Raw genomic sequence first — 72089 nt, forward strand, 5'->3', positions numbered from 1 at the left:
TCAAATACTGTCATTATAACGTGGACCTCACTATAGCGAACATAGTTTGAAGATCACAAATATTTAAAAATTAAAAAAAAAATACTAAGAAAATAAGATTAGGTGGATGATTACAATATCACAATGTTTTTAGAGGATTTTTGCAAAAAATTGTGTCAAAAACTAGTTTTACACTGTAAAACATGGAAATTACTGCGTTTACACCAAAGTTACAACATAATGTTTATTTTTCTGTTCTTTTAGATTCACTTTTTGTGTAGTTGAGAAGTTGATATTGTGGTAATTATTCATATTGAATGAAAAAGACTAAGAAATTGTCAAAAAACCACTGATTTATTGATAATTAGAAAGAAACCGAAATCAGTCTTTCTAATTATCAATAAATGAGTGGTTTTTTGACAATTTCTTAGTCTTTTTCATTCAATCTTATAGATTCTATAAGATTGAACATAACCATAGAGAAACAATAGCTTAAGTAGATATCCCATGGTATAGGGCGTTTATGTCGCAGCTTTTACTGTTATCTCAAGCCGATTGTTCATGTAATTCTTTCCCGTGAAGCTTTATGACGCTGGTAGTCTCTCATATTGTGCCGTTCATACACTCTTACCCGGTCAAAACAGTAGAATTCGACAATAATCGACAGTAATCGGCTTGGGATAACAGTAAAAGTTGCGACATAAATGCCCTACAACATGGGATATCTACTTACGCTGTTTTTTCTCTATGACATAACTTATCACACTCATGATGGACATATGTGTTTGTAAAGTTCCGTTCAATCTAATAGGATCTATAAGGATGGAACAATAAACATTTATTTAATAATTTTGGTGTAAACGCAGTTTGAGAGTTTGTATTATAAATATAATAATTTATTGATTCTTCTTCACTTTCACAACAATTGAAAAAACATGAAATATTTTGTATACATCATAAAAATATGAAAAGAATCTAATGGCTCTCACAAGACTTTCGTCTGATCGAGAGCCAAAAGTTTGAAATTGAGCTACAATTATGTTTAAAAGGTTATTATTTTTTATTTCAATACGCCAATGGATCGTTGAAATTCAAGTATTCCATCCAAAAATACAATATAGAATTTAAAAAAAAAATTAATAAATAAATTAGGGTAAGTAAAAAGTAAAATCTATGAAGGTTTTTTCATAGAGAAACAATAGCATAAGTAGATATCCCATGGTATAGAGTGTTTATGTCGCAACTTTTACTGTTATTTCAAGCTGATAGTCCACGTAGTTCTTTCCTGTGAAGCTTTATGACGCTGGTAGTCTCTCATATTGTTTTGGTAGAGAGTTAGTGGGGAGGATATTTTTAATATATATATATATTTTTTTTTATGATTTTTTTTATATTCTTTCCGAAGAATGGACATTGATGTGTCCAAAGCTCCGCCAATTGATGAAGATGCATAACAATATAATTATCTATAGCTATTATATTACAAATTACTTTTTCATATCATATACTTTCAATAATTATTTTCTTAGTCTATATTATGTAAATTCATCTATAATTTTGCTGTATTGTAAGCTATTGTATATAAGTGTATAAGCCAGTATATATTGTAATCTACATAAATAAAGTACTCAATCAATCAATCAATATTGTGCCGTTCATACACTCTTACCCGGTCAAAACAGTAAAAATCGACAATAATCGACAGTAATCGGCTTGAGATAACAGTAAAAGTTGCGACATAAACGCCCCATACCATGGGATATCTACTTACGCTATAGTTTCTCTATGGTTTTATATATTCTGTATCTGAATTAAAATGTATTGAGCACCATAGTAGAGGAAGTACAATTCAGTCGACGGTGGCTTTCTATGTACAAATAGCTATTAGTAGAGTTGAAAATTGAACTTATAGTAAGACAAATTGAAATCATTGAATTTTATTCAGATGTGCTTCATTCAGGCAAATAGGCCTTATTCAAAACCGAAAAATTAAATAAATAAATTTAGGAGAATAGTTCAGAAAATTGAAGCAAGTTATATCTTGAGATTTTTTATCAAACTTCAATATAAAGCTGGGTTTAAATCGGAGTTAATAGGAAAAGTTTTCAACATTTTTGTTATTAACTGATGTTAACAAAAATCATTAACATATGTTAATAAAATTTTCTTTTCCTACAGTTACCTTGAAACGTGACAATTTTATCCTGCACTGATTACAGAACGCAAAGAATCACTTTTCCACTCTAGTGCGCAAAGTATTACTTTGCGTACTCTTAATACTTTGTATATTATCTTGCAGCCATCCCAATCAGCTGTTGACATTTTTGGTGTGTATTTTGAATGCGAATTCATTCTATCTATATTTTTTCTGATTTTCAAATAAATAAAAATGAGAACTCATTAAATTATACATTTTGGATATTATTGATTATTCATTATTTCAAATAATATTTTTTTCATTCATAAATTCATTGGTTGAAAAATTATTTAGAAATTAAGATTTACTCAAAATTATTCAAATTCGATTATTAATTTTCAATTGGATTATCACGTTTAAAATAAATTAAATTAGTTATTAATAACAAAATTATACAGACAAACATTTGATGGATTTCAGCCATCATTTTACCCATAATCAACCACTTCTCATATTCAATGGTAACTGTAGGAAAAAAATAATGTGAAATACGTGAGCAAAGTTCCTTGCTGCACCGAAAGAAACCATTCCACCCTCGCCTACGGCTTATGCGTAAACGTTTCTTTCGGTGCAGCAAACTGTCACTTTGCGCATTAGTTGCACAAATAACTATTAATGACAAGGAATTTTCTGTTAAAAACACGAGTTATTAACTTTTGTTAAAAGAAATTTCAGTCAATTTATAACTCGTATTATTAACTCCGGTGTAAACGCGGCTTTAAGCAGACGTTATTAACAGAATGTTAATAACTTAATCCTTATAGATTCTATTAGATTGAACGGAACTTGACGAACACATATGTTCATCATGTGTATGATAAGTTATGTTCAATCTAATAGAATCTATAAGGACGGAGAAATAAACATTTTGCTAATAACTTTGGTGTAAACGCAGCTTAAGATAGTCTTCAGGTTGGATGAATCATTAATGAATCAATTGAAGTATAATATGAAAATTGATGATACCAGTGGTGAAAAATGAAAATTTGAGATTCAAAATCAAATATCAAATTATTTAACCTTTCGGTAGTCGCGCCCTACTCACTCAATCGCGTGTTGTATTTTGTACAACATCCAATTTCCCAAGTGTTATGTACTCTGTTTACTGTCAAAACATATTAATTAATTGTATAATTACGTTTTCCATCTTCTTGGATTATTTTACGCCTATGAACATTTGGATGATTACCATTTCATAGCCCAATAAGGTACATCAAGCAAAGCCATCAATTGGTTCGTTTACAGTCCCCGTATACAGTCTTTCCCTATTTTATGCACTGTAGCGACTAAATGGCACCTAAAGACTGAACCATTGCTCGGTTGATACTGCAACTCAGTGGGGAGATGGGGGGAAAGTTTTGGAATGCATAGGTGACTCATTCACTGACACCACCCCATTCAATAGTTTTGTGCAGCAAAAAACTGACATTGTTGTACTTTTTACAACAGCGCGACTGCCGGAAGGTTAAGTTAAATCACATACGATAATGGCCTAATCATTTCAGAGCTACTTTTACAAAAAACGGACATGAGTAATAAGTTTAACTGAAGAAGCAATACGCATTTGTAAACAAGAAATCTTCCACAGAAATATGTTATATCTAATAAAAAATATACCATTTAAGCTGCGTACACTACACCAAAGTTATTAACAAAATGTTTATTTTCCCGTCCTTGTAGATTTTATTAGATTGACCGGGCTTGACAAACACATATGCAAATCATGTGTATGATAAGTTATGTTCATTCTAATAGAATCTATAAGGACGGAGAAATAAACATTTAGTTAATAACTTTGTTAATTCTATTAGATTGAACGGAACTCAACAAACACATAATGTTCATCATATGTAGGATAGGTTATGTTCAATGTAATAGAATCTATAAGGACGGAGAAATAAACATTTTGTTAATAACTTTGTTAATTTTATTAGATTGAACGGAACTTGACAAACACATATGTTCATCATGTGTATGATAAGTTATGTTCATTCTAATAGAATCTATAAGGACGGAGAAATAATCATTTTGTTAATAATTTTGTTAATTTTATTAGATTGAACGGAACTTGACAAACACATATGCACATCATGTGTATAAGTTATGTTCAATGTAATAGAATCTATAAGGACGGAAAATAAACATTTTGTTAATAAATTTGTTAATTTTATTAGATTGAACGGAACTCGATAAACACATATGTTCATCATGTGTATGACAAGTTATGTTTAATAGAATCTATAAGGACGGAGAAATAAACATTTTGTTAATAGCTTTGTTAATTTTATTAGATTGAACGGAACTTGACAAACACATATGTTCATCATGTGTATGATAAGTTATGTTCAATCAGAGAAAACTCCTATAATTCTTCACTTGCAATTCTGTGGTTCAATGTAATAGAATCTATAAGGACGGAAAAATAAACATTTTGTTAATAACTTTGGTGTAAATGCAGCTTTACAGTCAATGATTGTTAATGTCATCTAAAATATTTTAGCATCAAAAATATAATATTATACACAGATTTATCTTAAAATAATATAGCTATATAATAGCTATTATAAACTACATTTTCCCATAAAATTACTAATGTATAAGCTTTAAATTATATTTACATTTATTCCTAAAAATACGAATCAGCCTCAAAGGTTAAGATTTACATATTGGAAGCTGGTTTGAAATAGTAGAAGAAATAAGAAATTAATACCCTTTAAAATCAGTACGGTATGGCAAGATTCGGTCTTTATTGCATTGGAAGATTTATTAAGATAGTAAAACTAAATGAGACAATAGAATTTGGGGCAATATTCACGGGTTTGCAAAAACATCAGACTTTAGAGATCCCATAGTGAGGTCCACGTTATAATGGCAGTGGAGAAAGCTGGAAAAAAACGTTGCTGATCCTCTGTCTTGTCAATGCCTTCTAGAGACGGTAGCTGATACAGGTTTATTGATGTAATATTAACTGTTCATTCTCTTTTAAAATAATTCATAATCTAAATTGCCTACTGCATATTCCATTTTTCCGTCAGTTTACCGATGTCTTATAATTAATTATTAGAAAAGTTGTAATATATTATGTTTGTATTGTAAATATGGAGACGATATAAAGGTACCTCCTTGATAAGTCCGGTGTCCCTTCAAACAGTGTATCTAGCACTTTCAATGGAGAAAATAATAGATGACAGTCATGGCTAAATCTTCACAATATACTGTGCTTACTGTACTGGCCCTTCTCATTAGATTGAAAGTTGTATTAATGAGCGAGGTCTACTGTACGCAGAACTACTAGTTATTGATTCTTCATTGTTAAAAGATGATCTGGCAACAGAGCAAAGCAAGGAAGAGATAGCGCTATCCGATTTGTTGAATGATAGACAAGGATAGCAATACCCTTGCTAATCGAACACTGCCATTATAACGTGGACCTCACTATAGCTTTTTCGGACTATGTGTAAGGCTCAACTCACACTTAGGCGTCTCAGGTGGAGAAGAGACTGGACTCTAGTGGAGAGCATGTGTTTCCAAATGATGACGTCGCGGAGACTAGAATCGACTGGTCTGAGTGTCACCATTGGGAAACACATGCTCTCCACTAGAGTCCAGTCTCTTCTTCACCTGAGTCGCGTAAGTGTCAGTTGAGCCTAAAGGTATAGTGAAGTCCACGTTATAATGGCAGTGTTTGATTAGCAATGGTATTGCTATCCTTGTCTATCATTCAACAAAGCGGATAGAGCTATCTCTTTCTCGCTTTGCTCTGTTGCCAGATCGTCTTTCAACAATGTAGAATCAATCAACTAAAAATTTCATCTCAATTATGAAAATTCATCACGAAGTAATTATTTATTGCTTAATAAAATATAATTGATTATTTTTAACGAGAATGAACAGTTAATATTACAACGATAACCCTGTATCAGCTACAGTCTATAGAAGGCATTGTCAAGACAGTGAGTATTGGCAACATTGTTCTCTATCTTCCTCCACTGTCATTATAACGTGGACCGTTAGACCAGTTATAGAATAGACACGGCCCATTGTATATTCATACTGAAAGTCGATGAAGCCAACATCTACTGCCATATCTCCAAATCGTGACGGTCAGCATCATATAGAAAACTTTTCTGTAGAGTTTGTTTACATTGTTTTCCATAGCAGATTGTGTCTATTTCAGCGGGGGCGCAACGGGAGTTCACCATTTTAATGAATAATAATTTACATCCTTCTGAAATAGACACAATCTGAAAGTTTTCTATCCGAAGATGACGTCACGATTTGGCGATATGGCAGTAGATGTTGGCATCAGAGACTAGACTTCCCAGCGTGTCTATTCTATAACTGGTCTAAGGAATATACAATGGGGCGTGTCTATTCCATAACTGGTCTAAGGTTTCTACAGACCTGGCTATGAAACTGATGATGAACATGAGTGTATGTGATTATATAAACATTATATTATGCTTGTTCTACTGTTGCCAACCTAAGGAATAGCACCTCCAGTAAGCACAACTACCTTTCCTGTTCAAACCAAAGTAGACAGTTCGTGCGGTGTGGTGGCAACACTGCTCAGGTCCAGCGTGGCATGCGGCACACTGGGACTTCCGCTTCCGCTCGCCTCTCTTGGCGCCAAATTCAAACCGGCTCCGTTTGCCGCCATCGACGAGTGATGCGGCGACGAGATGGCACTGTGACTGCTGGTGCGGAGCGCATGCGCAGTGGAGTAGTTGGTGTGATGGTGGTGGGGGTAGAGGTGGGCGGAGTCGGCTGTCACGTGATGATTGGGTGTGGTCGCTCCTGCAGTCGCTGCATTCTGTTCATCAAATCAAATATGTAAATTTTATTAGTTGTAATTTATTACTCGGATATCTCGAAAACTAGAGGAGATATAAAAAAAGTTGTGAAATGAATAATGTAGGAAATTATGTAAGCTTCAGTTTGTTATACTAGTAGTTCTGTGAACAGTAGACCTCGCGCTCAGTGAGTTACATTGACCTGTTATGTTTTCTCAAAAATTAATAGATAATTTATCAATTAAAAATGTCTAGAAAAAATCCTAAATAAACATAAGGCTTTCTGTCCTATATCGTACCGTGACGTGCCGTCCCGGAATGTGAGTGTGAGCGCTGTTATCAGGTCTGGCTGCAACTGTCTACAACGTTGATGGAAAGATACAATTTTCAAGATGTTCGATGTTTTTGAACGGGTAGTATTATAGTCCACTAGACAGCTGATTTATTATGAATAATTCTATAGTCTGATTTTTACGGTAATATTGGCGTATGAAGCTCTCCTTTTTCCTTTTATAATATCCTTGAAATGCAAAATTTCCAAAAACCTTGTATATACGTCGACTTGAATCTTAGACCTCACTTCGCTCGGTCAATGACTGTCAAGTCCTTAGGATACATAGTTTTTGAGTTTTATGCGATAAATAAAAAAAATGGTACCTTTAAACCACCCCCACACCCTTAGCACAAGGACTTTTGGTATGTTTACCTCCTTACTACCCTAAACAGAACTGTGGGGTCAAAAATTGTCTTTCCCACTTTTCCCTCTATACCCTTTTTTGAGCATTCATTGCTTAGACTAATGTCATTTGTATAATAAATAAATAAATGTTTATTTCCCCAAAAAAAACTAAAACTACAACATCAATTACACAAAATATTAGATAAATTACAATATTACATACAATAGTTAGTTACAAAAAATTATTTTAATGTGTCCTCTACTTGTTTAGTTTTTTCTGTGTGGAAATTGACCTTCTCCACTATGGCGTACCATGTTCTAGAGTAGGTTTTGTTAGTTTTTAGTGCATATTATCAATTAGTTAGTGTTTAGTAAGTCATTAGGTGGTTAGTTGTTATTTGAAATAATGTTTTCTATGTTCTGTCTTCCTTTGCTCATCAACCAATTGTGTACTATTGTTTGTAACTTTTTAGGATGATTCATCTGTTTAAAGTTTGCAGGATGTAGATTATATAATTTTGGTGCTAAATGATTGAAATGTGTCTGGTATAGTGCCTTCCTTGCAACACTGGTGATGAGAAGATTCCTGTATCTGGTGTTGTGGTTGTGGTTTCTGGTTTGAAATGTTGTTGGGTTCTTGTGTAATCTGCATAGTAAAGGATGTACTAGAATAATATAATAATACTATAGCTTTATTTACATTCTTAAAAGAACAAAAGCCTCTCTTATGAGGTACTAGCTGGCCCGGTACTAGTTCAAAACTGATAATTCACAAGCAGTTCGTAATGGAAACAAAATTTTAATAATAAATAATCAATTCATTAGCATTTGAATAATTGCAATATCTCAGTAATTTTCATCTGTAGACTGGCTGGCCGCTATGGCTTCGTATAAAAAGAGCGCTGATATCCAGAGATTGTCAGTTTGGTGTAAGGGTAAGCATTCCTGACCAGCAATTAGGAGGTACTGGGTTCGATTCCCGGGCTGACAAACAATTTTTGAATAGTAGCGTTCATCAAATTTTCATCTTTTGTGTTTACCCTGTTGTCAATATTTGCAGTAGCAGAAGTCTTTGGGGTGAATTACAGTATTTAATTTGGATTTTCTTTTAATAATTATTAATTCTTTAGCATTTGAATATTGTGTATCTTTTCGGATGCAACACGTTGCTTTTGAGAAGATACAAAAGAGCATCTGTTGCTTATGGAGAGATACATTAAAACTCGTTCTGTATCTTTTAGTCTCAACTCAAACTTAGGCGACTCAGGTGGAGAAGAGACTGGACTCTAGTGGAGAGCATGTGTTTCCAAATGGTGACACTCAGACCAGTCGATTCTAGTCTCCGCGACGTCACCATTTGGAAACACATGCTCTCCACTAGAGTCCAGTCTCTTCTCCACCTGAGTCACAGTATACATACAGTACCGTATGGAAACTTGGCTAGTACCCTGACGCCAAAATCCGCCATCTTGTTAGGAAGCGCCGCATTGTAATAGTATTGATGGTAGGTTCGGATCACTTTAATGATCCGGATCAATTGATCTCATTCACTGCCACGAGCCAATCAGAAGAACAGGATTGGAACTTCCCAGGGTCACGTGACGTGTCTAGTATTTGCGTCATGTAAAAAGCATTGGTTAGATTACAAGTTTCCATTCTGTACCTATTCTGTGCCTGAGTCGCGTAAGTGTGAGTTGACCTTCGAATGCAACGCGTTGATTTTGAGAAGATACAAAAGAGCTTCTGCTGTTTATAGGAAGATTGGAGAGATTCATTGAAGCTCATAGTCTATCTTTTCGAATGCATCACGTTGCTTTTGAGAAGATACAGAAAATCTTTTGTTGCTTATGGAAAGTACATTAAAGCTCTCTGTCTATCCTTTCGGATGCAACACGTTGCTTTTGAGAAGATACAGAAGAACATCTGTTCATTTTGGAATGATACAGTGACGCTCCATGTGTTTCTTTTCGGATGCAACAGTATGCTTTTGATAAGGTACAAAAGAACATTTTTTGCTAATGGAGAAATACATTGAAGCTCATTGTGTATCTTTTCGGATGTAAAACGTTGCTTTAGAGAAGGTACAAAAGAACAACTGTTGCGATACATTGAAGCTCATTGTGTATGTTTTCGGATGTAACACGCTGCTTTTGAGAAGATACAAAAGAGCTTCTATTGTTTATGCAAAGATACATTAAAGCTTCTTGTGTATCTTTTCGGATGTAACACTTAGCTTTTGAGAAGATACAGATGACCATCTGTTTCTCATGGAGAGATACCTTGAAGGTCATAGTGTATCTCTTTGGATGCAACACTTTGCTCTTGAGAAGATACAAAAGAGCATCAGTTGCTTATGGAAAGATACATTGAAGCTCATTGTATATCTTTGCGGATGCAACGCGTTGCTTTTGAGAAGATACAGAAGAGCATCTGTTGCTGTTTGGATGAGCAGCCTACCTGTTGCAAGTGAGCAGCGTGTTGCATCTGCAGCTCGCGCTGTTTGCGTGCGAGAGAGCGCACTGCGTCTGTCTTCTCCTTCTGCCAGACGAAGACGTTGTGCACCATTGCGCAGCCGCAGAACACTATGCCGAAGCCAATCAGGCCGCTTGTCAAGATGGCCGGCGTCGAATGGAACTGGATGAACGTGTACAGGATCAGTCCTGCAGACAAAATAATATGCAATTTACTTTCATAAATGAAATTTGATTCATTGATTCTATCATCATTCTTTATTGAGCAGAGACTTAAGAAAATTGGAAATTGAATCCTATGTTAAGATGAATAGTCTGCGCTCGTCAATTGCAACAGGTACATACGGCCGTCTCCGGCCGATAAATTTTTCGATCCAAATTGAATGGGATTTTCCGACCGAACTAACTAGTCGAGCTGAGACAACAAAGTGTTTCTAACCTAAAATTGTTTCACAGTCTTGTTTTTGTTTTTTGAAGTTGTTCTGTTTTATAAAGTAACTATGGACAATGAAAAGTTGATGAGTTTGATTCAAGAGCATGTCCATTGTGGGATATGCGAGACAAAAGATATCAATTTAATTTTTTTCATCCAACTGACTACCTATGAAAGGGGTATAAGGATTTGTCAATTATAATCTAAGTCGTCAATCTTTGCATTCTATAATGCAAAAAGAATTCCTCACTGGAATAAGGACAAACCTGCAACAACTCCTCCCTCACCTTAATTCTGAACTTTTCACCTGTAAGAGCTTTTATGCGTGTTGGCAATGAATTATAAAGCCGAATTCCTGCACTCTTTACCCTCCTCTCATACATACCAGTTCGATGAATGTCGTCTCTGAGGTTTTGTCTATATCTGGTATTGTATGAGTGGAACAACTCTCCTGTATTGAACCTATCTTTATTCCTATCAATAAAACAAAGAGCCTCTAAAATATATACACCTGGTAGTGGGAGAATCTTTAACTCTTTGAAATAATCTCTACAACTTGCTCTAATAGATTCACCCACCATCACTCTAACTGCCCACTTTTGAATCCTAAATATATGTATTGCATGAGTTGAATTGCCCCAAACACCGTATGAAAGAAGAGAATGGAACACAGCAAAATAAACACTTCTAAGCGTTCCTGCATCCAGCAATTTCTTCACGGTTCTAAGAACAAATACTGCTGAGTTTAGTTTGCTTTTTAGCTGGTCTAAATGAGGTCGCCAGGAGAGTTCAGAGTCCAGCACTACTCCAAGTACCTTTGCCTCGTTTGCTGAACCTATGTTTCCATCTCTCGTGTCCAATACTGCTTCCCGAGCCGTCCTGAATGGAATCTGCATAGTCTTATTGTAATTTAGTACCAACATATTTGAGGCCAGCCATTCTTCTAGTTTCTGAAGAGCTCTTCTACTTTCAGATTCCATATCATGCTGACTGTTACTTTTCAATAAAATACTTAGTCTATATTAAAGTCTAGAACTTAGCAGAATCCCGAGCTCGGAAACAGGCTCATAATATAGAGTCTTCCGAGTGAATTGAATTGGGAATAAAAGCAAAGATTCAATGCAAAATAACCTAACCTATATTAATAATTATGGAATATATAAATAATAAAATATTTATATTTTATTGTAAACCAACCTGTGAGGAAGACCGGGATGGATACAAAAAAACCTCCAACTGCACACACTCTGGTTATTGAAGACTTCTTCAAATATTTATTTGTTCTGGAAATAGAAAAAAATGTATTCTAAAATAATGTTATACATTAAATTAAAAATACTAAGAAATTGTCAAAAAACCACAGATTTATTGATAGTTAGAGAGACCGATTTCAGTTGTTACACCATTGTCAATCTCTGATAAACTAAAACTAAATACAAGAGCAGCAGAATTTATACTAGCAGGCGGCTACTGCTATTGGTCGAGGGCATGAACGCCTGCCATTGGCCTAGCTAGACAGTCTCCTCCCCCTCAACGGTGTGACAAAATGGCGGCTTAAGCAACAGAATCGCCATGATAATAAAATTTACTTTGAGTACAAAATAAGAACCAAGAAAACAAGTGTGAAAGATAATAAAACAAATATATTTATTATTATTCTTTACTCGTTAAATGTCTTCGAATTACAGTATTTTCATGATTTATAATACATAAATACTGTATAACATTTCTTTTTGTGTAGTTGAGAAGTTGATATTGTGGTAATTATTCATATTGAATGAAAAATACTAAGAAATTGTCAAAAACCACAGATTTATCGATACTTAGAGAGACCGGTTTCGGTTGTTACACCATTGTCAATCTCTGATAAACTAAAACTAAATACAAGAGCAGCAGAATATATACTATTAGGCGAGTACTGCTATTGGTCGAGGGCATGAACGCCTGCCATTGGCCCAACTAGACAGTCTCCTCCCACTGAATGGGACATCACCATTGTCAATCTCTGATAAACTAGAACTAGATACAAGATCAGCAGAATTTATACTAGTAGGCGAGTACTGCTCCCACTCAGTGGGAGGAGACTGTTTAGCTGGGCCAATGACAGGCGTTCATGCCCTTGACCAATAACAGTAGTCGCCTACTAGTATAAATTCTGCTGCTCTTGTATCTAGTTCTAGTTAATCAAAGATTGACAATGGTGTAACAACCGAAACCGGTCTTTCTAAGTATCAATAATTCTGTGGTTTTTGACAATTTCTTAGTCTTTTTCATTCAATATGAATAATTAACACAATCTCAACTACACAAAAAGTAATGTTATACAGTATTTATGTATTATAAATCATGAAAATACTGTAATTCGAAGACATTTAACGAGTAAAGAATAATAATAAATATAGTGAGGTCCACGTTATAATGGCAGTGTTTGATTGACATTGGTGTTGCTATTTTTGTCTATCCCTGTATCATCTTTTAGTTTTAACACTTCATGAGCCATTTCAATAATCATTAGTTCTGAAATAGAAGATTGTAATATTCTGATAATATGGAAGGGCAGAACAGGATAATATCATAGAGAAACAATAGCATAAGTAGAAATCCCATCTTATAGGGCGTTTATGTCGCAACTTTTACTGTTATCTCAAGCTGATAGTCCACGTAGTTCTTTCCTGTGAAGCTTTATGACGCTGGTAGTCTCTCATATTGTGCCGTTCATACACTCTCACCCCAACAAAACAGTAAAAATCGACAGTAATCGGCTTGGGATAACAGTAAAAGTTGCGACATGAACGCCCTATACCATGGGATAACTACTTACGCTATTGTTTCTCTATGTTAATACTCAAAAAAAGACCCTCCACAAAATAATTTATACTACAGTCCAAATAATAAGAATGAGAAAACTTTCCATACTTCTATAGTGATGTCCAATGATATTGCTATCCTTGTCTATCATTCAACAAAAGCAGATAGCGCTATCTCTTTCTCGATTTGCTATGTAGCCAGATCGTCTTTCAACAATGTAGAAATAATAATTTATTAACAAAATCTTCCATGTTAATTATGAAAATTCATTATGAAATTATTGAAAATAGTTATTTGTGCAACTAGTGCGCAAAGTGACAGTTTGCTGCACCGAAAGAAATGTTTACGCCCGAGCCGTAGGCGAGGGCGGAATGGTTTCTTGAGTGCAGCAGAGGAACTTTGCGCACGTATTTCACATTAAGTTTTTCCTACAGTTACCATTGAATATGAAAAGTGGGTAATTATGGGTAAAATTGCCTGAAATGCATCAAATGTTTTTCTGTGTAATTTTATTATTGATAAAAACCTTAATCCTAAAATCCTAAAGTCCTCGTTGTCGTTGGTTATAATATATAATGAATAATAATTAGCGCGTTGTGCTTGGTTGCACCTCTGCTCACTATAGCAGCCACAGCAGTCACTGTTACCAACTTCATTTTGATTTTGCTGCACTGTTGCTCCATATAACCTACTAAGTATTTTGCGTTGCCATGTTGCAAATCTGGAGTGCAGAAAAATTTTTCCCGCACTAGAGCGGAAAAGTGATTCTTTGCGTTCTGTAATCAGTGCAGCAATGGCCACTTTTCAACGTAACTGTAGGAAAAAATTATTTCTTGCTTAATAAAATATCATTGATTATTTTAAATTAGAATGAACAGTTAATATTACATCAATAAACCTGTATCAGCTACCGTCTATAGAAGGCATTGACAAGTAGGAGGATTGGCAGCGTTGTCTCTCCTATCTTCCTCTACTGCCATTATAATGTGGACATCACTATAGCTATGTTTTTATGCATTGATGTATTTATTTGTGGATACATCAATTAAACATCATATTTAAATATGGTCGGGAACGAACGACATGCTTGGCCCAAAACTATTCATTTCTACCCTTATGGTGCATTTTCGTTTGTGCATAAATTTAGGCAGTCGACGACGACAAGCATTGTTGACATTCATATTGTCCAAATTTCAAGTGTGCTAAAACAGCTGATCAAAAACGTTTCATTATTTGTGTTCATTATTCAAGAATCGAACATTTCTAATAATATATACATATTGCTGCTAAAAAGTATAAGCTCAACCTGCCCAATTAAAGCATAATTGAACATTATCGTTCAGGTTATTTAGACAAATTGAAATCTACCCAATCTGAGATCCTCACCCTGTCGTGGTCGACGACGGCATTTACGCACAAACGAAAACCCTCATGACACGATCCTGTGATGCATTGCAAAATCGCCATTTTATGGAGTACTAGTTTACCAATTTTCAAATTTATCAGCTGTTATCATTATAGATTAAACAACATTATGTGTTAAATAATGTTGTTTAATCTATAATGATAACAGCTGATAAATTTGAAAATTGGTGAACTAGAACTCCATAAAATGGCGATTTTGCAATGCATCACAGGATCGTGTCATGACCTGTATTTGAAGACCTTGTTTGGTTCATGAGTTCATGAAATTCTATAGATAAATTTTTCATGGTAGGTCTGATAAATTTGAAAATTGGTGCAACCAGAACCCCACAAAATGGCGATTTTGCAATGCATCACAGGATCGTGTCATGACCTGTACTTAAAGACCTTGTTTGGTTCATGAGTTCATGGAATTCTATGGATACATTTTTCATGGTAGGTCTGATAAATTTGAAAATTGGTGCAACCAGAACCCCATAAAATGGTAATTTTGCAATGCATCACAGGATCGTGTAATGACCTGTATTTATAGACCTTGTTGGAATTCATGAGTTCATAAAATTCTACGGATACATTTTTCATGGTAGGTCTGATAAATTTGAAAATTGGTGCAACTAGGACCCCATAAAATGGTAATTTTGCAATGCATCACGGGATCGTGTCATGACCTGTATTTATAGAACTTGTTGGAATTCATGAGTTCATAAAATTCTACGGATACATTTTTCATGGTAGGTCTGATAAATTTGAAAATTGGTGCAACTAGGACCCCATAAAATGGTAATTTTGCAATGCATCACGGGATCGTGTCATGACCTGTATTTAAAGACCTCGTTTGGTTCATGAGTTCATGAAATTCTACGGATAAATTTTTCATGGTAGGTCTGATAAATTTGAAAATTGGTGCAACCAGAGCCCCACAAAATGGCGATGAAGAAGAAAACGAAGAAGGCTTGAGATAACAGTAAAAGTTACGACATAAACGCCCTATACCAACGGGATATCTACTTACGCTATTGTTTCTCTATGATAATATCCAATCCATTGGGAACTTATGGGAAAGAGGCTTCCAGATCTAATTATCTAACAGCTTTCTGAATTGATTCTCTCATCGAATTTGGTAGAGAGTTAGTGGGGAGGATATTTTTAATATTGTTTCCTTAGAATGGACATTGATATGTCCAAAGCTCCGCCAATTTATGTACATGCATAACAATATAATTATCTATAGTTATTATATTACAAATTACTTTTTCATATCATATACAGTTCAATAATTATTTTCTTAGTCTATATTATGTAAATTCATGTATAATTTTGCTGTATTGTAAGCTATTGTATATAAGTGTATAAGCCAGTATATATTGTAATCTACATAAATAAAGTACTCAATCAATCAATCAATCGAACATGGAAACAGCATTATTTTCCCTTTTTCCAGACATTTTCCATATTCATGCGGACACGTTTGTTTTGTTCCTTAGAAAGCAATCTAATGAGGTGTCCGAATTACAGGAGCATCATTGAACAGAAATAAAGTAAGCATAAATAATAAAACCGGAAAAAATAGTGAAAACAAAGTTTTATACTCTAAAATCTGGTTTAGCACTAACATAAACACAAACCCCACCCTCAATAATTGAAGAAGTTTTAGGCAATAGCCTGTTTTTTCTTTTCCGATTATTGTATTTTTTGCTAACCAAATAAATAAATAAATAAATAACAAAAACTGAATCACTGATACCATGCCGTGTCTACACTGAACAAATAGTGAAATCTAAAGAAGAGGAAGAAGAAGAGAAGAAGAAGAAGAAGAAGAAGAAAAGAGAAGAAGAAGAAGAAGAAGAAGAAGACAGGAGAAGAAGAAGAAGAAGAAAAGAAGAAGAAGAAGAAGACAGGAGAAGAAAGAAGAAGAAGAAGAAGAAGAAGAAGAAAAGAGAAGAAGAAGAAGAAGAAGAAGAAGACAGGAGAAGAAGAAGAAGAAGAAGCAGAAGAAGAAGAAGAAGAAGAAGAGGAAGAAAACGAAGAAGAAGAAGAAGAAGAAGAAGACGAAGAAGAAGAAGAAGAAGAAGAAGAAGAAGAAGAAGAAGAAGAAGAAGAAGAAGAAGAGGAGAAGAAGAAGAAGAAGAAGAAGAAGAGAAGAAGAAAAGAGAAGAAGAAGAAGAAGAAGAAGAAGAAGAGAGAGAAGAAGAAGAGAAGAAGAAGAAGAGAGAAGAAGAAGAAGAAGAAGAAGAAGAAGAAGAAGAAGAAGAAGAAGAAGAAGAATAAGAATTTGTTGACAAATGAATTAATATTGATACCTTTCACCGTCGGGCGAGTCCCGGACTAGCTTGACTGCAAACAAGAACTGAACAGAGCAGACGAGCAGGCAGCAGAGGTTGAGAGAGAGCGAGAGCGCGCACAGGGCGAGAGTCACCTCGTAGACAACGACATACTCGTCGGGAGAGAGCACCGTCGGGAAACTGTCGCTTGGCGGGATGACGTCATTCGGACTCACCGGACTGATTTTCAGCAGGAAGATCAGCGACAGTAGAGCCAGCAGCAAGCTGAAATCAATCAATTTCTATGAAAATTTCCGTACAGAAAACTAGTGAGATAAAGTAGAAGATGAGGGGAAATAAAATAAAATATAGTATATTACGCTACAAGCACAGAGAGTTAGTGTTTACGGTAAGAGGATAGTTTATCCGGAATATGTTATCCGAATACCGTAAACACCTTTCTGAGAGAGTCGCGTACGATATTTTTCGCCACACTACAGGTATAGATCAACGTTAGTAGACAGAATGTTGATCACTCACAGGTGTAAGATTCGAAGTGGAGGGGGGAACGCCAGCGTGACGTCACGTGTAGTAAAAATGTGATGGAGTAACCACACTGAGCATACAGTTTATTCACTGTATCTTCAAATATATCGTCGTTTATTACCCTCAAGATTGACCTAGAACTTGGAAATTCTTCATACTTATAGCGAATGAATCACCGATTCTAATGATGTTGTTAAATATTCCAAGTTCATTCAACTTGTATGAATAAAATGAAGTTGAAAGTTTTCCAAGAATCTAAAAACGTGACACGAAAAAGTTAATAAGCTGGAAAAGCGTTATTAGACAACGTTATACTATTATAATTTCAGATTAACGCATGAAAAATATTGAAAAATTAATGCATTGCAATAAACCGATCCCGATAAATTTCGTTCATATAAATGCACTGAACACATGCTGGTATCGAGCACATGTTCTACGAGAATCAAAATATCTCATCCCCGAAATTCACAAGCTGGTGTATAGCCAAACTACAAAATATAAAAACGAGCTAGAAGATGAAGATACCTTAAGGGTTTTAAAAGGAAAGTTAGGAGGTGGGGTTTTTGCTTTTATATGGTAAAATGCTTGTATTATTTAAATGTTTTGATAATTATTGTAAGGCTGAAACAGAAAGCTTGCATGTCAGAAAATGTTTGTGTTATATAATTTGACTATACGTCACCGTATGATTTTCAAGAATGCGATATTTTGCCTACTCTGTACTACAGCCTACGTCACGGCTGCAGTTCCCCCACTCCAATCGCATTTCAAATAAAATACTATAGATGAGTGACCAACCTTCTGTCTACTAACTTTGGGTATAGATGACGCCACAAAGTTAGGCGGTTTCGTGGGTCTCTTGTGCGTCCCAACAGCTGATGTTGTCAAGTAGAGTTGTTATCTAGCTTGGCTTAGGTGATGATTTTTAATCAAAGGAGACAATAAATAGATGCAATGCATCAGCTGTGAGTAGGTTACATCATGTGACCCACGAAGCCCCCTAACTTTTTGGCATCAGCTATATAAGAATAATAAATCGAATAAGAATGTTTTATGAGGGGGGGGGAAACTTTGATGTCTTATATCACAAGAACCAGACGTCGTAGGGTACTCAAAGTGGGGTGAAAATTTCCGATCTCACCCTCCTGAACACAATGCACCATATGGCACAGTTGTCCAAACACATTTTCAAAAAGCGGCCGGAAAGGGTACTCTATCCGGCCTTAGCCGGAAAGAAGCATGTTCTGACGTCAGACGAGAGTCGTCTGCAAACAATGTCTTTCAGATCTACGTAGGGACTGGAAAACAGCTGCTTTCTGTGCAGTGTGGCGAAAAAATATTATCTTACGTCACAAGGACGGGAAAGGGCCTTCTACAGGCGAGAATGATGTTTGTTTTTTCACTTTTTGTGTAGTTGAGAAGTTGATATTGTGGTTATTATTCATATTAAATTAGAAAGACTAAGAAATTGTCAAAAACCACAGATTTATTGATAGTTAGAGAGACCGGTTTCGGTTGTTACATCATTGTAACAAAACTAAACTAGTAGTTCTGTGAACAGTAGACCTCACGCAGTATTCTCATCCACAAGTACCTGATTGAAACTATAGACCTTATGGAAATACAGCAATAGACTGGCTTCTCCACACATCTGTGTAATCACTTGTCAGCTGATTTATTATGAATAATTCTAGTCTGATTTTTACTCTAATATTGGCGTATGAAGGAGGCTCCTTTTTCCTTTTATACTAGTAGTTCTGTGAACAGTAGACCTCACGCAGTATTCTCATCCACAAGTACCTGATTGAAACTATAGACCTTATGGAAATACAGCAATAGACTGGCTTCTCCACACATCTGTGTAATCACTTGTCAGCTGATTTATTATGAATAATTCTAGTCTGATTTTTACTCTAATATTGGCGTATGAAGAAGGCTCCCTTTTCCTTTTATATTATCCTTGAAATGCAAAATTTCCAAAAACCGTGTATATACGTCGACGCGCAATTAAAAAAGGAACATATCTGTCAAATTTCATGAAAATCTATTACCGCGTTTCGCCGTAAATGCTCAACATAAAAACTTTTAAACATTCAAACATTAAGAGAAATGCCAAACCGTAGACTTGAATCTTAGACCTCACTTCGCTCGGTCAATTAGCTGCCTTTATTAAAAACCTAGGAGTGCGAAGTTAGGGCACAGCCGGCCCTCTGTTACACTTAACCCTCCAATACAATTCCAAGTAAAACTAAAACACTACAACAAATATTATAAGATAAAAACACAAAACAGAGGTAGGGATAACGTCTGCGAAGTTTCCGTTCTGAACCGGCCAGTATTCCTCTAATTTCTTGTGAGTATTCAAGCGCTCATGTTAAACTAACGGAGTTTCCTGTCTGGAATCCTTATTGCCGTGCAAAGGCTAAAAATAAACTTTCTACCGGTGATATTTTCAAAGTTTTTCGATTTGTATATCATCAAGCTAACAAAATGAAGAAGTTTTCTCGGGAAAACATTTTTTTCCGATCATTTCTTTTTCAGATATGAACGCCTGAACCTTTACATTTTTGGGACAGAACATTTCAAGTTCGGTAAGAGATAAATCCATGAGATTCAGAGGATAGATTCTTCATGGTATTGTTGATTGATTAGAACATAAAATTTTCTGAAAATATCAATTATTGAGAAAGTTATTAAATTTACTAAAAAAGACCAAAAATAACTTTTAGTTGAATTATTTGTGGTCATTTTTGGTAAATTGAATAACTTTCTCAATTAATTGATATTTTCAGAAAGTTTTTGTCTGAATCAATCAACAATACCATGAAGAATTTATCCTCCGGATCTCATGGATTTATCTCTTACCGAGAGTTAGTTAGTGGGAAGGATATTTTTAATATTCTTTCCGAAGAATGGACATTGATATGTCCAAAGCTCCGTCAATTTATGTACATGCATTACAATATTATCTATTTTATCTATAGTTATTATAAATTGCTTTTTTCATATTATATACAGCTCAATAATTATTTTCTTAGTCTATATTATGTAAATTCATCTATAATTTTGCTGTATTGTAAGCTATTGCATATAAGTGTATAAGCCAGTATATATTGTAATCTACATAAATAAAGTACTCAATCAATCAAACTGAATTTGAAATGTTCTGTCCCAAAAATGTAAGGCTTTAAGCGCTCATATCTCAAGAAGAAATGACCGGAAAAATGTTTTCCTGAGAAAACTTTATCATTTAGATAGCTTGATGATATACAAATCGAAAAACTTTGAAAATACCACCAGTAGAAACTTTATTTATAGCCTTTGCACAGCGTTAAGTCGACTGACTCTAATCGACAAATTGGCAACTGCGCTTCCACCTATGACTCTATCCATCACTGTGATTGGCTGATCTCCCTCCATTTCTCTGTGCCACAAATTCCTCCAAGTCTGAAGTTAATTTGTACGGACTATAACCATAGAGAAACAATAGCGTAAGTAGATATCCCATGGTATAGGGAGTTTATGTCGCAACTTTTACTGTTATCTCAAGCCGATTACTGTTGATTATTGTCAATTTTTACTGTTTTGTTGGGGTGAGAGTGTATGAACGGCACAATATGAGATACTACCAGCGTCATAAAGCTTCACAGGAAAGAACTGCGTGGACTATCAGCTTGGGATTAGGGATGGGTATCGATACATCGATGTTTAGAAACATCGATGTTTCAACATCAAACATCGATGGTTTTAACATCGATGTTTATTGTTCGATGTTTTTAACATCGATGTTTATTGTTCGATGTTTTTAACATCGATGTTTATTGTTCGATGTTTTTCACTTATCGATGGTTTTACCTAGTCATCGGTCATTCGATGTTTTTCCCAACAAAAAGGAATTTTTCAATCAGGCTCTCTGTATTTTTATGTAAAACTGTTGGATACTATTGAAGATTTACATAACTGTGGCCCTTGTCAAGGTTAGATACCTATATATAATTGAATAAGAGGTCGGATTTTTCGTTTCTTAGGAAGAAAGAGTTTTTCTTATTACCAGTGCTTTCCTCAACATACGTTTAATACCAATTATTAATCTAGCTCTGGAATAGAGGTCCTCGTTTAGTATGGAGTGTAGATAGCCATAAAAAACACCTCTATTCATTCTCATTTCCTGAATAAAACTATCAGGTATTGAATGAATACGATTATGAGTAACAAAGATTGCTAAAATTTAGCTTATGATGAAATCCCAAGACAGAATCTTCGAGGATATCCCGAGAGGTTTCTGACTCAACTATGAAGATGACAAATCTTATGAACTATAATAGAGTTGATGTATCTTTCTAGTCACAACCTGACTTCAATTATTTGAAAGACTGTTACTTGAATACCAAGTCTAAAATTGCTGTAATTCCAGTTAGTAACAGTTAAAATATTGAAACAGCTCCAGATAAAATTGTAGTCACTTTGGGAGTTTTTTTTGTATTTTTAAGTATTTCGAGATTTGGACCAAAGAATAATACCGTCTTAATTTCTCTTATACTAAACAAATATTCAAATCTATAAAACAGTATTTGAGGTTATTGGATTTTCTTTTTTATATTCGATTAAATATCAATCTCCGTTGATAACGTAGAGTCTGATTACCTACAACTACAAACAATTTATTAACTTTCAGTTTCGTTGCTGCCGATCAATAATATTCCTTTATTGTTAACTACTTTTTAAAAGCTCTGTCCCTTTCTTTTACATGTACATAAAAAAGGAAATTGATTTCACTATCTGAGTTACTCTAAAGATATAATAATCTTCCGAAAAATGTACGGCAACACGTCGATGTTTAAAACATCGATGTTTAAAAACATCGATGTTTACTGTTCGATGTTTTCCACTTATCGATGTTTAGGAGAAAAAAACCTCGATGTTCAAAACATCGATGTTTTGTCTTTCGATACCCATCCCTACTTGGGATATAACAGTAAAAGTTGCGACATAAACGCCCTATACCATGGCATATCTACTTATGCTATTGTTTCTCTATGGTATAACCTTGATTGAACAAAGACAGTCTAACTAACCTGATTAGACAGAGCAATCCGAGTGAGGTGAGCATTTCACGAACACCCGGCTCCTTGTGTGACACGGTGTCCGAGAGACCCGGCGTGAGGCTAGCGGGCGTTCCCACATGGGGAGGACTAGACAGGTGGAGACCCCCGTTCGAGACTAGCTGAGGCTGCGTCGGTAGCAGGCTTGTGATTGGCTGTTGGAAACAAGAATCATTATTATTATTTATTTGTCAAAGTACAGTTACAATTTTTTGTGTAGTTGAGAAGTTGATATTGTGGTAAATATAGTTCATATTATATAGTTCAATATCCGGGGACCAAGCTTTGCTCTGGAGTGTAAAAGCATAAAAAATTTATAACGAAAGATTGAATTTATAGTTTATATTTATTTATTTTCTCAGTCGTACAATTATTTTTACAGTTATATGAGTAGGCACAACAGGCGTATGCTCAAAACTGTCCCTTTTCAAATTTATACTGCAGTCCAAATCAAAATCTAGGTTAAGCTACTATCACTCATCAAAATAACAATTGTATCAATGTCAATAACAATATCAATGTATGTGTAACGGCTTGGAATTTATTCACTCATGTGTGTGCGTAGTGTGTGTGTGTGTGTGTGTGTGTGTGTGTGTGTGTGTGTGTGTGTGTGTGTGTGTGTGTGTGTGTGTGTGTGTGTGTGTGTGTGTTTCCCTTCCCGTGCGAATGTTGATAGTTGAGCTTGAATATTAAAATTAAATAAGTATTTTTATCTTTTATTTAAATATTTTTGATATTGTATTATTCAATACTATTAAATATTGGTAGCTATCTATGATAGTAATATTATTTCTCTGTATCATAGATAAGTTATCTGTGTAAATTGAATTTCAATATACTTATGTGAACTCTTACTCACGAACAGACCGACAGGTCCATGTGAGTACAGTTTCAATTATTTTGTGAAATAGTTTAAACATAGATATAATTTTCTTTAAATTAGTACATTTACTTATGTTTTATAAGTCTTTTTTTGTGAAACAATAAATCAATTCAATTTATTCACACTTCAAAAAACAAACACATCATCAATTACAAATAGATATACTATGAATTCTATTTAGAATGATATACTATGTTTGCTACAATATTTGTTAATATACTATGTACTATTCTACACTAACAGCATCTAGTTACTATTTTTGACTTTCTGAAGTAAACATTTTTTCTAAAAAAAGATAAATAAATGAAAATGAGTTTTTCTTGCTGAATTTTTCTTCTCGTGAGATCAGCTGGATGATCCCACACATGGACTCGTTCACTCTCTTCCATTACGGTATCGACAGACGACAAAATGTCCAGCTGTTTTTCCAAGGACGTATTTATCCTTTTAATGTCCTTCAGCGAGTTATCTCAGGATTGAGACCTAGTGCAATCGATTTTCATATCATAAACCTACTTTGTTCCAAATTTTGTGAGAATCGTTAGAGCCGTTTTCGAGATCCGGTCACATACAGATCTTATATATATGTCAGAAACATATAAACAGAAATTGCTAGTTTAATAGTATCGGATTAAATAAAAATACTAAGAAATTGTCAAAAACCACAGATTTATTGATACTCAGAAAGACCGGTTTCGGTTGCTACACCATTGTCAATCTCTGATAAACTATCAGTTTATCAGAGAAAACTATCTAGTTTATCAGAGATTGACAATGGTGTAGCAACCGAAACCGGTCTTTCTGAGTATCAATAAATTTGTGGTTTTTGACAATTTCTTAGTATTTTTATTTAACAGTTACAAATTTGCATAAAGCGGTCCATAGTCAGTCTATCCATAATTCAGTCTAGTCTTGGCATTCGGTAGAGAAGGTTGTTTTTCGCTCTGGCTGATTAGATAGTAGTAGTAGTGCCGATCCGTAATACAGAACCATGTTATTTAGCCTGTTCAAAATGGTTAACTGTTCATTGTGTAATTTGGTTTTGAATGATGTTAAGGACGAAATCAAATGTGTCGAGTGTAATGATGCATTTCATGCAAAGTGTTGCCGTGTAGGTACAACAGAAAATCTTCGTAAACTGGGACAGAAAAAAAATACCTGGAAATGTGATGAGTGTATTACATTGAAATCTTCCGTTGACAATAGTGCTTCAAATAGTAACCTGGAACTTGCTATTAAAAACCTAGGTATAAAAATGGACAAGCAGTTTGCAGAAATGAAGCAGTCACTTACTGAAATGATTCAATCGGAATTAAACGTGTTACGTCTCGAAGTCAACAAATCCGTAAAAGAGTACGCGAGTTTAAAGAATGAATGTAACGTTTTGCGGGATAATAATGTTCGCATGCAAGGTGAGATTTGTGATTTGAAAAATGAAATTAACTCTATCAACCAATATTCAAGGAAAGATAATGTGGTGATTATCGGTGTTCCCCAAACCAAGGGAGAGGACGTCTATCTTATTCTGCAAAAACTCGCTGAGATCTTGAAAATTCAGTTTCATATATCGGACATTTCAACTGCACATCGCCTGAATAATAAAGGAGGCCCACATCGACCCCCGATCGTAGTGAGACTTATGTCTAGGAACTGCCGCAAAATCTGGCTGAATGCGGCTCGTAAAATGAAGGGAATTGAAGCGAAGTTACTGCATGAATCATTCGATAATAAAAAAATCTACATTAACGAACACTTAACTGATTTTAACAGATCACTTCTCAATGCTGCGAGAGACTTAGTGAAACAAAATAGGATCGCGTTCGCTTGGGTTAGAGAAGGTAAAATCTTTGTTAGGAGAAATCCGGAAGGTCCAGTGGTAAGGGTTATTGTAGAGGATGATTTGAAAATATTTACGAACGACACTGAACAAGGAACTAGGAAATAAACTGTAAGTTGCAAGATAAAGTCATGGTTACAGAATGGTGGCGGTTTGAACTCTTTATTAAGTTAATTTTCTGATAAATGCAAACGTGTTGGGTTTTTAATAATTTAATAATTTCCTATTTTTATTTGTCTATAGTTATTATTTTCCACGTGCAGGATTTATAGTTAATGAACTGTGTTACTGGAACTTTTTAGGTGATTTAAATTAGTTTATTATTGATAGAATAATATATTTAATTCTATAAAACATAAAATGAGTTAGCTTTGTTCAACAAAGAAGTAAGGAAGAGAGTTGTTGTAGTGAAGGGAAAAGAGGAAACAACTCATGTTGGCATGTTATCTCACAATAATAGTTCTTTATAGGGGAGAATATTATGGATACTCAGTATTTTCTAGGATTATTTTTAATTGATTTTTTTTCTCATCTGAATTGAGTCGTAAATGGGAGTAGCTATAATTTCCTTCGTTTCTATTGTAATATTTATTTTTGCTTATTGATTTCATATCATGTAAGTTCCTTCTATTGTCTATTCTATTAATTTATTCCTTGGTTTTTATCAGTGCAACATTCCATTTTCCTTCAAATCTATTCATTTCTTTGAGAACTTGTTTCATTATTATTCTCATGTACATATAAGAATAGTATCTACTTCTATTTATGATTTTGGATATTGTTGTGTAAACATAATGACAATCTAAGCTAACTTTTCATTGAATTAATAATTATTTTCCAGCTAATAAATTTGTTTGTAATTGAAATCGAAGAGCATATATAAGCATACTTTTGTAATCCTATCATTTGATATTATCATTAAATATATTGCCTTTAATCACTAAACCAGTATAAAATATGAGATTTTCTATGTATGTTCCAATTACTAGGAAACATTTTTCGAAATTTAATAATTTACATTAAATGTAAATCAAATTTTGATAATATACATAAATATATTTCTTTAATTACTACTATTATTATCGTTATTATATTCATTTAGTAATTAATCAACGCCACTTTAAGTACCGAACATTACTTGGATATATGAACTTATTTAGGCTAATGTATAAAAATATATATATATTAGAAAAAGGATCGGCAGTAAGGAAAATGAATGTGTTAGATGAATTGAGTGACTACAGACACGTTGGTTGTGAGGAGTTTGATGAGTGTGGTGTGTATGCTGGATTTTTGAGAGAGAATGGAATGAATGCTTTAAGTGTTATACATCTGAATATTAGGAGCTACCATAAAAATTTTGACAATTTTACTGTTCTTTTGGAATGTCTTGGATTTAAATTTGATGTCATTATTTTAACCGAAACCTGGTTGAGTGTGGATGAGAACATAACACACTTGGAAGAATATTCTAGCTTTCGTACTTCAGTTAAATTTAATCAGAATGATGGAGTAGTTATGTATGTAAGATCTGAACTGAATGCATCCTGTGAAGAGATTAATGTTGGAGGAGTAAATTGTCTAATATTGGATTGCCAAAAATACGAGCTGAGTTATAACGTTTTATGTGCTTATCGCTGTCAGGGCTTGGACCTGTCAAATTTTATCAGTGGACTTGAAGATAGATACATCGATAGGAGGAATAGATTGAACAACACTATTGAGATTATCGCTGGAGATATCAATTGCAATATTCTTACTGACCAAATTGATAATATTAGTAACAGATATCTAGATGTGCTCTATGGGGCTGGTTTTGTTTCCTGCATTAACGTTCCTACAAGGCGGACGGCCTTCACTTCGACTTGCATCGACCACATTTTTGTCAGGCACTTTAATACGGAGGCTCTCCGTCCGGCTGTTTTCCGGTCTGACATTACTGACCACTATGTAACGTCTATTTTAATTAAAAATGATAATCAAGCTCAGAATGTACCAAGATTTGAAACTCTCCAATTCCATGCTACCATTGATTACTTGAAATTCTCAGAAACTGTTTCACAGCAAACCTGGCAGGATGTAACAATGATAGAAAGCGTCAATGAATCTACTGAATCATTCGTTAAGAAAATTCAAGAAATTAAACATAGTTGTACAACAAATAAACCAAAAAGAGTCCAATTAAAAAAATTAAAGCCCTGGATAACTGATTCGCTTATCAAATCGATTAAAAAGAGGAATAAATTAAGTAAGCTTGTTATCAGACAACCCTTTAATTTACAATTGAAATTATACTACAATAATTATAGGAAAACATTGAATAGATCATTAAAAACTACAAAATATAATTACTATAGGAATAAATTATTATCCGATTCTAAACCTATTTCATTTTGGAGAACAATTAATGAAATATCGGGTGTAAATCCAAGGAATAACTCATTTCCTATACAAAGTTTTCTTACTAATAGTAACGACAGCCGAAGTCCTCAAACAGGAAGTTGTGCTACGGTTTCTGATGTAACCAATAAATTTAATATATTTTTTTCAAAAGTTGGAGAATCTCTTGCAGACGTTATAAAACAAGGCAACCCAAATATTAATCTACCTGACATGGATCACCCTCCATGCAATTCGATTTTTGACTTACAGCAGGTGAGTGAGATGGATGTTGAAAACTGCATTTTGGAGCTACGAGGTGGTTCTGCGCCTGGCTGCGATGGCATATCAGCATCTCTTTTGAAGGATAATATAAAATCTATTGTTACTCCTCTTCGTCACATTATTAATAGAAGCTTTACATCAGGAACTTTTCCGGATATTCTCAAATTAGCAAAAGTTATTCCACTCTATAAGTCTGGCATTAAAAATGATTTAAATAATTATAGACCTATAAACCTTCTTAGTTTCATTTCTAAGGTCATCGAGAAATGTTTCAAGAAGCAATTGACCAAGTACCTTAAAAACAATAACATTCTGATGGATAATCAATTTGGCTTTAGGGATGACCGGAATTCGTCTAATTGTTTCTTTCAGCTTAGCGACTATCTGAGACAGGGTATTAATAATAATAAATATATTCTATTACTATTTATTGATCTGGCAAAAGCTTTTGATTCCATTGATCACGATTTGTTGTTGAATAAACTGACGGCCATAGGAATAATTGGTGCTGCACACGATTGGCTTAAAAGTTTCCTGTCAAAGCGTCGCCAGTTGGTATCTATTGCAGGAGTCGAAAGTAGCATCCAAGATATCAATTATGGTGTGGTTCAGGGCAGTACCCTCGGACCAATTCTATTTCTGGTCTACATTAATGATATTATTCAGGTAAATATGAGTGGTAAAATGATGCTTTTTGCTGATGACACAGCCGTTTACTTTGAGGGAGACAGTTGGGAAAATGTGTACAGAGTAGCTTCAAGTGAGCTAAGACAATTGAAAAGCTGGTTTGATATCAATATACTCAGCATGAATACTAAAAAAACTAAGTGTTTGCCTATTTTCCTGCGTGACAGTCGTGCTCCCCCTACCAACTTGGAATTGAGGGTTCACACGTGCGGGGCTGATTGGGGTAATGCATGTGGCTGTGATTTAATAGAGACTGTCTATGAATATAAATATTTGGGCATTCATATAGATAGTCGATTGACATGGAGCTCTCATGTTAGATACCTTAATAGTAGGCTGAGAAAAATGATTTATGTGTTCAACCAGCTTAGGGGAATCCTCAATATAAATCATTTGAGAACAGTGTATTATGCGTACATTCAGTCCATTATTTCCTACGGTATTATCCTTTGGGGAAGTGCACCCAAAGCGTTGTTAGATCAAATATCAGTGACTCAGAAAACTATAATAAAAGTTGGCCTTGGTCAATGCAGAAGATTTCCATCCGTACGATTGTTTCAGGTCTTCAACGTTTTCAGAATCAGGCAGCTATTCATTAAATCAGTATTGATGTACATGTTCAAGAATAAAATATATTTCAATTCAGAGTCCAATCATCATTACATGACAAGACATTCCCGCTTTCATCACTCGGGTCTTCAACGAAACACCCGTTCAGCCTGTGATAGGAATATATCATACCTATGCCACACTATTATGAATAACACTCCTCAAGAAATAAGTCAGCCGGTCGCATGTAGTTTCTCAAAATATAAATCTATAATTACAAATTGGATAAAAACGCTGAATGAAGATCAATGTGAACGGCTACTTCAATCTATTTATCAATAGGATATTGGTTACTTCTAATGTTTGGATATTCTCTTTGTCCCAATCAATATATCTTTTTACCTAGCGGTTCACCTTGTGATGACCAACGTGTCTGTGGTGTGTGTGTGGTGTGTGTGTGTGTGTGTGTGTGTGTGTGTGTGTGTGTGTGTGTGCGATTATGAAATTGAAAAAACTTATTTCTCTTAAGTTCAATCAGGAAAAAAATGTATACTTTAATCACACAGTACTGGACTCATTGACCCACGAACAGGCCAAAAAGGTCTATGTGGGCTCTTATATTTCATTAAATAGAGTGAATCCACTTGGGATAGGTGCAATAAGATAAGTTATACCAGAATAGGATAAGGTATTAATAGTATTATATGTATTACATATCTCAAGTTGTGTATTTGCTCTGTTGAAATATTATTGTAAATTGTGTAAATTTTGCTGAAATAAATTCAATTCAATTCAATTCAATTCAATAGACCTGCAACATTATTGAACAATAAAGTAAGGTCCACGTTATAATGGCAGTGGAGAAAGATAGGAGAAAACGTTGCCGAACCTCTGTCTTGTCAATGCCTTCTATAGACGGTAGCAGATACAGGTTTATTGATGTCATATTAACTGTTCATTCCAGTTTGAAATAATCAATTATATTTTAAGTAATATTAACTGTTCATCTCGTTTAAAATAAGTCCGAAGTTAACCTTCCGGCAGTCGCGCTGATGTAAAAAATACAACAGTGTCAGTTTTTTTGCTGCACAAAACTATTGAATGGGGTGGTGTCAGTGAATGAGTCACCTATGCATTCCAAAACTTTCCCCTCATCACTTCACTGAGTTGCAGTATCAACCGAGCAATGGTTCAGTCTTTAGGTGCCATTTAGTCGCCACAGTGCATACGTATGATAGGGAAATACATATACGGGGACTGTAAACGAACCAATAACACAGAATTGATGGCTTTGCTTGATGTACCTTATTGGGCTATGAAATGGTAATCATCAAAATGTTTATAGGCGTAAAATGATCCAAGAAGATGGAAATAGTTATTTGTGCAACTAGTGCGCAAAGTGACAGTTTGCTACACCGAAAGAAACGCGGCTCGGGCGGAATGGTTTCTTGAGTGCAGCAGAGGAACTTTGCGCACGTATTTCACATTAAATTTTTCCTACAGTTACCATTGAATATGAAAAGTGGGTAATTATGGGTAAAATTCCCTGAAATGTATCAAATGTTTTTCTGTGTAATTTTATTATTAATAAAAACCTTAATTTATTTTAAATTGAATAATGTAGTAGTAGATGAATGAAGGCGGCACTCATGTGGTGGCTGTCCTCGTTGTCCTTAATATTATTATAACGTGGACCTCACTATACCACAGTCACTGTTACCAAATTCATTTTGATTTTGCTGCACTGGTGCTCCATATAAACTACTATTTTGCGTTGCCATGTTGCAAATCTGGAGTGCAGAAAACAATTTTTCCTACAGATACCTTGAAAAGTGACCATTTGTGCACCGATTGCAGGCCGCAAAGAAGTACTTTTCCGCACTAGTGCGCAAAGTGAGTACTTTGCGTACTCCAGATTTGCAGCATGACAACGCAAAATAGTTAGTAGGTTATAAGGAGCACCAGTGCAGGAGAATCAAAATTAAGTTGGTAATACTCATAGTGAGGCCCACGTTATAATGGCAGTGGAGAACAGCGTTGCCTTGCCATTATGTGCCTTGATTATAGTCATTTCAATGCTTACATAAGATAAACCCCCTTCAAGCAGTCAGATAAATTTTCAATTGAATTACAAATCATTATAATTCAATTATTATTATTCAATTTTAAATAAATTAAGGTTTTTATTAATAATAAAATTACACAGAAAAACATTTGATGGATTTCAGGGAATTTTACCCATAATTACCCACTTTTAATATTCAATGGTAACTGTAGGAAAAATTTAATGTGAAATACGTGCGCAAAGTTCCTCTGCTACACTCAAGAAACCATTCCGCCCTCGCCTAAGGCTCGGGCGTAAACGTTTCTTTCGATGCAGCAAACTGTCACTTTGCGCACTAATTCTTTGCGTTTTGTAATCAGTGCAGGAATGGCCACTTTTCAAGGTAACTGTAGGAAAAAGTAATTATACAGTTAATTAATATGTTTTGACAGTAAACAGAGTACATAACACTTTGAAAATTGGATGTTGTAAAAAGTACAACACGCGACTGCTCGTGTGATTGAGTAGGGCGCGACTACCGGAAGGTTAATTTGTACAGACTATACATTAGCTGTATGCTATGACTGACCTGAGGCGGCTGTATAGGCCGCGAAATACGATAATGTTGCGACACCACGGATCCATTGAGTCGCGTGCCGGTCTTGTCTGGAGTGATGACGTCAGCCGACGCCAGTCTCGTACGCGACGTGTGGAGTTGAGGCGGCTGTGGGCCGACGCCAGGTATGTGCTTCAGCATCGGGGCGAGGGGAGGGGGGGCTCGGACCCCCTGGGCCCCTCTTTCACGACACGTCTGTTCTGTGATGAGTCACCATCGCCTCTCGACGCCATTTTCTCACATTACACCTGTCTGTGCCACACAAGAACAATTTCGTTAATTTAATTAATTCTTTAATTAAATTAGAATAGAATAGATGTTTATTTCAGCAACACAATTTTAAAATACAATAATTACACTTTTCATGAATTCATGAAATTTCATGAATTATTTTTATTCAATTAATGATTTGGTTTAATATTGATTGATGTTGTATGAATCTTAAATTCAGCTTTATGTATATCTCTAATTTATTGTTATTTCTTAGAATAGAATATTTAGTTGGTTGAATGTTAATTACTGTTAGCCTATATTATAATATTGTAGGATCATTTTATATATTAATATTAATGTATAAGTGAATAAGTTATATTAAGACTCCACGTCGGCGTACAAGTTTTCTTTTGCCGACGTGTAGCACAAAGTTGTCAATTTCCTTTCAGTTGTATTCTGTATATATTTTTGTGCAATAAACGATTTTGATTTGAATTGAATGACAATAGAAAGTACCATCCAATAATTTAAATATTTTTATTGACCTAGCGAAGTGAGGTCTAAGATTCAAGTCGACGGTTTGGCATTTCTCTTAATGTTTAAATGTTTATATGTTTTTCTGTTGCGCATTTACGGCGAAAAGCGGTAATAGATTTTCATGAAATTTGACAGGTATGTGCCTTTTTTAATTGCGCGTCGACGTATATACAAGGTTTTGGAAATTCTGCATTTCAAGGTAATTATAAAAGGAAAAAGGAGCCTCCTTCATACGCCAATATTAGAGTAAAAATCAGACTATAGAATTATTCATCATAAATCAGCTGATAAGTGATTACACAGATGTGTGGAGAAGCCAGTCTATTGCTGTATTTCCATAAGGTCTATAGTTTCGATCAGGTACTTGTGGATGAGAATACTGCGTGAGGTCTACTGTTCACAGAACTACTAGTTTATGGCAACACTAATATGGAAGTATCTATAAACAGTAAATCACAAAAAAATACTTCATAGCATGTTTGTTGACTATACTAGTAGTTCTGTGAACAGTAGACCTCACGCAGTATTCTCATCCACAAGTGGCTGATTGAAACTATAGACCTTATGGAAATACAGCAATAAACTGGCTTCTCCACACATCTGTGTAAGCTGATTTATGATGAAAAATTCTATAGTCTGATTTTCACTCTAATATTGGCGTATGAAGGAGGCTCCTTTTTCCTTTTATATTATCCTTCAAATGCAAAATTTCCAAAAAGCTTGTATATGCGTCGACGCGCCATTAAAAAAGGAACATACCTGTCAAATTTAATTAAAATCTATTACCGCGTTTCGCCGAAAATGCGCAACATATAAACATTTAAACATTAAGAGAAATGCCAAACCGTCGACTTGAATCTTAGACCTCACTTCGCTCAGTCAATTAAACGATAATCCCAATCAAATGCTGCAAATTACCCCGAAGACTTCAGCTACAACAGTCAATATTTGCAGTAGCAGAAGTCTTCGGAGTAATTTACAGCTATTATTTGGGATTTTCGTTTAATAATAACTAGTAGTTCTGTGAACAATAGACCTCACGTAGTATTCTCATCCACAAGTACCTGATTGAAACTATAGACCTTATGGAAATACAGCAATGGACTGGCTTCTCCACATCTGTGTAATCACTTGTCAGCTAATTTATGATGAATAATTCTATAGTCTGATTTTTACTCTAATATTGGCGTATGAAGGAGGCTCTTTTTTCCTTTTATATTATCATTGAAATGCAGAATTTCCAAAAACCTTGTATATATGTCGACGCGCAATTAACAAAGGAACATACCTGTCAAATTTCATGAAAATCTATTACCGCGTTTCGCCGTAAATGCGCAACATATAAACATATAAACATCAAGAGAAATTCCAAACAGTCGACTTGAATCTTAGACCTCACTTCGCTCGGTCAATTATTCAAGATTTTCCCAAACCTCGTATCTTTACAGCATTTTTTGCATACGGTAAGTTACACAGATGGAATACTGTAAGTAAATAAATTCAAAATTTATTATTACCATACTCTGACTCATAAAGTACTAAAGACTCATAGGCCTACTCATTATAATCAACAGTTAGTAAGGTAAAGCTGCGTTTACACCAAAGTTATTAACAAAATGTTTAATTTTCCGTCCTTACAGATTCTATAAGATTTAACAGAGCTTGACAAACACATATGCTATGCAAATTATGTGTATAAGTTATGTTCAATCTAATAGAATCTATAAGGATTAAGTTAACAAAATGTTTATTTTCCCGTTCTTATAGTTTCTATTTCTAGAAGATTAAATGGAGCTTGACAAACACATATATGCACTTCATGTTTATGATAAGTTATATTTTATTCAATCTAATAGAATCTATAAGGATTAAGTTATTAACAAAATGTTTATTTTTCCGTCCATATAGACCTAGTTTCAATTTCTACACAGAAAACACTATGAAGAGGACACATTATAAGTAATTTTCTTGTAATCAACTATTGTACGGTGTGTAATTGAAATTTCTCTGATTTTCTGTAATTGATGTAGTACCTAGTTTTAGTTTTTTGAGGAAATAAACATTTATTTATTTGATTAAACAGGGCTTGATAAACAAATATTTATTTTATGTGTATGCTAAGTTATGTTCAATCTAATAGAATTTATAAGGATGGAAAAATAAACATTTTTTAATAACTTTGGTGTAAACACAGCTTGAGATTGTTATTACCGTAACGTTCAACTTACCTGACAACTGGACATGCTGTATGGGACTGTTTGTATAAAAATACCTAAGTCAACTAGGTAATTCAATTTTTAAAATAAAATCAACAGCGTCAAAAAGCAATAAGCGTGTAAAATTATTGTAATATAAGAAGCAGGACAACCAATAACGGTCTTGAATACAGTAGCCTACAGTATTTGAAAACTAAGGTATTTATTTATCCCAGAGGGCAAACAATTTTATTAATAGATCACAGATATAGGTGATAACGGACAATATGCTGAAGATATGGAGGCAGGTGTATTCCTTTAATTGAACCGTTACCAAACGTATTATATTATAGGCTAGAGCGGTCACATGAAAACTAACGGACAACAAGACGTGGGAAATAACCAAACAATTTTGAACTCGTTAATCTCAAATTAAACAACGGGTAACAATGTCGAAACGATAAAAAAATCGTATTTGTTGACTAAATATTCAAATAAATTTTTGTTGAACTCAAAAACCTAAACTGTATAACAAGCTAGCAAAATACGACAACAGGTGATACGGTCGTTATAGGTGGCTTGACACTACCTAACCGCCAAGTTCACAAGAAAAATTTTAAGAAAATTACAAGCTGTTCAATTTGTAGACATTGGAGAATGAATAATTAATTGTAATACTAACCTGAATTATAATCCACTGATGTCATCCGGTACAAAAATTATACACAAAACGAAATGTCAACAAACTTTTGAGCAAGTTTTGCGACCTCTGTATACCTGGATACGTGGCTAACTTGTTTCAGCCAAAAGTTTAAACACTAGGTAGTTTATCATCTAACAAAAATACAACACACTAAACTGATTTGACTTGGATAATTTAAAATGAGATAATAATCAAGCGTAGGAACAGTAAAATTAACTACTAGTATTGCATAAAACTCTCCCAACTATCCATATCCAACTGCCATTCCACTCAAGATTGAAAACACCTATCATTCCGATGTTGCAAAGTTTTGCCAGTAGATGTCGTGCGCGAATCTCCCGCTCTCTTTTGAAAATCACTTTCAATTTCATCGCAAAATTTCTTAAACTTTTAGATTTATTAAATTATTTACATATCACTTACTATCAAGAGAAATATATTGATACATTAACGATAAAAAGAGAGTTATTTCTCTCGTAGGTTTGCCTAACAATATTGGCTTGTAAATATTTTGAAAATGAACGTCTACATTTAGGCTACTATAAAAGAAGGTGAAGGTTTCTGACTGACCCTGAAGCTTGTTTTTGGAGGTGTGGTAGAAAGACTCACCTTTTATTTACCTGCAGAAATCCCTTGATATTGACGAATGTTCTTTTATGAATAGCCTGCTCCAAACCTATAAAGGCTTGTTTGAATGGCTTCCCCTCAAAGAAAACGTTGGAGACTCTTGCCTATTCTATAAAACACATTTATTATAAAAGGTTTTACTTGAAACTTGGAAGAATCAAAGAATCCTCCTTTCCCATTTTCTGTATTGGCGCCACCCTATTCTAGACATTATTGGTTATTTCAAAATAGACTATTATTAAGCTAATACGTAGTAATTCAATTCTTCTTCCGTCTGTGACCAGTGTAATATAGCCTACTGGGTAGACATGTCGATTAATAAAACAGAAAAGTTAATAATTTGAAGGGTAATACCTAATATTATTTCAATTGTATAGGGTAATAACTAATAATGATTAGCTTACTTTATTTATTATCTTTATACTAGCCTATTTATTTTTCTGATGCTTTAGAGCAGGGCTCTCCAACCTACGGCGCGCGGGCCACATCCGGCCCGCGGATAGATTTTGTCCGGCCCGCCGATAGTGATTGCAAAAGATTTTTAAAATGTATATTTAAACACATTTTTGACCTTGAACTTGCTAAATTCATGCATTGTCAAGTTTTCTTATGACCTTTTTACACTTGAAAAATTGAACCTTGTATTGAAGTTAAATGAATTGGTTTGTTTCTTCCTGTGTTTTAATTAAACCTACTTAAAACTCCTCATATTATTTTAATGGAAATATGATAATTTTACACCCCCTAAATCCACAAGTGAAATTCCATGTACATCCTTGATATTGGCCCTCTAAGCCTCCCAAGAATTAACAATGTGGCCCTTGAATAAAAAAGGTTGGAGACTCCTGCTTTAGAGGAGTGTCTGATATTTTTAAATAGGTACCTACATCATCGTAATCCTCAAACGAATCTTATATAGCTTGCACATTCTTCTCAACAATAAATCAGGATTTGTGGGGTCCATTGCATCCCAAGATGAAAATAACCAGGTTATAGCTTGTTAAAAAGAATGATTATCATTGGTATATATTTTTTCTGTTTCCAATACACCTGTAACACATTTATATATTATATTTATTTATTTCAAAATAGAATATTATTAGGGTAATACCTAATAATGACCTATAATATTAACAATGAACCAATTATTGGTATGTTAGTGGGTATTTAAGACCTAAATGGATTATAATAATTGCTATATGTAAGTAGGTAGGTAGTCCAAATATAATTTCATAAATATGATAAAAATGTTGATGTGACAACAATAAAACTGCGTATTTTCATTTATGCAAAAATTCCACAATATCATTTCTCATACAACAACTTTTATATTTGATTTTTGAATATTCTCTTATTGAAGGAAATCAACAAATAATATAATTACAAGCAAGACATTACAATATTTTATAAACATAAAAATATACTTATTTCCATAACAATAGAAGTAAAACACAGAACACACTCTTAAGACATAATCTTATGACTAGTCTATATATATAAAAGCGAAATGGCACTCACTCACTGACTGACTGACTGACTGACTCACTCACTCACTCACTCACTCACTCGCATAACTAAAAATCTACCGGACCAAAAGCGTTCAAATTTGGTAGGTATGTTCAGTTGGCCCTTTAGAGGCGCACTAAGAAATCTTTTGGCAATATTTTAACTCTAAGGGTTGTTTTTAAGGGTTTAAAGTTCGTCTTTTAGCATGTATATTCTTCTTCTCCCAATCTCTTAATTTATAATTGAAATTTCCATATCATATGTTACTATAGAACTATAATCTAGATAGAGTACCTCTTCGAAACAGTTGTTAACTGGCAACTAAATTAATAATTTTGTCAGGTTGGCATTAAGTTGAGTTGACTATATTAGGTTGGCACCAAGTTGAAGATCTAAATGCATTTATCGCGGAAAATTGATTGGGCACTGCTACTTCAATCCTGGGAATATTATATTACTAGCCGTCAGGCTCGCTTCGCTCGCCATATCCGTTTAGCCAGACGTTTAGTCTGGACCCCCGACTGGATTGCTCTAACATATGATAAAAATGCTCAAATGAAAAATGCAGGCGAGCGAAGCGAGCCTGCTGATCTCATTCTCGGACGATCCAGTCGGGGGTCCAGGGGGCGGAGCCCCCTGGCTAGACGGATATGGCGAGCGAAGCGAGCCTGACGGCTAGTTCACTAATAAAAATAGTTGCTAATCAAGCATATTGTCAACTAGCCTACATCATAGAACACTTTTATTTCATAAACTGGATCCATCAACAGAAATCGTTCAACTCTATTCGTGAATATCTTCAATGTTAATTTTTTTATATTCACAGGCAAGACATTGAAAAGTTTCAGAGAAATGTAATAGAAAGTTTTCTATTCACATAAAAGTAGCTTATATACAAAAATACAAATTATATAGTAAGGTCACTCCATAATGGCAGTTTATTTGATAAACATTGGTGTTGCATTTAAGCCGTGTTTTCACCAAAGTTATTAACAAAATGTTAATAACTTAATCCTTAAAGATTCTATTAGATTGAACGGAACTTGACAAACACATATGTTCATCATGTGTATTATGAGTTATGTTCAATCTAATAGAATCTATAATTATTTTGTTAATAACTTTGATGTAAACGCAGCTTTAGTCTATCACATTTAACTAGTCGTTGAAATATTTTAAAGTTTTTAATAAAAGAGGGCACTATAAGGTTTTTATATTGTTTTTAATATTATTCTATTTCATTTTGTATAACTTAAAATCAAGTTATAACCATTTTTGTAATTTTTTTAGCAATGATGACCATGCTATTTTTTCTGTAAGCTGACCATAAATACTGCTTAGTATGGTCAACTTAGTTCCTATTTTTCCTAAACTGTATTTTGCTATTTTTTTGTGAAAAGGAATCAATAAATTTCATTTAATTTTTCATTTCAATAAAAATTTTGTTCACAGATGAAAACTACTGAGATATTGCAATTTTTCAAATGCTAATGAATTATTTATCATTATTAAACGAAAATCATGTAATTTAGCCATCTGTAGACTGGCTGGCCGCTATGGCTTCGTATAAAATGAGCGCTGCTATCCAGAGATTGTCAGTTTGGTGTAAGGGTAAGCATTCCTGACCAGCAATTAGGAGGTACTGGGTTCGATTCCCGGCTGACAAATAATTTTTGAATAGTAGCGCTCATCGAATTCCATCTAGCTGTTTACCCTGTTGTCAATATCTGCAGTAGCAGAAGTCTTCGGGTGATTTACAGCATTTAATTTGGATTTTCTTTTAGTAATAATGATTGATTCATTAAAATTTGAATAATTGCAATATCTTAGTAATTTCCATCCGTAGAATCTATAAGAATTAGGTTATTAACATTTTGTTTATAACTTTGGTGTGAACCCAGCTTAATGATCGGAAAAATATTTTCCTGAGAAAACTTTTCCATCGTGATAGCTTGATGATATACAAATCGGAAAACTTTGAAAAATATCACGAGTAGAAAGTTTTTTTCCAGCCTTTCAGCTAAATACCGAGCTCGGAAACCGGCCCCAAGTAGATCTAGACTCGTGTATTCTCTTCAGTATCTGCTATATGCACACCATCACCACTTTTCTCTCCTTTCGTTCTCCCACCAGACTTTCTACCCAACAACAGTCCAAACATAATATTCTGCAATGTACTGCAAGGCGCTTCCACGCTCAGATACAAAAACAAGGAGAAGAAAAACGATACAAACATATCAGCTGTTCCAACATAATAACCCTTCGAATATGTGTAGAACTCAGATGTCCTCAAGGTTGCCACGGAGTAGAGTTGGAGTAGAGGGTGGATTAGTAATGCACACAAAGATAGACGGCTGAAGGGGATGCACCAAGGGGAACATAATAGACCGTTGAGAACCTCCCACCCTGTAGTGACCTGGACAACGATCAACCAGTTGAGGAAGCAGGCGTAGAGGACTCGGTGCGTTGAAGCATAAACTGCATTCATCAACGCGTTGTAGGGGTACAAATAAAACAGGGAACTCATGAATAAAATTGGGAAAATGATGATGATGATCAAAACAGTGATCCAAAGTTTGATTTTGGGGGGGATTTGTATCTTTTTATCTAGTATCGTTTGAGTGATGTACCCCGTGATGATACCACTAACATAGGGGGCTGCCCGGTTGTGTGTTCTCCCATACACCGCGTAGAAATCAAACCATTTTACAGGATCCGCATAGAAGCTTGTGTAGCTCCTCAATACTCCATAGTAACTCCCTGTATAGGTAATTATAAACGGGATAGAAATACTGATGGTAAACGTGGTAAACATGGTAATCCAAGAGAATCTAGGTTGAAGCCAGATGAGATATACCAAGATGGATCCGAGGATGAAGAAGTGGAGATCACAGGCGAGATACCATGATACCAGGAGACACTGGTCGTCAGAGTGTACGTAGTTGTTGATGAAGAGGAAGTTTGTCCACCAGTTTTGTTGGCAGCGGTTTGATTCGCGTACAATCTGCTCCTGCCATAGTGGCCCCCTGCCAAGGTGTGGCAACAGTATTGCGTAGAATGCCACGATGAACATGTATACTGGGATTATCCTGGAAATGGAAGGTAAATTTCATGATAAAAAGAAGATAATTTGAATAAAAAGACTAAGAAATTGAATGGAAAAGACTAAGAAATTGTCAAAAAACCACTGATTTATTGATAATTAGAAAGACCGGTTTCGGTTATTACAACATTGTCAATCTCTGATAAACTCTATCAGAGATTATTCATGATTATTAATTATTCATATTGAATGGAAAAGACTAAGAAATTGTCAAAAAAAACACTGATTTATTGATAATTAGAAAGACCGGTTTCGGTTATTACACCATTGTCAATCTCTGATAAACTCTATCAGAGATTAACAATGGTGTAATAACCGAAACCGGTCTTTCTAATTATCAATAAATCAGTGGTTTTTTGACAATTTCTTAGTCTTTTCCATTCAATATGAATAATAAATAATTATTAATAATCTCTGATAGAGTTTATCAGAGATTGGCATGGTGTAATAACCGAAACCGGTCTTTCTAATTATAAATAAATCAGTGGTTTTTTTGACAATTTCTTAGTCTTTTCCATTCAATATGAATAATTAACACAATATCAACTTCTCAACTACACAAAAAGACTAAGAAATTATTAATTACTATTAAATGAAAATCCAAATTAAATGCTGTAATTCACCCCGAAGATTTCTGCTACTGAAAATATTGACAACAGGACAACAGGAAATGGTCTTCTCTGATTTGGATTAAAATTTAACATGCTTTTGTGAGAGAGATTTTTGCATTCCACTGGGGAATCATCCCAATCCACTGTGATTAGAGAGAACCTTTCTGTATGAACTATAAATATATTATAATTTCTTCTTTCGTAATCAATTTTATATGCTTTTGTACTCCAGAGTGGAGCTCGGTACCCCGATATCGTATCAATATGTGATGAATTCTCAGTCAAATGCAAGTGGACTGTATATTAAGAATGAAGAGTTGGAGATAATTTCATATAATGAGGAACAGAAATATTATCATTGACCAAACGTCAATATAAAAAAAAATGTATTTTGAATGTAGGCCTATTGTTCTTGTGATTTTATTTATTGTGCTGGATAGAATATTGATTGATTAATATTGTCATAGATACAATACCGTACCTCAGCCATCTGTAGAGCACAAGCTGTATGAAGTTGAACTGTTTGGTTTTGTTCAGCATTCGATAAACTTTGTGGAATGTGAGAAAACCACTGATTGTCAAATAGCCATCAACCATATAATTTCCGTTCATCACTCCCAGGTAAGGAATGCTTCTGTAGAGCTATCGAAATAATATCAGACATTAAAAAGAATTCAGAATCAGCTTTAGAATAATAGAATTTTATTGAATACGCTGATAATAAATAAATAATTTAACAAATGAAATATTTTGTGAAAAGTTTTATTTTTTCTTTAGGGCTGCATTTAATATGAATGAAAATAATTATAAATCTTAGTACCATTTCAAATTATTTTATCACGACATGTTTAGGCTATTTTTAAGTAATTTGGAAATGAATAAATACTGATAGAAGATTCTTATTTTTTATCATATGTTGGTATATTCATTTACCGATAGTGAGGTCTATGTTTTAAGTCGGATTTGCTTTTGTCTGTCTGTATGTAACGCGATTACAACCAAACGCGTTGATAGAATTCTATGAGATTTGGCAGGAATATGCCTTTTTCAACTGCGCGTCGATGTATACACAAGGTTTTTTTGAAATTTTGCATTTTAAGGATAATATAAAAAGAAATGAAATTCCCACATACTCTGATATCACTATATTTATATCATTATATACTATTAAATATTATCTACTCTGAAGATAGGATTAATCATACTAAAGAATTATTCATAATCAATCAGCTGACAAGTGTTGTCTGCATTGCATGCATTACACAGATGTCTGGCCGTGTCTATTTCTATAAGGTAGGGTTTCAATATTTTTTATGATGCGTGCCCATCGGTATCAATATTCTCACATTCGAATAAAAACATTATTAATAGATGATAAAAAATAATAGGAATAAAAAAATGATTAAATGAACTAAATAATGCTGAAGAAATTATAATATTCTTGATTGAAAAAAATAATTTCAAAATAGTTGAGAAATATTTTCATCATATGTAATGATTATCAAGAAACTGGATAAATTATTATATGGGATACAAATTCAAACGTGAACTGAGTTTATTGACTTAAGTGAGTTTTTGATCTTGGAGAAAACAAATAACATTTTTTAAGAGTAAATTATGATTCAACTGTGAATTGTGATTCAACTGAATCAACTAGAACAGGTGACATCAGATACTTGTGGATGAGAAAAATGCGTGAGGTCTACTGTTCACAGAACTACTAGTATAAATTGAACCTATGAAATCATATGAATATACTAACATAATTATGATCAAAAATAAGAATTAATATTTATTCATTTTCAAATTACTTAAAAATGGCATTAATAACCGAAACATGTGACAAAATAATTTGCAAGGGTAATCAGATTTATATTTTTATTTATTGTGAAAAGGATATTTTTTGAAACTAGATCAATGAAATAATTCACAATATTATGAACGAAAAGTAAGTAATAATAATAATAATCAAGAAATACAATGAAAAAGTAAATTAACAATGAGAAACAACTATATTACTGGACAGTTGGGATATTAATTGTCTGGATATATTATTCTGTATTATTCATGTCAAATATATTGAGGTCCACGTTATATAATGACAGTGGAGTGGAGAAAGATAGCAGAACAACGTTGCCGATCCTCTGTCTTGTCAATGTCTTCTATAGACGGTGGCAGATACAGGTTTATTGATGTAATATTAACTCGTTTAAAATAATCAATTATATTTTATTAAGCAAGAAATTATATTTTTCAATAATTCCATAATGGATTTCCATAATCAGGAATGAATATTCCATATTTATATGTTCCATTATAAATAGTTGATTCCATCAACTGTTCATTCTCGTTTAAAATAGTCAATTATTTATTATTTTTCAATAATTTCATAATGAATTTTAAGGATTGAGATGGAATACTTCGCTATTTAATTATCAATTCTACATTGTTAAAAGACGATCTGGCAACAGTGCAAAGCGAGAAAGAGATAGCGCTATCTGCTTTGTTGGATAATAGACAAGGATAGCAATAGTACCATTGCTAATCAAACACTGCCATTATAACATGGACCTCACTATAACATTGAATATCTTCTTATGCTATCTTTTCTCTATAGTATCACCATAAATGATACAGTATCACCTCACATGATACAGTATCACCACGATATGATACAGCATCATCTCAACTTGATACACAACACCATGGATTATCTTCTTATGCTAATATCGAATATTTTCTTTTCTGCATGGTTATATTGTGTTACACGTTATAATAACAGTGGAGAAAGATAGCAGAACAACGTTGCCGATCCTCTGTCTTGTCAATGCCTTCTATAGACGGTAGGTGATACAGGTTTATTGATGTAATATTAGCTCGTTTAAAATAATAAATTATTGACCGAGCGAAGTGAGGTCTAAGATTCAAGTCGACGGTGTGGCATTTCTCTTAATGTTTAAATGTTGAAATGTTTATATGTTGCGCATTTACGACGAAACGCGGTAATAGATTTTCATGAAATTTGACAGGTATGTTCCTTTTTTAATTGCGCGTCGACGTATATACCGTACAAGGTTTTTGGAAATTTTGCATTTCGAGGATAATATAAAAGGAAAAAGGAGCCTCCTTCATACGCCAATATTAGAGTAAAAATCAGACTATAGAATTATTCATCATAAATCAGCTGACAAGTGATTACACAGATGTGTGGATAAGCCAGTCTATTGCTGTATTTCCATAAGGTCAATAGTTTCAATCAGGTACTTGTGGATGAGAATACTGCGTGAGGTCTCTACTGTTCACAGAACTACTAGTATTTTGTTAAGCAGAAAAATATATTTTCCAATAATTTCATCAATGATTATAATATTTTGTTAATTAATTATGAATTTTACATTGTTAAAAGTCGATCTGGCAACAGAGCAAAGCAAGTAAGAGATAGCACTATCCGCTTTGTTGAATGATACAGACAAGGATAGCAATACCATTGTTAATCGAACACTGCCATTATAACGTGGACCTCACTATAGGTCTACTTACACTTTCGACGTACTCAGGATCCGACAGAGCGGTCCCCATATTGAAGAGTCCCCTGTGACCTGTCACCACGAAAAAAAGCAGCACGAATTTCATGCCGTTCAAAATATCGAATTCTGAGGATTTGTCCTTTCTAGTCAATCGTTCCAAATTTAATCGAACTGAGTAAAGCTGCAAGAATAAACCTGAAACAGAAGACATTTAAATCTTAGGTCATTTTACTTTCCTTGCCCTATTACCATAGGTAAGGAAAATATTGCTTTCCAAAAAAATTTAAGGTACCCTAATTTCATGTTTTCTATACGTTTCATTACTTCCTTGGCCTATTGCCATAGGTAAGAAAAGTATTGCTTTCCAAAAAAATTTAAGGTACCCCAATTTCATGTTTTCTTTACGTTTCAAGGTCCCCTGAGTCCAAAAACATGATTTTTGGGTGTTGGTCTGTGTGTGTGGGTGTGTGTGTGTGTCTGTGAACACGATACGATAACTCCATTCCTAATAAACCGATTGACTTGAAATTTTAAACTTAAGATCCTTATACCATGAGGATCCGACAATAAGATATTCAATAAAATTCAATTCAAAATGAAAGAAAAAATGGCGGATAATTACTAAAAAACCATGTTTTTCACGGTTTTCTCGAAAACGGCTCCAACCATTTTCTTCAAATTTATACCATGGATATAGGGCTATTTATAAGCCCTATCAACTGACATGAGTCTCATTTCTGGGAAAATTGCAGGAGCCCCGTAATATTCTTGAGAAAAATATCGGATAATCACTAAAAAACCATGTTTTTTACGGTTTTCTCGAAAACGGCTATAACGATTTTTTCAAATTTATACCATGGATAGCTATTTTATAAGCCCTATCGACTGACATATGAGTCTCATTTCTGGGAAAATTGCAGGAGCTCCGTATTATTCTTGAGAAAAATGGCGGATTATTACTAAAAAACCATTTTTTTCACGATTTTCTCGAAAATGTCTACAGATTTTTTCAAATAAATCTGCTGTATAGTTATTTATCAGCTCTATCAACTGGCTTGAGTCTTCTTTCTGGGAAACTAATGGGGGGTCCACCCCATCCTTGAAAAATGGACTTAGTAACCTCCTTCTCATGCATGGGGTAGGTAGGTAGAGCAGTTCATAAAAAGAACACATAGTCGAGATATTTCATCTGTAGAACAGCTGTTTTGATGACTTTAAAAAAATCTCATCGAATTTCACAATTTAGGTACACGAAGGAAAAATTACTCTGAAAACAATTATATATATATATATATATATATATATATATATATATATTTATATAATTAAATAATACAGTAGTCTGATCGTAGTTTCAAATATGTTGCTGCCAATCTTCATTATGTTATTCCCCTAAATTACTCTCTTTTAAGAGTGGGGCTTACAGTTCAATGAGCAAGGAAAGTTGTGTGAGTGCCCCACACCAGATTTTTTTATAAAGAACTACAGCCCAATATGAGCTTTGCCCGTCTCCACTACAGCTCTCCATGCTTCTCGGTCCTCTGTTATAATTGTCTCCATCCTCCTAAACTAACCTAACCCTTCTTTAACTGGACATCCTAGGTCAATATTTTCCTCATACTAATAAATAATACCTGTAGTGAGGTGCACGTTATAATGGCAGTGTTTGATTGGCAATGGTATTGCCATCCTTGTCTATCATTTTGAAAATTGAAGAACTACAAGACTTAACCTATTTCGGAATATGTGTTACTTAAATTTGGGAGAGGAATAGCACAAGGTTAACTTATTTTTGCTCTCCCTATCATTTTGATAATGCACTCATTGTATGAATTAATAAATGAATTGAACTTACTTTTCTTATAAGTGTCGTTCATCTTCCGAGTTGACGAATCATCGCCCTGTGTACGCCCTACTCCCAGCAGTATATCAGTAACTGTTGCTATAACCAATATCACTCCAAGAATTGCAAGCAAGTAGCTGTAGAAATACAATTGCAATCATTATAATGACACTTGAAAAGAATACACAGTCTGTATAGAATATAATTCAAATTAGTTGATATCATTTTTTTATATTTTTACTTTCCTTGTCCTATTACCATAGGGTAAGGAAAGTATTGCTTTCAGATTCTCAATTATCAGGCTTCAAATACAATTTAAACAAGAAAATTCATGTGAAAAAGATTGAGCATGAAAATCTCTACAATTAATGTCCAGTAACATTTATTTCACCTAAAATTGAAAATAAGCTCGAAATTCAAGAAAATGTGATTATTCAATTGCAAACTGATGGCAACTGTTGATTCTATTAAATCATTCAATATGAAGAGATAGCAGACCTCGTCTGCCCTGCGTTATTGTCCTGTCACCAGCTGACTCAAATCGTTGAATAGTATACTCTTGTGATGTGCGTGAACACTAGCGTCAGGTGATCAATTTTCATAATGGCAAGGAAAGTGCGCCACACCAGATTTTTGTAATTTGTAATTAGTATTTGTAATTTAAGAATTTTCCAACTTATCATTGTGAATGATTTTTAATTGTGACACTACTGCCTCAATACTTCATTCTACACTAGATGGAGAAAAATCACTTCTTTTTGGCTTTTTTATAATAAATTACACAAATATTAGGTTGCTGGTAAAATAAATTTTAGTATTTGTAAAACACTGCCGCCTAAGAGTGACAATTTTCCATAATATATATTACTATATTATATAATTTTCATATAAGTTAATAAAAACAATATGAAAACTTGTAGTACACTTTATTATCAAAAACTTAAAAATATTTCAACGACTAGTTTTTTTTCAATTTTCGTATATTATATGGATGAATGATTAACGTTTGAGACTCCTAATCTCTTATTGTATTCTTTGTTCAGTATTATCCTTAATTCTGAAGTAAATTAATTTCTTTTGATTCTTACTTACTATAGAGTATCATGTATATTTTCTTTTAATTTTAATCTAGTTTTATTTGAAGTTTTTGAGTTTTCCCATTTTTTTCTTTTTTCAAATTTCCATTAAGGCTTTTCGGTACACTTTTCTCATTCAAATTGGGGTAATCTTTATCAAAATATAAATTATTGTTAAGATCATTATAAGAGTGAAAAATGTGGCAACTGAATTTCTTAAGTGGTCTAATAAGCGAGTTATGGGTTGTTGAAAGTGCTAACTCCAATTTCTTTCCAGATCATAAACGGTTTCGACTATATTAACAGAACGTCTCTTAAAAATTCTAAAAATCTGGTGTGACGCACTCACACAACTTTCCTTGCCGTTATGAAAATTGATCACCTGACGCTAGTGTACCCGCGCATCTCAAGTCTACTATTCAAAGATTTGAGCCAGATGGTGACAGGGAAATAACGCTGGAGACACACATGAGGTCTGCTATCTCTTCATAGTGAATGATTCAATAGAATCAACAATAATTTGCAATTGAATAATCACATTTTCTCGAATTTAAAGCTTATTTTAAATTTTAGGTGGAAATGTTACTGAACATTAATTGTAGAGATTTTCATGCTCAATCTACTCAACGAGATTTTTTTTGTTTCAATTGTATCTGAAGCCTGATAATTGGGAATCTATCTGCACTGATTGGGCGGAGCTCCTGAAATTTTTACAGATATGGGACTTGTGGCAGTTGATAGAGCTTATCGATGACTATTTTAGGTATGAATTTGATCAAAATCGTTGGAGCCGTTTCCGAGTAAATCACGAAAAACCCTGTTTTTGACAACATTTTCGCCATTTTAGCCGCCATCTTGAATTGCATTTGATCGAAATTGTTCGTGACGAATCCTTATAGTGAAAGGACCTTAAGTTCCAAATTTCAAGTCATTCCGTTAATTGGGAGATGAGATATCGTGTACACAGACGCACATACACTCATACACACACACACACACACACACACACACACACACAGACCAATACCCAAAAACCAGTTTTTTGGACTCAGGGGACCTTGAAACGTATAGAAATTTAGAAATTGGGGTACCTTAATTTTTTTTGGAAAGCAATACTTTCCTTACCTATGGTAATAGGGCAAGGAAAGTAAAAATGTATCTTTCCAAACTAAAACATTTTATTCCCTATATCGTTCATGAATGAAAAAAGTTTTTTTTTTGTTGTAAATTCGATAACTTGTTTATTTTGGTATTTATCGAAAAAAAATCGCATATTAGAACAAAGTCAATGATGTACTCCAATGGAAAATTCGAAACCGTTTATGATCTGAAATGAAAACGGAGTTTAGCACTTCAGCAACCCATAACTCGCTTATTAGACCACTTAAAAATTTCAGTTGCCACCTTTTTTCTTACTCTTATAATGATCTTAACAATTATATTGAAAAAGATTATGCAATTAAAAAAAATGTACAGAACCGTCTTAATGCTATTAATCATTACCCTATTAATCGTCATCCTTAGACCATTCAATACCTCATACACCTTTTTAAAATTCCTAAACTCTCAGTTTTATGAAGAAAACATTTTTTTCCTTAGTTTATAGTTAAAGTTAGCATATCATTCTATTCATGTATATGCGAATAGTTTCATTCAAAATTTAGACTTTTTGAATAATTATTTAGTTACTGTTCTAGATTTTTTAATTTCAGATTCTAATAGTATCTATCAGATTCAAAATTTGCTCGTTTATCTGAGTATTGAAGAGTGTAAATTGTATTTTGAAAAGTGAGAGTGACATAACCAACTTTTTGATTTGGACAGTATATAGTATAAATTGGAAATGGGACAGTTTTGGGCATGAGCCTGTTGTGCCTTTCCTCATGTTAAGTATTTGTACACAATGTGATAGATAAATAAATATATTCTATTATTTGTAGGCACCTGCTGTAAAATCTTTTAGGTTTAGCGGGACCAATTTGAAGGGCACAGCGGAAAACCATGAAAGTCACAACATCTTTCTTCTTCTTCTTCTTCTTCTTCTTCTTCTTCTTCTTCTTCTTCTTCTTATTCTTCTTCTCCTTCTCCTTCTTTGGTAGAGAGTTACTGGGAAGGATATTTTTAATATTTTTTCCGAAGAATGGACATTGATATGTCCAAAGCTCCGCCAATTTATGTAGATGCATTATAATATATTATCTTGTATAGATATCCCAAATTGATTTTTTTCATATCATTGTACAGTTCAATGTTACACCTAGACCCCATATAGCATCAGTTAAAGAACATTTCGCTCACTTAAATATAATAACAGTTTACAGTTTTCACATCTTTGAGACAATTATGTGTGTGAAAGAAAATCTTGGAAATATTTTGACGTTAGGACATAATCATAGGTACAGCACTAGAAACAGAGATAAACTTTTACATTTGCAAAGCCATATACAAGAAGAAGCCCACATACATAGGAGCCAAGTTCTATAACAAGTTACCGACGCGAATCCAACAAGATCTGAATCCCAATACATTCAAATTGGAATTAAAGAGATATTTAACTGGAAGAGCTCTTTATAATATCGAAGAATATTTGAATGAATGAGATCAGCTCCTATGAGTTGAATTGTATTGTATGTTTGTATTGTTGTATTCTGTAGATGTTTTATTTGTTATGTAATTTATTTTTAATTGTATCTAATCGAAGATATATATTTTTGACACTATTCATTGTATACACTGTACAAATTTATGAATAAAGAAATTATGATATGAATAATTATTTTCTCTGTTTATGTTATGTGAATTCATCTAAAACTTTGCTGTAATGTGAGCTATTGTATATAAGTGTATAAGCCAGTATATATTGTAATCCACATAAACAAAGTACTCAATCAATCAATCTCTCTCGTTGGCTTCCTTCCTTCCTCATCTCCATCCTACTCTCTCCCACTCATACCTCGCTGCTTTTTACTTCTTTTTTCCTCCTCCCCTCTTCTTATCAATCAATCAATCTCCTTCTAAGCTGAGAATATTGTTTGTTTTTCCTTTGAGCCCTTCATTTTGTAATCAAGTTTACTGAATAAAATGATTGACTTACCACATGATATAGAATCCGGCAGATTTTTCAGGTCCCGTATAACGGTCTGAGAACTCCTTATGGGGATTGTAGCACATCAGGTCACTCAGGGAGACTTGGAAATGAATGTGGCTCTCTGCGGAGAGACTATTTAGGGTTTCATTCAGCTCTGTTTGGATCTCTAGAGGTCGGCAGGAGGCCGGCAGACACAGGCCCCAATGCAGACGGTCTCTCCGTTGTTTACTTGCATCTGGATTGGGCTGAACAGAAAAATATTATTGAAAATATTCAGGCATGAAATAATAGACATTATTGACCGAACGAAGTGAGGTCTAAGATTCAAGTCGACGGTTTGGCTTTTCTCTTAATGTTCAAATTTTTGAATGTTTAAATGTTTATATGTTGTGCATTTACGGCGGAACGCGGTAATAGATTTTCATGAAATTTGACAGGTATTTATTTATTTATTTATAAGGTTGGCAAAAAAAAATACAAGAATCGGAAAGGAAAAAACAGGCTATTGCCTAGAACTTCTTCAATTTCCTAATTTAGTTTTGAATTGTCCAAATATTATAGGTTATGTCCATTCAAATTTCTACACTAAATCACAATCTAAAACATAAATTAGAATAAAACAAACAATTTTAAATTTGGATGGATTAATAATAAAAGTTTCTTAAAAACATGAAACAAACTATAAATTCACAAAATAAAGAATAAAAACACTTAAATTTTGAGCTCGAAAATATCACATTCACCATAGCTATATAACAGCTGTTTCAGCTATGTATGTTCCTTTTTGAATTGCGCGTCGACGTATATACAAGGTTTTTGGGAATTTTACATTTCAAGAATGATATAAAAGGAAAAAGGAGCCTCCTTCATACGCCAATATTAGAGTAAAAATCAGACTATAGAATTATTCATCATAAATCAGCTGACAAGTGATTACACAGATGTGTGGAGAAGCCAGTCTATTACTGTATTTGTATAAGGTCTATAGTTCCAATCAAATACATTAAAGAGGTATCTTCAAGCTAGGTTTACACCAAAGTTATTAGCAAAATGGTAATAACTTAATCCTTATAGATTCTATTGGATTAAACGGAAGTTGACAAACACATATGTTCATCATGTGTACGATAAGTTATGTTCAATCTAATATAATCTAAAAGGATTGAGTTCTTAACATTTTTTAAATAAATTTGGTCTAATCGCAGCTTTAAGGTCTTTGGTTTTAATATTTTGTTTTGCAGTCATGGTATTATTATGCGTGCCCATCAGTATCAATATTCTCACATTCGAAAAAAAACTATTTTAATAGGTGAATAAAAATAAACAAATGAACTCAATAATGCTGGAGAAATTATAATATTTTTGATTCAAAAAAATTAATTTTCATCAGATAGAAAGATAATCACGGAACTGGATGAATTATATCATATGAAATACAAATTCAAACGTGAACTGAGTTTGTTAACATTTAAATCAGTCCTTCATACGCCAATATTAGAGTAAAAATCAGACTATAGAATTATTCATCATAAATCAGCTGACAAGTGATTACACAGATGTGTGGAGAAGCCAGTCTATTGCTGTATTTCCATGAGGTCCATAGTTTCAATCAGGTACTTGTGGATGAGAATACTGCGTGAAGTCTACTGTTCACAGAGCTACTAGTATAACTATATAAATAACATACATTAAATAGATACCGAAACATTCAACAGACATCAAATATTTGTTCTATATTTATCCATCCATTTGTAAGAAATCAATTACCATTGACCGAACGTAGTGAGGTTTATCTGTATGTTTCAACTCTATTTGCTTTTGTCTGTCAGTATGTAATGAAATATTTTTTTCAATTAATTATTAAATCTATATTGTTAAAATACGATCTGGCAACAGAGCAAAGTGAGAAAGAGATAGCGCTATCCACATTGTTGAATGAGTGACAAGGATAGCAATACAATTGCTAATCAAACACTGCCATTATAACGTGGGCCTAATCACTATATAATTATTCATGTATCTATTTATAACTCAACTTTAATTCGTCTAGTTATTTGTAATTTCATGGTGAATAAATTGAAATTTGGTAAATAAATTGATTTGGAATTCGAGTATTAGAATAAAAATGATATCATAGATGATTAAACAAAATAGTTTACAATAATATAGTGAAGAATAATACGGTAACGGTACCTCATTATTTATCTTAGATAGGTGTTAATGTCAGAGTTATTCTACTATAGTAGTTCTGTGAACAGCCTCACGCAGTTTTCTCATCCACAAGTATCTGATGTCACCTGTTCTAGTTGATTCACAAATTCACAGTTGAATCATAATTTAATCTTGGAACTGTCATTTGTTTTCACTAAGATCAAAAACTCACTTATGTTAATTAACTCAGTTCACGTTTGAATTTGTATCCCATATGATAATTTATCCAGTTTTGTGATAATCTTTCCATCTGATAGACATATTTCTCAACTATTTTAAAATTAATTTTTTTCAATCAAGAATATTTCAATTTCTTTGGCATTATTCAGTTCATTTAATAATTTTTTATTTCATTTTCAATCAACTATTAAATTTGTTTTTCAATTGTGAGAATATTGATACTGATGGGCACGCATCATAAAACTTATTGAAACTCTACCTTATAGAAATAGACACGGCCAGACGTCTGTGTAATGCATGCAATGAATAATCCACTTGTCAGCTGATTGATTATGAATAATATCTATAGTCTGATTAATCCTATCTTATATCTCTATCTATAGATGATATATATAGTGATATCAGAGTATAGAGGAATTCCTTTCCTTCCCATATTATCCTTAAAATTCAAAATTTCAAAAAACCTTGTGTATACATCGACGTGCAGTTGAAGAAGGAATATTCCTGCCAAATCTCATCGAATTCTATCAACGCGTTTGACCGTAATCGCGGCGTTACATACAGACAGACAAAAGCAAATCGAGTTGAAACATAGACCTCACTAGGTTCGGTCAGTAATGATATCATAGATGTCATGATTAAAATGGTTTGTGATCAATAATACTGTACCTAACTAGTAGCTCTGTGAACAGTAGACCTCACGCAGTATTCTCATCCACAAGTACCTGATTGAAACTATAGACCTCATGGAAATACTGCAATAAATTGGCTTCTCCACACATCTGTGTAATCACTTGTCAGCTGATTTATGATGAATAATTCGATAGTCTGATTTTTACTCTATAATTGGCGTATGAAGGAGGCTCCTTTTTCCTTTTATACTAGTAGTACTGTGAACAGTAGACCTCACGCAGTATTCTCATCCACAAGTACCTGATTGAAACTATAGACCTTATGGAAATACAGCAATAGACTGGCTTCTCCACACATCTGTGTAATCACTTGTCAGGTGATTTATAATGAATAATTTTATAGTCTGATTTTTACACCAATATTGGCGTATGAAGGAGGCTCCTTTTTCCTTTTATATTATCCTTGAAATGCAAAATTTCCAAAAACCTTGTATATACGTCGACGCGCAATTAAAAAAGGAACATATTCTGTCAAATTTCATGATAATCTATTACCGCGTTTCGCCGTAAATGTGCAACATATAAACATATGAACATTTAACAGAGAAATGCCAAACCGTCGACTTGAATCTTAGACCTCACTTCGTTCGGTCAACAAGTAACACCGTGTCTGAACTACAACAGAGTTACAATAAATAATGAATAAATAAATAATAAATAATGAAAATAACATTCACCTACCTTCATCTTTTCCCATATTTGTAAACTCCATGTTGTGTTATCATCTCCTTCGAATCCTCTAGAGTAGTTACCGTCGTCGAATGTGGGGAATATTTTCGAAAATGGTTGGAACATGATGGTTGGTACACAGAACTGGGGCTGCACAGGTCCCCGGGTCGCCATGCAAGAGTCAAAGTGACCCAACTGGTGGATGTCGCCTGCTACGAGACCGTTAGGGGCTAGGGTGCTTGCATCCAGCACTGGAAATCCAAAACAAACCCAATTGAAATTCAAAAATCGAATTGGATAAACTAATCAATAGAACTTGAATTTTTAATATCACACGATGGCTGTTTACATTTAAAATATTCGAGCTACAACCCCTAAGTCACCCCCTTATGAGCGGTTGAAATTCAGTTGTACGTCAAAAGGTAGAGTATTTGACCAATAACTTATTCTGGAAGTTACAGTATTATATCTACTGCAGTCTCCAATTTATTGAAGGGTTCCCATACATATGACTCACCAGGACCTCCTAAATACCGGACCTTCGCCTGTGTGAAAATTTAGGTAAAATGGTGCCGATATTTGGTGGGGTCTCAACTCAGCTGACACTGATATGTTGTCATCAGTTTTTAGTATTTAGTTGTAGTAAAGTGAAGTTTGTTTACAAATGTATACAAATCGAAAAACTTTGAAAAATATCACGAGTAGAAAGTTTATTTTTAGCCTTTGCAAAGCTGTTCATTCTCGTTCAAAGTAATCAAGCAAGAAATTATATTTTGCAATAATTTCATAATGAATTTGAATAATAAGGGTGAAATATTTTGTTAATTAATTATCAATTCTACATTGTTAAAAGATGATCTGACAACACAGCAAAGCGAGAAAGAGATTACGCCATCAGCTTTGTTGAATGATAGACAAGGATAACAATATCATTGCTAATCAAGCACTGCCATTATAACGTGGACCTCACTATAGCATGGTGTAACAACCGAAACCGGTCTCTCTAAGTACCATCAATAAATCTGTGGTTTTTGACAATTTCTTGGTATTTTCCACCAGTGTTGCAAGGAAGACACTATACCAGAGACATTTCAATCATTTAACACCAAAATTATATAATCTACTTCCTGCAAACTTTAAACAGATTAATCTTCCTAGAAAGTTCAAAGCAATAGTATACAATTGGTCGATGAGCAAAGGAAGACAGAACATAGAAAACATTACAAAACATAGAAAACAGTATCACATTATTTAAACATTAGAAACATATAACATTAAAACATTATGTTTTCTATTAACATAAGAAACATAAATAACAAATAACCACCTAATGACTTACTAAACACTAACTAATTAATAATACGCACAAAAAAACTAACAAAACCTACTCTAGAACATGGTACGCCATAGTGGATCGAGTAGGTCAATTTCCACATAACACAAAACACTAGACAAGTAGAGGACACATTAAAAGAATTTTTTGTAACTAACTATTGTATGTAATATTGTAATTTATCTAATATTTTGTGTAATTGATGTTGTAGTTTCAGTTTTTTTATGGGAAATAAACATTTATTTATTTATTCTATTTAATATGAATAATTACCACAATATCAACTTCTCAACTACACAAAAAGAATAATGCTGTACTTACTTTGAATAGCCCATAGTGTAAGATTTGCCAAATTCTGTTTGTAGATTGAAGATTGCTCTCTGCATAGAGTATTGTTTACTGGACTCGGAGAAAACCCCCACAAAGCTTTTGTCAAAGGTTTAGCAACCCACAATTCACATCTCACTAGTTTCGTTTCCAAAATCCATAATAAAACAACAGTTGTTTGTAGAATCACTATCAGTTTTCCCATGTTGTACAGCTATACTTTTCTATGAATTTAATCAATTGTTTTTCAGATAATTGTTATTCCAATGACCTACTCAATTGAATAGAATAATAAAATATTCCCCAAACATTTACACTCACTTTTATTTGTCTATTAAACATACATCGTTGCTCTATCCACATTCGGCTGTCAGACAAACTTATGTTCTCCTGACCGAAGATTACACAACTTCTCAAAGAATTTGGAAATATACAGTGTATATCTAGGCATTTGAGACTCATGAGCTATATATTTGTTGTGTAGGCTATCAGCCATACGCTGTCTGTCTGTCTGTAGTTTTCTGCTCGTAAGCAGGTCCTTCTATATGGCAGCAGCCCTCCAATAAATAAATAAATACCTATCTACATCTTAAGGCTGTGCAAAGGCTAAACATAAACTTTCTATTTATTGGTGATATTTTTCAAAGTTTTTTGATTTGTACGTCATCAAGCTATCAAAATGATAAACTTTTCTCAGAAAATAGTATATTTCGCACCTAGGGTCGAGAATTAGACTTTTCCGGCTCGAAATCGGTTTTCAAGTCCGAGGCCGTAGACCGAGGACTAGAAAAGATTGAGAGCCGGAAAAACATTTTTGCCCGTGGTGCGAACGCTATTTTTCGCCACACAAAAAAATAAACAATATATATAATAATAATTGTTTACTAAGCACTTCCAAAAGCAGAAGTGGAAGGTCATAGCTCTAGCAAATCTGAGGTAATCTGAATATCAGGAAATTGTCCAAGTATTTTTATTTTTTATTCTGATTTGTCTAAATAACCTAAAAGATTATGTTCAATTATGTGGGAGGTTGAGTTTATACTTTTTTATTCTTTCAAATGACAATAAGATGATATTATTATGGATGTTTTAATTATTGAATAATTAACACAAATAATGAACAGTTTTTTGATCAGCTGTTTTTTTATCACCTTTCTTAGTTCCATGTTAGCGGCTGGAAAGAAACCTGTTCTGACGTCAGACGATAGTCGTCTGCAAACAATGTCTTTCAGATCTACGTAGGGACTGGAAAACAGCTGCTTTCTGTGCAGTGTGGCGAAAACATTTTTTCCGATCATTACTTTTTGAGATCAAACTTTGAGCGCCTAAAGTTTAAATTTTTGGGACAGAATATTTCAAATTCGGTAAGAAATGAATCCATGAGATTTAGAGGATGCATTCTTCATAGTATTGTTGATCTAATAAAACATTATTTTTTGAAAATATCAATTTTTGAGAAAGTTATTAAATTTACTAAAAATGAACAAAAATAACTTTTTGTTGAGTTATTTTTGGTAAATTGAATAACTTTCTCAAATATTGATATTTTCAGGAATTTTAAGATCCTTCAAATCTCTTGGATTTATCTCTTACCCAATTTGAAATGTTCTGTCCAGAAAAAATTAAACTTTGGACGCTCATATCTCAAAAAGTAATGATCGGAAAAAATGTTTTCCTCAGAAAACTTTTTCATTTTGATAGCTTGATGATATTCAAATCGAAAAACTTTGAAAAATATCACCAGTAGAAAATTTATTTTTAGCCTTTGCACAGCCTTGAGCTGCGTTTACACCAAAGTTATTAGCAAATGAATGTTTATTTTTCCGACCTTATAGATTCTGAAAGATTGAACATAACTTATCATACACATCATGAAACAGCTGAGACATTCGTCGTCTGTGGATGATAAAAAAGTGAATGAGACCACTACCTCCGTATACAAAGCCGTAGTGCATTCGTGTGACGTCAGCAAAGGTAGGGCTCGTACACCAATAAAAACTCGTTGATTTCAGCTGATCTATATCAGCTAGTGTTTCTATTGGTGTAGGAGCCCTACCTGTGCTGACGTCACACGAATGCACTACGGCTTTGTTTACTGAGGTAGTGATGAGACGCACATGGTCTGTGGAAAATCAAAATATCTCATCCCTGAAAATCATAAGCTGACGTATAGCCAGCTGTAAAATATAAACCCGATCATTTTAGGGAATTGTGTTCTGTTTATTAATAAATAAAAATAACCAGCGAAGCTCGGTGCCACGATATTGTATTTATTATACACTGACTTGCACATTAAGCTGTATTTTCAAGATCAAACCATCTAAAGCACCTTACTACCCTCATTTCTCATCAACCTTTTCCCAAAATAATTTGAAAACAAATTTATAAATCAACCTATTTCCAAAACTAATTGAAAATTCACAATTGTCACGACAAAATGTTTTTTAATAAATAGAGTGGACTATCGTATCTACCAATTTACAAACAAAACACTACTGACGCTAATGTAGCCTTTGGTACACTGACTTAGTTTCACCTCCTTTTGAGAAGAACATATCTGATAGACTAATAGAGGAAGTAGAACTATACTGTTAAGGTTGACGTCTATCACTGTATACCTTACTTGTTATATTCTATTATGAATCAGGAAAGAGGCTTATTGTCAATTAAATAAAGCTAGTTAGTCGAATACAATACAGGTAAACTATTATGAGGTCCACGTTATAATGGCAGTGGAGAAAGATGGGAGAACAACGTTGCCGATCCTCTGTCTGTCAATGCCTTCTATAGACGGTAGCTGATACAGGTTTATTGATGTAATATCATAGAGAAACAATAGCGTAAGTAGATATCCCATGGTATAGGGAATTTATGTCGCAACTTTTACTGTTATCTCAAGCTGATTACTGTCGATTATTGTCAATTTTTACTGTTTTGTTGGGTCGATAGTGTATGAACGGCACAATTTGAGAGACTACCAGCGTCACACAGCTGCATAGGAAAGAACTACGTGAACTATCGGCTTGGGATAACAGTGAAAGTTGCGACATAAACGCCCTATACCATGGGATATCTACTTATGCTATCGTTTCTCTATGGTAATATTAACTGTTCATTTAATAGTGGGGTACAGGTTACAATGGCTGTGGAGAAAGATAGAAGAACAACGTTGCCGATCCTCTTTCTGTCAATGCCTTCTATAGACGGTAGCTGATACAGGTTTATTGATGTAATATCAACTGTTCATCCTAGTCTGAAATAATCAATTATATCTTATTGAGCAAAAAATTATATTCAAGATGAAATATTTTGTTATTCAATTATCATTCTACATTGTTAAAAGACGATCTGGCAACAGAGCAAAGCTAGAAAGAGGTAGCGCTATTAGTTTTGATGGATGATAGACAAGGATAGCAATACCATTGTTAATCGAACACTGCCATTATAACGTGGACCTCACTATAGAAGCTTGTGGAATTTTAATGATTAGGATGAAATATTTTGTTATTTAATTATTAATTCTACATTGTTGAAAGACTATCTGGCAACAGGGCAAAGCGAGAAAGAGATAGTGCTATCAGTTTTATTGAATGATAGACAAGGATAGCAATGCCATTGATAATCGAACACTGCCATTATAACGTGGACCTCACTATAGACGCTTGTGGAATTTTAATGATTAAGATGAAATACTTTGTTATTTAATTACTAGTAGTTCTGTGAACAGTAGACCTCACGCAGTATTCTCATCCACAAGTACCTGATTGAAATTCCACTACGACCTTATTCGACTCAACCTTATGGAAATACAGCAATAGACTGGCTTCTCCACACATCTGTGTAATCACTTGTCAGCTGATTTATGATGAATAATTCTATAGTCTGATTTTTACTCTAATATTGGCGTACGAAGGAGGCTTCTTTTTCCTTTTATATTATCCTTGAAATGCAAAATTTTCAAAAACCTTGTATATACGTCGTCGCGTTCGCTCGGTCAATTAATTCTACATTGTTAAAAGACGATCTAGCAACAGAGCAAAGCGAGAAAGAGGTAGCGCTATCAGTTTTGTTGAATGATAGACAAGGATAGCAATACCATTGATAATTAAACACTGCCATTTCAATGTGGAAATCACTATGGTAGTTTACACTTCGCCATGAATAGTGAATGAGCTAATACATAGGCCTATAGTGAAGCCCACGTTATAATGACAGTGAATAAAGATAGAAGAATAGCGATGCCGATTCTCTGCATTAATTAATCATATTTCTACACTGTCAAAAACATAATTATTGGCACCGTTGTGGACCTAGAAAAGGATAGTACCACCGGCTTTGTCGAATGATAAACTAGGATAGCAAAACCAAAGTTGATCAAATACTGTCATTATAACGTGGACCTCACTATAGAAAAGGATAGTACCACCGGCTTTGTGGAATGATAGACAAGGATAGCAAAACCAAAGTTGATCAAATACTGTCATTATAACGTGGACCTCACTATAATAAAAACTTGTTAGTTGTAAAACAGGGTCGGGGTTCTTATATAGGCTGCAACTGTACAATAGCCTACCGGACCTCTCTATAGTTGCGTATCACTCAATTCTAAACTACCTCGATACTGTATTATTGTGATGCTTCTATAGTAAGGTCCACTTTATAATGGTAGTGGAGAAAGATAGGAAAACAACGTTGCCGATCCTCTGTCTTGTCAATGCCTTCTATAGAATGTAGCTGATACAGGTTTATTGATGATACAGATTTATTAATATTAACTGTTGCGTTTTACTCAAAAACCACCTCTAGACTGTATTGTAATGCTTCTATAGTAAGGTCCACTTTATAATGGTAGTGGAGAAAGATAGGAGAACAAGGTTGCCGATCCTCTGTCTTGTCAATGCCTTCTATAGAATGTAGCTGATACAGGTTTATTGATGAAATATTAACTGCTCATTCTCGAATAAAATAATCAATTACATTTCATTGAAGCATTAAATGATATTTTTCAATAATTTCATAATTAAGATGAAATATTCTGATAATTGATTGTTAATTCTACATTGTTGAAAGACGATCTGGCAACAGAGCAAGGCGAGAAAGAAATAGCGCTATCTGCATTGTTGAATGATAGACAAGGATAGCAATATACCACTGCTAATCAAACACTGCCATTATAACGTGGACCTCACTATAGTAGAGTTGAAAAAACTTCCTAACTATTGAACTTATAGTAAGATAAATTGAAATCATTAAATTTTATTCATATGTGCTTCATTTAGACAATAAACCTTATTCAAAACCAAAAAATTTAATGAATCAATTTAGGAGAATATTTCACAAAATTGATGCAAGTTAAACCTTGAGCTTTTTTGTCAATCTTCAATGTAAAGCTGGGATTACACCGGAGTTAATAACAGAAGTTTTCAACAGAAAAATAGGAAAACAACGTTGCTGATCCTCTGTCTTGTCAATGCCTTCTATAGAAAGTAGCTGATACAGGTTTATTGATGAAATATTAATTGTTCATTCTCGAATAAAATAATCAATTACATTTTATTAAGTAATATAAATGATATTTTTGAAACATTCCATAATGAATTTTCATAATTATGATGAAATATTTTGTTGATTGATTGTTGATTCTACATTCTTGAAAGATGATCTGGCAACAGAGCAATGCGAGAAAGAGATAGCGCTATCAGCTCTGTTGAATGATAGACAAGGATAGCAATACCATTGCTAATCAAACACTGTCATTATAACGTGGGCCTCACTATATTCTTAGCTTCCGTGCACTATCACAGATACAAGAAAAGTTTTTACATCACTGTTTATTATCGAAAAACTGTCGAGACTGTGAAAATGAGGAAAATATAGCATATATTAATATTTATATATTTATATATTATATTTATATTTCTCAATTTTTTGAAACAAACGTATCTTACTTCACGATCATATTTTCACAAAGATGATTTACTTTACATGAAAGAGGAGATTCTTGTCTTCAAATCAAGACCAAGTACCATTTTTTATCTTTTCGGGTTACCGAGATACACAGTTTTGAATAGAGAAATTGGCCACTTTTTGTCATGATTTTATTCTTAAAAAATGAAGATTTTATTAAAGAATATCAAAAGTATATTTAGAGAGTATATTTATAAAGAATATTAAAGAATATTCTAATAAAAGAATATTATGATAATCCTGACACATATTATTATTATTATAGTTGGGTATCATAATTAGAACTAAGTTTTGTATTAGCAACTTTTGTGTGTATAATAAAATAATATCGGGGCACCGAGCTTCGCTCTTTATTTTTATTTATTGATGAACAGAACACAATTCTCTAAAATGATTGTGTTTATATTTCACAGCTGGCTATACGTTATCTTATGAATTTCCTGAATGCGATATTTTGATTTTTCACATACTCACTCGCTCACTCACTTTTTTACTATCCACAGCTGTATCAGCCAAGGATGAATATTATCCTTTTAATGTCGTTCAGCGAGTTTTCCCAAGGTTGAGACCTAGTGCAATCGAATCTTTATATCATATACCTACTATGTTCCAAATTTCGTGAGAATCGTTAGAGCCGTTTTCGAGATCCGTTAAACATAAATAACCAGATATAAAAGTAGCCAGCCAGATATAAAAATAACCAGATATATAAATACAGAAATTGCTGGCTTAATATGATCTAATAATTATGTATGTTTTGTCAATAAACTCCCCTGGTTGCAATTCGATGGCAATCAGAGAAATTATTATTATTTCCCCATTTTTTTGCTATTTTACTGTCATTCAAGAATCTCTAAAACGAGTTAGAAAATTTCCGTCTCTAAGAGAATTTCACTGGACATTTTTTAGGATATTACATGTGGAATTGATTTCTTGGTGAGTGAACCAAGATTTATCTTGATGAATCTTTATCTCATTGACCGAGCGAAGTGAGGTCTAAGATTAAAGTCGACGGGTTGGCATTTCTCTTAAATGTTTAAATGTTTGAATGTTTATATGTTGAGCATTTACGGCGAGACGCGGTAATAGATTTTCATGAAATTTGACAGGTATATGTTCCTTTTTCAATTGAGCGTCGACGTATATAAAAGGTTTTTGGGAATTTTGCATTTCAAGGATAATATAAAAGGAAAAAGAAGCCTACTTCATACGCCAATATTAGAGTAAAAATCAGACTATAGAATTATTATTCATCATAAATCAGCTGACAAGTGATTACACAGATGTGTGGAGAAGCCAGTCTATTGTTGTATTTCCATAAGGTCTACAGTTTCAATCAGGTACTTGTGGATGAAAATACTGCGTGAGGTCTACTGTTCACAGAACTACTAGTATTCTTAATTGAAAAAAATAATTTTAAAATAGTTGAGAAATATTTTTAACAGATGGAAAGATTATCACGAAACTGGATAATTTGTGAATCAACTAGAACAGGTGACATCAGCGATACTCTTGTGGATGAGAATTCTGCGTGAGGTCTACTGTTCACAGAACTACTAGTATTCTTAATTGAAAAAAAATAATTTTAAAATAGTTGAGAAATATTTTTAACAGATGGAAAGATTATCACGAAACTGGATAATTTGTGAATCAACTAGAACAGGTGACATCAGATACTTGTGGATGAGAATACTGCGTGAGGTCTACTGTTCACAGAACTACTAGTATTCTTAATTGAAAAAAAATAATTTTAAAATAGTTGAGAAATATTTTCAACAGATGGAAAGATTATCACGAAACTGGATAATTTGTGAATCAACTAGAACAGGTGACATCAGCGATACTCTTGTGGATGAGAATTCTGCGTGAGGTCTACTGTTCACAGAACTACTAGTATTCTTAATTGAAAAAATTAATTTTAAAATAGTTGAGAAATATTTTCAACAGATGGAAAGATTATCACGAAACTGGATAATTTGTGAATCAACAAGAACAGGTGGCATCAGATACTTGTGGATGAGAATTCTGCGTGAGGTCTACTGCTCACAGAACTACTAGTTTATCTGGATGAATGATGAGTGAATATAGTTGATTCAATATTCATTTCATGAATTCATTTCCAATTTTTGTCGGTTAGGACACAAAAAACATTTTTCTCTCAACTCAGTTATAGTAGAATTCACGAACAATGAATGCTGTTGAAACAGCTGATAAAATAAACGTCACATAAACAGCTGATAGAATAAACGTCACATTAGCTACAAGCAATCGCTTTTCAAACATTAAGGCCGGTTGCACAACAGCCGGTTAAATTTTAACCGTGATTAATTTCACGAGAACCAATCAGAGAAGGCTTTTTCGAAAAGACGGTTCTCGTGAAATTAATCACGGTTAAAATTTAACCGGCTGTTGTGCAACCGGCACTTAGAACTTAACTCCCTTTATTGTAACGCAGTATATAATAATAATAAATGAAGCCTTTATTGGTTCTCAACACCGTACAACGAAAATAAATTGAAATCATAAATACAACTTCGCTAAGAAGATTACAAAATCGATCCAACTAATTAAAATAGAAACTTTTAATACAATACAATATACAATATAAATTAATATGTTCATATTTTCTGTTAATTGTTCGTTTTTGAAAACCAGGTCCTCTATTGAACATAGACCTCTCTCAGGGTCCTCCACCTATCTCTATCTTTACAATACAGTATAGTATAATATCTCTATCTCTATATTTGGTAGAGAGTTAGTGGGGAGGATATTTTTAATATTCTTCCCAAAGAATGGACATTGATATGTCCAAAGCTCCGCCAATTTATGTAGATGCATAACAATATAATTATCCATAGTTATTATATTACAAATTACTTTTTCATATCACATACTTTCAATAATTATTTTCTTAGTCTATATCATGTAAATTCATCTATAATTTTGCTGTATTGTAAGCTATTGTATATAAGTGTATAAGCCAGTATATATTGTAATCTACATAAATAAAGTACTCAATCAATCAATCAATCAATCTTTCGCGCGCATTGTCCATTCATAACCTGCCACCTTCACAATGTCACCCTCCCAACGAAATCGTTGCCTTCCAATTTTCCTTTAACTTCCTTTCTCTCAACTCAGTAATAGTAGAATTCACGAACAATGCTGTTGAAACAGCTGATAAAATAAACGTCTCATAAACAGCTGATAGAATAAACGTCACATTAGCTAATACAAGCAATCGCTTTTCAAACAATAATTAGAACCCAACTCCCATTATTTTAACGCAGTATATTGATGTACTATTTGACTTTCAATGTGACAGTCGAATTCGGATTGTTTAATTTATTATGACGATGCTATGCATTTGTATATAACTGTTTTTCGCAATGAAGAAATCTTGAATCTTGAATGTTGAATCTTGAATCATGAATCTTGAATCTTGAATCTCGAATCTTGAATCTTGAATCTTGAATCTTGAATCTTGAATCTTGAATCTTGAATCTTGAATCTTGAATGTTGGCTTCAGTTTTGGGATTTCTGGGCTATTTCAAATTATTTGTTTTTCTGTTTTTTAAATTAAGACATTTACGGTATTATATTAATTACAATAATTAGGTATTACACTTTAATGCATTTCACTTAAACCAGTGTTGGTTTCAGTTTTGGGGTTTCTGGGCTATTTCAAATTATTTGTTTTTCTGTTTTTTTTCAATTAAGGCATGTACAGTATTATATTAATTACAATAATTAGGTATTACACTTTAATGCATTTCACTTAAACCAGTGTTGGTTTCAGTTTTGGGATTACTGGGCTATTTCAAATTATTTGTTTTTCTGTTTTTTAAATTAAGACATTACGGTATTATATTAATTACAATAATTAGGTATTACACTTTAATGCATTTCACTTAAACCAGTGTTGGTTTCAGTTTTGGGATTTCTGGGTTATTTCAAATTATTTGTTTTTCTGTTTTTTAAATTAAGACATTTACGGTATTATATTAATTACAATAATTAGGTATTACACTTTAATGCATTTCACTTAAACCAGTGTTGGTTTCAGTTTTGGGGTTTCTGGGCTATTTCAAATTATTTGTTTTTCTGTTTTTTTTTCAATTAAGGCATGTACAGTATTATATTAATTACAATAATTAGGTATTACACTTTAATGCATTTCACTTAAACCAGTGTTGGTTTCAGTTTTGGGATTTCTGGGCTATTTCAAATGATTTGTTTTTCTGTTTTTTCAATTGAGTCATGTAGGTACTGCATTATATTAATTACAATAATTAGGTATTACACTTTAATGCATTTCACTTAAACCAGTGTTGGTTTCAGTTTTGGGGTTTCTGGGCTATTTCAAATTATTTGTTTTTCTGTTTTTTAAATTAAGACATTTACGGTATTATATTAATTACAATAATTAGGTATTACACTTTAATGAATTTCACTTAAACCAGTGTTGGTTCCAGTTTTGGGGTTTCTGTGCTATTTCAAATTATTTGTTTTTCTGTTTTTTCAATTAAGGCATGTACTGCATTATATTAATTACAATAATTAGGTATTACACTTTAATGCATTTCACTTGAACCAGTGTTGGTTTCAGTTTTGGGGTTTCTGGGCTATTTCAAATTATTTTTTTTTTAAATTAAGACATTTACGGTATTATATTAATTACAATAATTAGGTATTACACTTTAATGAATTTCACTTAAACCAGTGTTGGTTCCAGTTTTGGGGTTTCTGTGCTATTTCAAATTATTTGTTTTTCTGTTTTTTCAATTAAGGCATGTACTGCATTATATTAATTACAATAATTAGGTATTACACTTTAATGCATTTCACTTGAACCAGTGTTGGTTTCAGTTTTGGGGTTTCTGGGCTATTTCAAATTATTTTTTTTTTAAATTAAGACATGTACGGTATTATATTAATTACAATAATTAGGTATTACACTTTAATGAATTTCACTTAAACCAGTGTTGGTTTCAGTTTTGGGGTTTCTGGGCTATTTCAAATTATTTGTTTTTCTGTTTTTTTTCAATTAAGGCATGTACGGTATTATATTAATTACAATAATTAGGTATTATACTTTAATGCATTTCACTTAAACCAGTGTTGATTTCAGTTTTGGGGTTTCTGGGCTATTTCAAATTATTTGTTTTTCTGTTTCTTTGGTCATGCGCTACAGCCAAAATAGTACGGTAGGTTGTCTTTATAATGTTATAGCAATCTTGATCTCCTAGAATAGACTCCCAGCTTTTTATTTTTCCATACTAGTTTATCTTTACTATTTATTATTCAATTTCATGATGTTTTTACCTTGTTAAAAACAAGCTTGCCAAAATGATTGGGGAAGTACTAACAGGCACAGTCCAAAACTGTTTCTTCCCCGAATTTTGATTTATACACTATAATCAATCCAAAAAGTGGGGTATAATATGTTCCATACACTTGAATTCAGGTCCTATTTCCAGTCCAAACATTTGAAAACAGAAAAGTTCCAATTTAGATTTTTTACAAGCCAAATTGAATAACAAATTAACACTCACTGATCACTTGAAACTGTAAAATAATGGTTGAATTCTGATATACTTCAATTTAGAATGATATACCATGAAATCGTTCAGTTATTTTACCTTTCAAACCCTTAAGGTTTCTTTATCTTCTAGGTCGTTTTTATTTTACAGCTGGCTATACGTCAGCTTATGAATTTCGGGGATGCGATATTTTGATTTTCCACACAATCACTCGCTCACTTTTTACTATCCACAGACGAAAAAATTTCCAGCTATTTTTCCAAGGACGTATCTATCCTTTTAATGTCCTTTAGCGAGTTATCTCAAGGATGAGACCCAGTGCAATCGTATCTTTATATCATAAACCCACTATGTTCCAAATTTCGTGAGAATCGTTAGAGCCGTTTTCGAGATCCGGTCACATACAGATATATATGAACATACAAACATCTATAAACATATAAACAGAAATTGCTCGTTTAATAGTATAGGATATAATTTGTAATTGTATTAAAAAATTGATAAATAAACTAGATAATCCAGTCAATATAGACACGAAAAAGAGGATATGCTTGCAATATATATTGTATTTCTGATTTTCTAATATTGTTTGAGGGGTCCAGAGCTAATTTTTCTGCATATGAAATTTCCTCATCCTATAGTCTGTGTAAAATAAGAGACTTACTGGCTCTCCAGTCGAAGAAATTACAAGGTTGCCAAAACGTGTAAAATTGCAATTTTCCAAATTTCCAATTCAACGTCAGAGTTGAATGTACTCATAGATTGTAGAATATCATCTCCGATATGCCAGTAGTGCTAGAAAAGTTCCAGGGTTGAATGATTGAAAGGAAATCCAACTTTTTTATAAAATTTGAGTCGAGTTTTCGGAATAGTATATTTTGCACCTAGAGCAGAAAATAAGATTATTCCGGCTCGAAATCGGTATTCAAAAAAAGATTGAGAGCCGGAAAAACATTTTTGCCCGTGGTGCGAACGCTATTTTTCACCACACACAAAAATAAACAATATAGGTTATATATATATATATATATATATATATATATATATATTATATATATATATATATATATATGAGAGTAGCTGTTTACTAATCACTTCCGAAAGCAGAAGTGGAAGGTGATAGCTCTAGCAAATCTGAGGTAATCTGAATATCAGGAAATTGTCCAAGTATTTTTATTTTTTATTCTGATTTGTCTAAATAACCTAAAAGATGATGCTCAATTATGTGGGAGGTTGAGTTTATACTTTTTTATTCTTTCAAATGACAATAAGATGATATTATTAATGTTTAATATAAGATATTATTATTAATGTTTTAATTATTGAATAATGAACACAAATAATGAGAAGTTTTTTGATCACCTTTCTCAGTTCCATGTTAGCGGCTGGAAAGGGTACTCTTTCCGGCCTAGGCCGGAAAGATACCTGTACTGACGTCAGACGAGAGTCGTTTGCAAACAATGCCTTTCAGATCTACGTGGGGACTGGAAAACAGCTGCTTTCTGTGCAGTGTGGTGGAAATATAATTATTTTAAAATTGATGATCTGACGAGATCATTTCAGCTATCTCTCCCAGTGAATTATTTAATAGATTCAACAGTTGTCTCTCTCATCAAGTTTGCCTTTTGACAGTAAGTCAAAAGTGAGAACTTCACTAACGCTCGTTCAACTAATATTCATGTGACAATATCGCTGAGGTGAATTTCAAAAATACAGTAGAAGAGGTTTTTGTTTCAGATGTACCTGACCTGTGTAGCGATGTGCCTGATGCTCGACTTGTGTTGGGCCAGCTATCATCGTGGCTCATTGATGGCTTCGGCTCCGATTGGTGACCATACTAATCAAGGAGATGATGGAGGGGATAATATTGATGGAATACCAGCGTGGCATAACTGATGTATCCATTAAATGTGATATGATGTATCATACAATGTGATACAATGTATCATACAATGTGATATACAAAGTTTCATACAATGTGATACAATGTATCATAGAATGTGATACAATGTATCATACAATGTGATACAATGTATCATACAATGTGATACAATGTATCATACAATACAACTTGACAACTGGGATAACATCAAGAATGAAGAATTAACATTTCACAAAATAGACAGACCTACATCAACTACAAAATTCATGAATATTTTGCAAAAAATTAGATGACCTAAAGGTCCCAAAGTATTTTATCTGTTTGTGTTAAGCACGTCAATTGGAATATAAATCCAATATTACAATATCTTCAACTTTAACCGTCTTCTTCTTCATCCTCCCCTTCTCCTTCTTCTTCTTTTTCTTCTTCTTCCTCTTCTTCTTCTTCTTCTTCTTCTTCTTCTTCTTCTTCTTCTTCTTCTTCTTCTTCTTCTTCTTCTTCTCATCCTTCTCCTTCTTCTTCTTCTTCTGTCTTCTTCATCTTCTCCGTTTTCTTCTTCTTCTTCTTCCTCTTCTTCTTCTTATAAACCGAAACGAAGGTGATTCGAGAAGATATAATAATGATATATAATTATAAAAATTTTCCATTAATAAATACATATTACATCAATATAACTGATGTATCATACAAGGTGATACAATGAATCTTAAATGTATCATACAATACAACTTGACAACTGGGAAAGCCTCAAGAATGAAGAATTCACACTTCTCAGAATAGACTTACATCAACTACAAAATTTATAAATGTTTTGCATAAAAATCAGATGTGTGGAGAAGCCAGTCTATTGCTGTATTTCCATAAGGTCTATAGTTTCAATCAGGTACTTGTGGATGAGAATACTGCGTGAGGTCTACTGTTCACAGAACTAATAGTTATTATAAGCTGCTTTCCAAGGATGAATAATAATTATCCTTTTTATGTTCTTCAGCGAGTTTCCTCAGGAATTAGACCTAGAGCAATCGAATTTTTATATTATAAACCCACTATGTTCTGAATTTCGTGAGAATTGTTAGAGCCGTTTTCGAGATCTGGTGAAATACAAACATATAAACATATAAAACATCCAAACATCTGAACATCTAAACATCTAAACATATTAACATCTAAATATCTGAACATCTAAACATCTAAACATATTAACATCTAAATATCTGAACATCTAAACATCTAAACATATTAACATCTAAATATCTGAAACATATAAACAGAAATTGCTCGTTTAATAGTATAGGATTTGATAAAACTGAGACAGTTATATTTCTTCAAAGATTTTATTCAACATGAATATTGTATTTCGACAAAAGAACTGAAACATGAACATACATAGAAATTATATGAATTCACTGTATGCAGAGTCGATTTCATTATTGATTCTCATCAATAAGGAAATTTCTGAAAAAATTATTTTAAATAGGTATTTCTGATTTATTTTCAAGATGCCCCGTTCATTCATAACAAGAATAACATTATCAGAAGATATGATTGTTCCAGTATTCTGATGAATCACATGAGAAATTTGATGACCAGTTCCATGAGTTCCCAAGCTAGCTGCCATATAGAAATCGGAGGGACGAAGTCATATATGCTAGATTTTGTGTGATGGTGGGGGAACATCAGCCTCTATTTTACTCTCTCTCTTCATACCAGGCTTTGAAATTTGAGAACGGGATGCAGCCATGAGCAGAGATCTAGGGTTTCTCAAATTCTGTTTCTTAAATGGGAAAAAACTATTGGGCGGCATGGGAATTTTTGGAGGCATAGTAGGGAATTTTGGAGTAGTGAAACCACTCTGCGGGGCAGAGGCATGAGAAAAGAGATGCTTTGCCATTGTTGTGGGTGAATAGGCCCATGGTTGGCTTTGAGGGACTTCCTGTCTGCATGCTGATTTCCTTCTCAGTGTCCTTCTTTTCCTTTTTCTCCTTCTTTGATGCTTTGCCATTATTGTGGGTGAATAGGCCCATGGTTGGCTTTGAGGGACTTCCTGTCTGCATGCTGATTTCCTTCTCAGTGTCCTTCTTTTCCTTTTTCTCCTTCTTCATTGCTTTGCCATTGTTGTGGGTGAATAGACCCATGGTTGGCTTTGAGGGACTTCCTGTCTGCTTGCTGATTTCCTTATCAGTGTCCTTTTTCTCCTTTTTGTCCTTCTTGGAAGCTTTACCATTGTTGTGAGTGAATAGACCCATGGTTGGCTTTGAAGGATATCCTGTCTGCTTGCT

General features: G+C 33.5%; 3 protein-coding genes across 4 annotated transcripts in view; all 3 read right to left on the bottom strand.

The window, feature by feature from the left end:
- Positions 1-5354: 5354 nt before the first annotated feature.
- On the bottom strand, positions 5355-35926 carry LOC111047125. The gene is made up of 7 exons (XM_039435896.1): positions 35605-35926; positions 31951-32229; positions 22671-22852; positions 17086-17331; positions 11750-11835; positions 10106-10308; positions 5355-6989 (listed from the first exon to the last, which is right to left on the bottom strand). The coding sequence occupies exons 2-7, from the start codon at positions 32116-32118 to the stop codon at positions 6702-6704; spliced, it is 1173 nt and encodes a 390-aa protein (XP_039291830.1). The 5' UTR covers positions 32119-32229; positions 35605-35926; the 3' UTR covers positions 5355-6701.
- A 966-nt stretch (positions 35927-36892) lies between these two features.
- LOC111057331 (nose resistant to fluoxetine protein 6-like) lies at positions 36893-59249 on the bottom strand. 2 transcript variants are annotated; one of them, XM_039435895.1, is made up of 8 exons: positions 58919-59249; positions 56413-56689; positions 54771-55009; positions 51013-51251; positions 46855-46979; positions 45013-45194; positions 41954-42114; positions 36895-40847 (listed from the first exon to the last, which is right to left on the bottom strand). In XM_039435895.1, the coding sequence occupies exons 2-8, from the start codon at positions 56621-56623 to the stop codon at positions 39815-39817; spliced, it is 2190 nt and encodes a 729-aa protein (XP_039291829.1). In that variant the 5' UTR covers positions 56624-56689; positions 58919-59249; the 3' UTR covers positions 36895-39814. The 2 variants fall into 2 exon arrangements, with proteins under 2 accessions (XP_039291828.1, XP_039291829.1); XM_039435894.1 differs by lacking the exon at positions 58919-59249 and having other exon boundaries at positions 36893-40847; positions 56413-56642.
- An 11879-nt stretch (positions 59250-71128) lies between these two features.
- Positions 71129-72089, bottom strand: part of LOC120353156 (protein pxr-1-like) — a 7706-nt gene continuing 6745 nt past the window's right edge. The window contains exon 2 of the mRNA XM_039435901.1: positions 71129-72089. This exon is cut by the window's right edge and continues 212 nt beyond it. Coding sequence (XP_039291835.1) covers positions 71601-72089 — 489 coding nt within the window. The 3' untranslated portion in view covers positions 71129-71600.

The sequence above is a fragment of the Nilaparvata lugens genome, chromosome 9 (genome assembly GCF_014356525.2).
Source record: "Nilaparvata lugens isolate BPH chromosome 9, ASM1435652v1, whole genome shotgun sequence".
NCBI classification, from domain to species: Eukaryota; Metazoa; Arthropoda; class Insecta; order Hemiptera; family Delphacidae; genus Nilaparvata; species Nilaparvata lugens.

Excerpts from the sequence above, each read along its gene's own strand:
- LOC111057331 (XM_039435894.1), bottom strand. The coding sequence starts at position 56,623 with ATGGGAAAACTGATAGTGATTCTACAAACAACTGTTGTTTTATTATGG. Across the intron at positions 55,010-56,412 it reads TACACTATGGGCTATTCAAA|TGCTGGATGCAAGCACCCTA; the intron begins GTAAGTACAGCA and ends TTGGATTTCCAG. Across the intron at positions 51,252-54,770 it reads AAATATGGGAAAAGATGAAG|CCCAATCCAGATGCAAGTAA; the intron begins GTAGGTGAATGT and ends TTTTCTGTTCAG.
- LOC111047125 (XM_039435896.1), bottom strand. The coding sequence starts at position 32,118 with ATGCTGAAGCACATACCTGGCGTCGGCCCACAGCCGCCTCAACTCCAC. Across the intron at positions 17,332-22,670 it reads GGATTGCTCTGTCTAATCAG|CTTGCTGCTGGCTCTACTGT; the intron begins GTTAGTTAGACT and ends GATTGATTTCAG. Across the intron at positions 11,836-17,085 it reads GACTCGCCCGACGGTGAAAG|AACAAATAAATATTTGAAGA; the intron begins GTATCAATATTA and ends TTCTATTTCCAG.